Below are 52,869 nucleotides of genomic sequence, written 5' to 3' on the forward strand. Positions count from 1 at the left end.
TTGGTGTAAGAATTTTCATAAACTTTCCCAACAGCGTTTGAAGGGATTACACAAAACAAATAATGAATAATTAAAATTCCGTCTCGATGCTTATGTGTTAATTCGAATTGTCACATTGATGATTGATGTGAATGACTATACGGATACTGACCGACTGGCTATCCTCGCAGCCTCACGATGATCGACACCGCACGTATATGTGTGAACATTATACATGTGACGTCCAGATCCTCACACCTTACAAGCTGAAAATTCCAAAATTCAATCATTTTGTAAGTGCTGATTATAAAATCTTTCCTTGCATTGTTAACATCTCAGGTTATGTTATTTTATCATTCACGCTTATCAATGGCGCCGAAAACATTGCTGGAAGTTTTTGCAACCGGGTTAATTTTCCATTCTCAACTCTTCGTTCAGACGGTGGTGCCGATTCGTGCCTAAGCAAAACCATCGCATCGCATCCTTAGCGGCAATCGGTAAGCGAGGTATCGCGGTGACGTGTAATGAGTTAAAGTTGCGCAGCTGAGAAGACAGAGACTCGCGCCTGCGTCACGCGCACGTCGTGCCTCGTAATGATAATAAATTGTAATCTGCGTAGTTCCAGTATGCAAATCTAGTCGCGGGGCCGTAGCTCGTCCGGGGGATAGTAAAAACCGTTCGGGTAGGACGTTCTAGAACGTTCGAGGACCGTGTAAAACGGGTGCAAAGCCGAACGCGGTGAAAAACTGCGAGGAAACAAAGAGACAAGGAGACAATGCACCGCCGTGGGTAGGTGCCTCCCTCTCGTTAAACAAGAAAATATATTTCACGAAACGTAATAGCAATGGCGTTGCCATAGACCGTGCCATGCGTTAATTACCATAAAATAGCCTATAATTATTATAAAATACCGTTCGCTGACATTAGTTGCTACAAGGTGCGCTGGCCAAGCTGACCGCCCTATTGTCCTGGCGCGGCGAATAGGAAATAATAATGATCCAGATTTTAGATCAAGGCCTCCTTTCCCTCTCGGTGAAACGTGGTGATTTTCGCTTTGGGTTTTCAAAATCAGGCATTCGTTAATTCAGTCGTAATTTCGAAGAGGGCAACCTCCTCAATGATTTTAGCAATTAGCTGCATGGCTAGTTTTCAGAAAATAAAAGATTTTCTTCTTTATTTAAGCAAACTGAACCGTAAAGTTTGCCTCACGTTCATTGCAATGCATAAAAAAATTGCTACTTATTTTAATTCGGTGGGAATCTACGTGATGATATTCTTGATATCTGATTACTTCTCGCTGCGCAAATGCATTGAATATTGCGGTAAATTTGCTGACGCCGTGTCCGTCCAAGTTGAAACAATTGATCAGTCATGGTTCAGATTTGATTACCACTTCACTGAATTATTTAAGCAAGTCATCATGAAATATCCAATGTTATACATGTCAGGCTTTGTTCCAAGTTCTTTTCACAAAACTGGACAAATTTGCCAGATCATTTTTCTCATCCAGACTGTTCAATGCTACATACTTTTTTTTCAACTACGATCGTTCGGAAAAACTTTTTCCATCCAAGTATCCATATTAATTCAATTCATGAGCCATGGTAAGTACGAGTCTTGGAACGAGAATGAACTGCACATTCGTGCAGATAACTATTTTATTGCTGCCATTGTCATTTGGAGCTACTTGTGACAGTTAAAGGCCTGTCGACAGTAAAATGATATCAAATCTTCATCGCGAACAGTACAGTCGTTTCACTGGAAAACCGGCATACTAACAGCTCCCCGGATTGAAAAACTAAAAACCGAACCACGACTGCTGCATGGAAGATCAAAACACATTAACTGCTTCTGGGTTGCTGCCTTAGCCATATAAAGCTTTCAGTCCAAAGCCTCTCGTCGAACAACTAACTGGTGGTAAGCAACGTGTTTATTAGAAGAAGAAGGCAGGGGGAGCAGCATCTTGGCACAACGGAGCCACTGATTGTTTTACTAATCAGAGATTTAATTACGCGCTTAAGCGTCTGCATGAATGTTGGATCGTTCATCGTTGGATAAGAGAGACTTAACAAGAGGCCGCCACACCGCGTTGACTTCATCATGCCATTTATCAAGCGCGATGAACGTAGCTTGCAGGGAGACTGGTCAAGAGGATCAGTTGCTCTTCTCCGTGTTCTCGCTGTCATTACCGTTGCTATCGGTTGATGCCTGTTGACGACAGGCGATGCACGTCTCGGTCGAAGGAAAGATCATGGGTTGCGCCATAGCCAAGCCAACGCGAGCTGGGTCGTTGGCCCGTTGGTCTTGTACTAAACTTGGAGTTGTGAGTCCATTAGTGCACCTGGTATAGAATTCTGTGTCATGAGCAGGAGTGGGCTCGTTTCTTCGAGTACGAATTGCTCGTTGGACTTGAAGTTCCGCAGCCGAAGCAGGAAGCTGTGAACTTAATCCGAAAGATAGTACATGTAGCAATTACGACAGCGTCAAAGATAGAGCAAAGTGCTCCAGTCGGCCAAGAATGGCAATGGTATGAGTCTGGTCAAGGAAAGAAGTCGCGGTGAAATATGTCCTTTTATCGCATTCTTCACAGGGTGGAAAAAAATCCCGGAGACGTGTATTGAGATTGGCAAAACTACTTTCCGAATACAATTTCAATCGCCATTGCTAGCTTCACACGTTTAACCACTTGGGCGACTTTCCGCGATGCTTTAGATGCTCTTTAATCCAGAAATCAAGTATATCAAGTGATCGCAATCTTTCTGCCATTGGAAATTGAACGGAATTTCTGATTTGTTTTTTTTTTCGTGGAATATAAATGTGTTTATGATGTGTAAACCTTTGTCCACTGCAGAATATTAAAAAATTGATCCAAATATGACAAGACAAAAATCTCTTGTCCCATTTTCGAAATTGCAGACCGGATGCAGAAAAACGAAGAAAAACGGACAACTTGCGTGAGTAATTTTTTTTTTCACTTGCATGGACGCAACTTTTTTTGCCATGATAAATTTAATATTTTGCATATTTTCCATACGCAATACACCAGCATAACTGATAAGCTGTAAATGTACATAGAAACCCGGAACGAAGGCTTATTTCCTGTTTTTCGCAAACTGACTCGATACGTCAACCTGTAATTTATAGCTTCATTCTTTCCTACATGGACCTTCAAACATTCGTTCATTGTTTTGATCGTTTCGGCAAAGTGCTCGAAACGAACAGATCGTGTAAATATTATCATGCTAATGTCTCATCCTCTCCAGCTATGAATACGTGGAAAAAAAAACACTACCATGTTTTATTCACGACTCAACTTCATTTTCAGTCGACAATCAACGTTCTGCGATTTCTCTTGTGGAAGAAACACGGAATTTTGTTTTCCGAATAGACTGCACGCACGTAGACCATCGTAATTCGAACATTTCGTGAGTCAATTTTTGGACTGAGATCTCATTAGGCAAAAGTCTGCTCAATATTCGCCTTCAAACGTTGTTTCAACGAACTGTGTAACCCAGCGGAAAGCTCAACGAGTATCACGAAAAGCATGAAGAGAATAAGAAAGATGTGTTTATCATGAACGTACCGTTTGGCTTTCATCTTGCATTTCATTAATATATTCATCAGTTTTTAATCAGTTGATTAACTTTCAATAAATTACTCGATTCAACGACGAACGCATTAAATTTTATAAATCAACAGTTATATCAAGTGTAGAGGACAAGTGTAACTCATTTTGATTGTCGTGAAGAAAATAACAATTGTTATGGGTATTGATTAGCATGCTGATTTAATTTTTGTTCTACATGGAATCCGCAAGTAATCCTAACCTTGTTAATTATTCCGACAAATTTAGTCTGGAATTGCGTCACGTCCACATACTTGAATCCATTGTATCTCCCATTTTGTCTCTCATACATTTGTTCCGAAGATAAAAATATGAGCACAAAGCGATGATCCCTGCACCGTGATATCTACATCACATCCAAATTACCCAACGCTAGTTCTGATGATGAATTCTTCTGTAACGGTGAAAGAAATCAATCAATAAAGAACGCATCTGCAAATATAAGGCATATCAAAACGAGATTAACTTATTAAATGATCTCTCTTTAGAAATGAATGATTCGGCCATTTACGGTACAACCAATATGGGACTAATGACAAAATTAATACCTGTGGAGCGATGAACGGTATCGGTTTTTATAACAGCGACACTGATGTTAATTGCTATGATATATCCTATGCAAAGCTATTCAACTACATTTTGACTACATGTATTCATTATAATTCTATTTGTAACCAATGTACCCCCAATATCCTTTACTTTTCTCCTGTGCGAATCATTTGTCATTTGCACAAACCAAGAGGTTAAAGGCAAATTTTAATAATCTATCTACCTACGCTAAAAATTTTTATTGACTAGAACAGTGAGCTTTCTCAGGCTGAAGACTTTTTTAATGGTTCCTTCTCATCTCTTAACTTTTGATTCAGATTCTGCGACTCCCATTCATCCTCTCGTTCATCAGTAATTGATCCAAACCTGCAAAGTCTTAGCCGGGCAACGTAGCTTGTAGAACTGATGACCTTTGTCCTCTTAACGTACGGGATGCCTCGTCACATCTCGTTGTTAGGGACGCGCAGTTTAAGCCGGAATGATCAGTCTTAATTATTCCCTGCCCACGCCGGTATGCAGGCATGAATGTGCTGCACGTAGAGTACGTCGCTCGGACGAAATCGTGGATCGTGGATCGTGGATCGCGAGAATCGAGGACGCGATCTCGTCTGATTTTATCAGCGGACAACTCTCTCCTCGGCAATAAGGCAGAGAGCGAAGTGAGAAGAATGTCGGCACGAGTTGATGTCAGTGGGGATGGACTGGCGGACCGAGGAACGCTGCAAGGTTGCATCATCCCAGCACTAAATTCATCCCGGGTAACGAGACGCCGAGACGAATTGAGCGAAAGTGATCGAATGGTCACGGGGTGACAAGCGGGAGAAGCATAACACGATCGGAGGGATCGCAGGGCAATCAACATCTTTAATTCGAATCTCGGTACGCATCCACCTAGATCTTCTGTACCGGATCCGATGTACCTTCTCGACGTGGAACATTCGGAGAAGAAATTATACCGTAGCGTAAGTTTCCCCTGATAACGAGATGTCTTTTATCCTCCATGAAAAAACTGAGATTTTATAGTTTCGATAAATTTATTGAAAGTTTTAAGATTTACTTTTTCAACTTTTCATTTCCACTTGGTTGAAGTCTTCCACAAGTGTTGCGTTGTTAGAGGTGGTCATAGTCAATATTTACTGATCGCTTTAAATGCAGTGCTGCTTTGATAATGGTGAAAATAAGGGACATTCTGCTTACAAAATTCGTTGGAAAGTGAAGTGGTTAAAGACTGATTAAAATATCCTCTTCCGAATATTCTACTTACAGCCAACTTAAATGGTACATTAATTACGAGGAATTTTATCGGTGAAAAATTGATCAAATGAAAAAACAATCATCTACGAGAGTTGTCCGTTTTTCTTCATTTTTTTTTCACATAATATGTCGCTTTACAGGTTTTTACATATAGTGAATTTCCGCCTCTGATTTTAGTCACGGATGATATCGATTGAGACAAGAAAAAGTGTCATTCTTTTTCAAACACCTGATTTTTCCATCTAGCGAAGCATCGCTTTTGTGAATTATCACGAAACCATGTTAAATTTAATACTAATTGTACACCAATATAGGTTTTAAAACTGATAATATGTCACATTTTATATTCTGTTGAAACAACGGTAATCATGAAAATATTTCTTGATAAAGGATGGTAAAAAAATTCCATTGGTTTTTTCGGCGAATTATACATTTAACTCAAATGGTAATCGCCAACCAAGGTTTCGCGTAACGAGATGTATACAGAGATATGGAGAAGATCTTGCAAAATTTCATCTCACAATAATTCAAAACGATTTAAAAGAATTTCGTATTTCTCGAGCTCGCTCGAAAATTCCATACATGGGCTCTTATAATAATTCGTAAGCAACCCGTCGCAGCTCCGTTACGTCAGCAACGAAACATACTTCAACTGAGCTGTCAACGACGTAGGCTAATTTGGAAACGAAGCTCGGTTCGTTTCATCTGTACAACAATCAGCGTATCATTGTCCACGCCCACCGTTAATTAATTATTTATTTCGCATAAATACCTTGGCATGCGCGCAGAGTGATCTATATAATACAACCCGCTAATGAGTCTAAAAAAATTTGAGATTTTATGCAAAGAGCGAAAAGCCCACTACTTACTTGTATCATTTATCAGATTTTTTACCCTATACGAAACGCCCAGCGAGACTGTGCGCCTTATTTCCGTCAACTCAGGTAAGAAAAAAAAGATTCATGAACAATTCTCGACAGATAATGATCATACCATTTGAATATAAATCTTTTCTATTTTATAATTTGGCTACACGCCCTCTCTCGCTCTCTCTCTCTCTCTCTCTCTCTCTCTCTATCGATCTATGTATCTCTTCCTTCTACATCTCTCTGGTTGCCGGACGGCTGAAGTTTTGCGATGAAATAATTTTATTGATTACAAACGCTAGTGACCGGTGCTAAGTGAGTACTAAATTTGTTTTAGAAAAGATCTTCACGCATCACATATGCACAGACGGCTCTTGACTTATTTTACCAATTGGCAATGTAAATACCTATTTAAGAACTCTTACATGGCGGCGCTTCCTAGTATAACGTTGTAAGCGACAGTCTTATCTGGGCAGTGAAATATATCCTCTATGAAACTGTCTTAACGATGCAACGCTTGACCTGAAAAGAATTCGCGTATGTACTTAAATAAACACTCTTACATATGGGACATTCCAAAAAATTTCCACCAGCCCCCGTAATTTTCGTTTTCGGAAGTTGTGATTTTTCCAAAATCGATGACTAATTGAGCAGTAGATTATTTTTTGGACGATTTGAGTTTGGAACTAAGACGTTGTGTCTAGTACGAAATGCGTTGAGTTGTGAACGAATTTTGGCAAAATAGTTATTTGCTATTTTTGCTAAAACTAGAAGTATCAATTTTTCAAAACTTCACGAAGATATCAGAGATCCAATCTTGGAGTTGAAATTATTTCAGGCTCTCAAAAAATCTGGAAATAAAAACTCATTCAAAGTGACAATGAAAAAAGGGCACTACCTACAATATGCTTCATATTCATGGAATGAGAAAAGGGTTTTGTTTCCCACTTCCTTGTGATCGGCGTTTTTTTCAAAATCGAATGCATCTCAAATTCTGTCTCAGTGAAATATGTAGTGTATTGTACTAACTACTTCGTTCACTTCGCAATTAATACAATCTCGCAAATGCGTCTTGAGTTCAACTTAACAATCAACAAAAAATCTTAATTCACCTCAAAAAGTACCAGAATGAACATGTAAACAGTTATCCCATTTAGCTAGAAGAAGAATTTAAACCTAAACCTATTGTCAAATCCATACTTGCAATTGTTATTTTGCGATGCCGTATCTGATGGAATAGAATCAAACTTATATTTATGCAACCATGCTCATGATTTATCTAAGCATACATTAGATATATATAATCTACATATTTATAATAAATGATTAGAGTAGCAAGTATGTTGAACAAAAACAGGGAAAATGTACGTGTTTAAAAATTTCATACTTCCACGCAAGGTTAGGAGTTTGTGCATTCTATTAAAAATCATAAGATGATTAATTCTTGCGAAAGTCAAATAGATTTGTGAAAAATTCACAATTGTAAAATTAATAGAAACAGGACTCTATTACGAAGAAAATTGAATAATCCGTACAGAGCTGAAAACAATGGTTGAAGAAAAATCTAAACATACCGATTTCCTCAAACTACCCAAAAAATGATGAATTTAATCGCTTAATAATTCGAATTTTTGGTGTCGATCTAAATGGTTGAAATTTTTCAGAATGCCCCATACACATATGAGCATCGTAGAATCGTTGCTCAGTTTCAGTCGTTGCATGCCCAAATGTCATTTACGTTTTTTGCGGAATTAATCACTGACGAACGAGTCTGCATTCCCACGCGGCGTTTATATACCGGATAGAAAAAGGATGAAAATAAATGAAAAATGGGAAGACAAAAAAGTCTTGGTAAAAGTAATACAGTATAAAAAGGATGATACAGAGTTTTTCTCCGGGCTTGTGAGCCCCGAATTTATGCCCGGCTGCAGGGATCTTAGTAAATCATGAGATACGCGATCTGACGTGAGACGTTCTGTTTCGCAATCTACATATCTTCCCACGCGTAACATGCGCTATTGTAACGCCAAACGTGCAGCCTATAATAGGCGAACACTCGTTCGGTACTTCTACCTGCGCAAACATATTTCACCCATTCCTAGATGTCACCGTGGATGAAGCGTGTCGTTGTTATCGGCACTACTGTTACTCGTTAGTGTCAACAGGCACGCCAAATCCTCGTTATGGACATGACGATGTGTGAGTACACCCGAGTGAAGTCGATTCTGACCCCCCACGTTTGAACCAGTCAGAAATAAGTTCGGCTCCGGCAGCCTTTAACCAATCGCAGTGGTTCATCAAACAGGTATGTACACTTGGGGACAATGAATCTGAGACAGCTAATTTTTCACACTAGACAGTTATGTTGTCAACACAGTGAAACCTACAGCGCCACAGTCGGCCGAGCGCGAAACAAACTCAGTCTCAATAAACGTAACGTAACCCATGACCGTCGAATCTAACCTTAGAATACCGCGATGATAATGAATTGTTGGATTGACACGTATTATAAGGTTATATTCGCAGTCACGGGTTATGTTATGCTTATTGAGATTGAGTTTGTTTCGCGCTCCGCCGACTATGGCGCTGTAGGTTTCTCCATGTTGCCAACATAACTGTCTAGGGTAAAAAATTAGCCATCTCACATTCATTGTCCCCAAATGCACGAATGTGTTATCCAATAGGCGTAAACTAAACGCCAGTGCTGCCAACCTTATTTCGTACTCGCAGAAATTATAGGGGTCACAATCGACTTTACTCGGTGCACTTAGGTATCTACGGAGCCTACCACACACACATATCACTACTTCATGCACTAAGAGAAATTTTTAGTTGTGGTTTCATAGTAGAGAGTTGGCAATGATATTATGGAGGAGAGTCAGTTTAGCAATATTTAGTCATATTGGTTATAAACGGAGGGGAAACAGTGAAACTTGGCACTCATCTCGTCTTTGCATAGCAGATTAATCATCCAACTACGCGTGCGCGAGTTTTTTATCGGATTTTTATTTAGGTTGGTCATGTCAAGCTTCAGCTATCAACCCGACTTATGAAGGTTACACAAGCGATGCAAATTTTTTGGTTTAAGCAGTTCTCAAGATGTGATGTAGTAATTCGGGAAGGCTTGGTAAACTTTTCTATGAATCATCAGGACAACATATTTTCAATTGGCCACTTGCCACGGTGGAGTTTAATGGGTGCCTTATTGTTAGTAGATTTCGACGTTGACGTATACATCTCCAAATACCGAAGTCCTCGTATCTCAAACACGGAAAAAGGCTCGACAACCTCATTCTATACGCAATTATGAACAAAAACATTCCAATCCATTTTCATTTGTCGCAGAAATAAAGAAATGGCACGAATTCTCCGTATTTACTATTGCGATTTCGTAGAACCCGTGCCATTTCTCTATTTCCGCATCAAATCATAATGAATCGCAATGTTTTTGTTCAGAATTGCATATATAATGTGTCTATTAAGCCCTTTTTCACATTCGAGATACATTTGATATTCCGTTTCGAGTGAGTTGTGCCCATGCCTTGCAGCAAAGATTTTGCAAAGGTACAATCTCACCGACCAATGAAAAATCATCTTGCCACATCAATTATTTAAGAAAAAAATCTCATTGCCCACACAACCTCCATTAAGCCGCCTTTGACAGCTTAACACTGAAATTTATAGGCCTCTGGTGACCTAGTAAACACCACACGGCTTTTACTGTGTCACAGGTCTAATTAGTGTGTGTTTCAGGTAGAGTAGGTTCAATGCAGTTGAAGCTTCATGTGGCCAGGCTAGATAAAACGATGACTATCTCGCGCATGCGCAACCGCACGCCCAATCTGCTAAGTTTCACCATTTTCTCTCGGTATCTGTAGTTAATTTTGTAACTCGGGCACTGATTGTTGCTATTCCTTGATAGTGATCTTTCAAATCTGATAGGGGCCCTTAACAGATCTATCACTTATTACCGATTATTTTCGATTTATAGGATAAAAAATTTACATAAATGTCAATTGGTAATTGCGTTGAATGATTAAAAAAAATAACAGACGTACCCATCGCGGGACGCCTGGTAGAAGGAACTTCTTAAACCGTTTTATGTTTTTATATTGAATTCACTTCAAGTGGAATACCTTCATGGAGTCTAATGGTTAAATGAAATCATAAAGAGGGGGGGGGGGGGGGGTGGGGGAAGGCGGGGGTTGTGTTACGTTTTTGGGTTTCGGTTTTGCCTTAAAATTTTGTATAACGGGTCATTGATTCACTCTTCATACGGAAGCACGCCATAAGAAGTTCTTTCATAAGTAAACAATAAATCTACGAATAAAATGTTCATTTACATCCTTTTAAACTAAATTATACGTGGTACAGCTGATATTATCGTATGATATACGCTGTTATCAACAGTTGTAACTTCTCCTAGGTACATGTGTATTAACGCATCTCATTGGCGTATTCTTTGAAGGATTAGAATGTTTGGTTACTCACTTACTGGAGCAATTAGTTATTACAAGCCTGGCTTTTCGAAGGTTTTCATAATGACGATGTTTTAACGTAGAGATAATGCAGTTAATTAAGATCGTCCTCGCAATCGACGGCGCCTTGGATACCTTCACAATAGTTGGGCCGATAATCGATTTCTAGAATTCACCTGTAGGTACACTGTAACCAAAGTGACCCAAGAGCCCGAAAACTGTGATCTACAGTAGAAACTCGATTATCCAAACCACGACTTAGTTTATTCAAAGATTCTGTTATCCGAACTGATCCGAACAACGGCCAAATTTTTTTGGAATGAATATACACGATGTTAGGTAAAAGAGATATCGGACAATGTACGGTCAGAGTGTTACGTTAAAATTAACGATATTGTCATTATCTTCATACGTAAAGTTAGTTAGAATGATTGACGTGTGTTAAAGCAACACATCGTGCGTGTAAAAATGACATAAAAATATGCGTGTTAGGTTTCTAATGTTGTTAATCATGCAATATCGTTTTATCTAACAGTACCGTTCCACTATTCGACTGAGCGGTAATCGGAAATAAAAATTTCTCTCAGTGCAGTAATGGTATCGAATATATTGCAATGATGGGACACGTGGTGTGTGTCTTCACCAATTTCTCGGTCAACGACTCTCTTGAAGGAAGGAGGTGCGGAGATTTCCGTCTCCCATAATCGAACATCATTTAAAACTCAAACAATAAGAACTCCAAAAGCCATATCAAAATTAGAGAGAGAGAGGATTTGAAAGGAAGAAGCAAAATAAACCAAGTGAAATCCAAGAGTAAAGTGCATCGATGAAAAGACAATTATTTACAATTTTAAAAATATACACCATTTTGAAAAATTTACACATGGAATGAACGAATGGCGGAATGGACGAACGGATGAATTTTAAACTTAATAACGACTGGTGTTTTATATATAAATAAGGAAATTGTGCTATGTTGGTCGTACCTTATGAAAAATGCGTAATGATTAGCCGTTAAGTAAATAAAATTTCAAATTTCAATAAATTCTCACAATATACGATGTATTCATTACATCGATTCAAAAAATCGGCTACTTTTTTTTCAAAGTTGAACGTTTAATAGTTGTAGGAAGAGTAAATAAGACACTCAGCATACTCGTCAGGAATCACCCACTTTCCGTATTTGTAATACAATATAATATTTTGCACCATCTCCATCTAAAAGTGTGGTTCTTTGAGCACTAGTGCTTAAAAGTGGAATGACAAGCAGTAATCGTACCAAATCTGAAATTCCATGAAAACCTAGTAATTTTGCTCAACTTCACGATATTGTTGGAGACTCAATGCTTATCATTTTTGAAGAACGAGTTTTGCTTGTAATTCTGATGATATAGATGATACGGTACAACAACATAACCTATAACGAATTGCGAAAGAAAGACGAAAGTTTGATTTTGTTCGGTTATTCATGAATTTTGACTAGTTTGCCGCGTACGCGGGTTTTGGCTCTTGTTTGTGAGTATGCAGGACTCTGACGTGAATCAGTTTAGACGAGATTAAGAGAATGCTGTAATCAGTCCTTACTGACCGCGTTAGATGTCAATTATTCTCACTATTATCAAAGCCTGCGCATTACTGACGTGAAAATCCCACCTGACAGTCGACAAAATTCTACATGCAGTGCCAAACAAAATTATCAAAAAACTTTCTTGATGCATGCGAGAATAATTCCGTCAGGAAATTTCTTCTTGCAATAAATGGCCATTCAATTACAGGAATACATTTCCTGACTTTATTGTTGCATAAAACAAGACTTTTTTTAAAAATTTGTATTCAGCAGTGCACCTCGAACTGCACTGACTGGGGTATTTTCACGTCAGTGATTCGTACGCCCCGGTGATTGTGTAAATAATTGACGTTTGACGCGGTCGGTAAAGACTGATTATCATCCTCTTAATTCTCGTTTCACTGAATCTCTGGGATAAATTTGTTAGAATATCATGCTCGTTTATCGTGCTTGTCTCGACTATTGGCCGTATTTGAGTATGCTATAACGTGCTGCAAACAGCGCTTTATCTTGTCACCTGTTTTTTGGCGATTTAAAAAATAAAACACGCATCTTCTGATTATTCGACGTAGAGCCTCCCATCTTAAATCAGTGCAAATTTCTGACCTATGCAATTAATTTTCACCAAAGTTATCCGATATTTTTATTTCACGTAGAAACTGTCTTACTAATCTCGCCCGACTAATGATAAAGACGTGGGCTGGTGGTTGTAGGGTATCGACCCAACGATTAACAAGTTTATAAATAAATAAGTCAAAGTTTTGGGTGAAATAAAAAGAGTTTTAATTTCAAAATTGCAGCATCTGCCAATTTATTAACACACATAGACTGGCTTATACTCCATCAGTCCAGCAATTATTTCAACACTTCGTATGCGAGTTTGCACGAGCCATTGATATCCGATCAATACTGTAGCGTCTTACAATTAACGACCCTTCAATAACTCGGGATGGCAGCTTAAGAGTCCAAACTCTTAAGCCAAGCAAATTTGAATAAAGTCCCACGGGCCTACGACTGGCCGTGATGAGGCGAAAATTGCCGAATAGTTTCAAAATATTATAAACAGGCTTTGAACTATGTGCGAGATATCGGGCTAGATTTGGTCACGTGAGGCTGGCCAGGATTGCCAGTACACGAAAATTCAAATCCGCATGTACGGAGCTGCTGAGACCAAGCGAGCCAAAAGACGATTAGTCGGTCACCAACCACCTATCCGAAAGGACCGCACCATTTCTTATATCTTACACACAAACTGATTATCCCGTTGCCGAGTAGTCTGGAGGACAGGAGATATTCGTGAGCAAGAAGAAGGAAACTGGCCTACAAAGAAGACCCCGGGGTTCCCAGTAGCTCTGTGTTGTTTTGTTTTGTCCCTTTTATTATTTATACATATTTATTTCGTTCTTTTTTTTTGGTTCCGCTCTTTTTAATTCTCTTTTGTGACGCCTATTGGCTCATTTTATCTTTTATAACCTTAAGCCCGGCCATTTTTTTTTGTCGTTAGATTTTAGTTATACATGGATCGGCCATGGTAAATTTATTTATTAATTTATTCTGTCCTTCTATTTTCTGTCCCTGCTATATCTTTTGTTACGACTTTAGCGTTCTTTTCGATTTTACAATCGGACACGCCCACTTTAGAAAGATAAGTTTACCTTTTTCTGTTTTTGTAGTGTATGTTTTTCAATAATAAATAAAACGAGGTGGCTATTTTAACTTTAGGTACGACCCGCTTACAAAATTATAATTACTGATAGAAGATCATAAAGAATCATTACAACTAGTCTGAAGAACAAGTTTCCTCAGCGCTCAGCTACGAGTCATGAAACAGAGAAAGCGGCCTGAATCGAGACCTTCGAAGAAAGGTCTGGATAAACTCCTCGCATGCACTCAGGACATGTGACAAATTCACTGCACTGAGGGTGGAGGGGTGGTTAACAACTTTCAACCCTTTTGAAAACACTCGACTCGAAAATAGATAGAAAAGAATCGGTCGTGCCTTCGGTAACCGGTCAAACTTTCTTAATCATATCTTTGATCTTAATTCAACTAAATCACAGGTTATCGTTCAAGTTTGGTTTTAAAAATATATTCTATTTATTAGCGTGGTGTTGGTGAATATTTTTTAAATCTACCGTTTCTAATAGTATAATCTCTTTCTTGAAACACATGTTTATTCCTCAATTTTACATTTGAATATTTATTTCTATTCAACACACAGACGTGATGATTATACGTTTTCGAATCGAGATAGGTTCTGCTCGATTACCAAATGGTGCAGTCTTTATTCGAGTAAACGTTTCCAAATCAAGCTTCAAGATCAATCTGCAGGTGAGTAAATGACGTATTTTGATTTGAAAAATTCATTTGCTGCAAGCTAATAAACATTGTCAAGAATTCGAAAATCATTGTTTGAATTAAAAATATAACGATGTGTATAATTAGATTTTTCCTTCGATGTTTAAATTTATTTGAATAAAAAATAATGAACTTCAATCGAATAGATAAAAATAAATTTTAATCACGAAAATATGTTTCGAATAAACAGATTTCATTGAATAAAGGAAATTTTTTCTTTCAGCGTACAGTTATCAATTGGCAAAACATTTCAGCAAGTTTGAACTGGTTTAAAAAGCGTCAAGGTTTTGGCTAGGTCGATTACACGCGGAAATCCCTAAATATACTTTCCTAATAGCTCTGATATAATAGGTATAGCGAATCTTCTCATTCCTAATCGTACTAATTCCGGAAAAAACTGTGTAACTATACTACACTCACATCAACTCTGCTCCTGAGAGCACTCCGCCTTGGACGTATCAGCACATCTTTGTAATCCAATTTCATATCATTGATTATGTTTGGAATCTTTTTTGCACAATCCTGGCGTATCAGTATTCGGAGAGCAGCCGATTCTATTACATCACCCCACAAACTGGCTGCCGTTGCACGATAGATAAACTTCCTATTCGTATAGCTTTCTAAATGCGATCTCGCCACGATCTTGTGGGACTACTTAAATACTTCCCAAAAGTATATTTTAATTGTCTTTGCACCCTACGGACGACGTGTCTAACAGTTGCCCCACCTATATCGAGTCAACGTTTCCAAACGCTATTCGTAAAATACTGCTGATTTATCGACGAGACAGATCTATTGGCTATGATGAAATCTTCCCAATTTGCGCTTCGCCTTTAACAGGTAGGGGTCACCGTATCAACACCTTGCTGGTTAAGATATCCAACCAAATATCTTTATTTTTGTTATTCACAAGGTTCCGTATCTTACCAAATACGTGGATACGAAGAGTAGATTGATTTTAAAGAATATTACTGCAGGAAGGGCTTCACGAGTAGCGATTGAATGAATAAATTGAGAAGATATTGAAATAACGATTATGATTTTGTCACACAAGACATTGATCTTGAAGATTTGATATCGAAATCAAATGGAAATTGAAAGATGACTTCGACGACACTTGAGCATGTCCGTGCTTGGCTGTGAGTTATGGAAGGCCGATTTTGAAAAAGTGACGCATAAGAAGCGTCAGCTGAAAAACTTGATACTGATTGGAGGAAGGAAATGAGGAGCGTCCATGCGGATTGGTTGACAAAAACGAGAAGTAAAAGGGTGTGTCACGGAAAAGATATGCGAGGAAATGTGAAGCATAAAACAGACGAGTCCTAGCCTCGGGTTGCATGGGAAATTGCAGTCCAAAGATCGTTAATGTTGTAGAATGTTCAATTTGCCACACGTACACGTCCCTATCGCTTGACTGTTGTAAATGAATAGGCTAAAGGACAGGGAAAGGAACGAAAGCGAATGAACAATGTAGCTAGAAAAAATCCGGCTCATCTAAAAAATGCTTGCTTCTAGTCTAAAAAGAAGCCTCAAAAACACTGAACATTGTGGCTTCAGTTTTAGAGTGTGCTAAAACGTTTTTTCTAATAAAGTGAACAATAGATATTAGTACCCAATTAACACGTATCATCTCTTTTATATTTTACAAAAAAACTGCGTTACGACATTGTGGAATCTAAAACATGCCGATAAACTCTGGCACGCACGTCTTCATGTTTCACAGATTTAATCTTCAGGGAACACGAATTCATTTCGTAAAAGAAGATCGGATCACGGAATCGCAACGGTCGAAAATATTTATGGTTTTATTGCTTTCATGCTCATTGTCAAGCATGTCCCAAATATCACATTTGCCAACATCTCTGCACAGGCAAAAAGTTCTGCATAAAATTGGCAGTCTCTCAACAAAAACAGCGCATCAGGAGCTGGGTTTGGCAACCACAGAAATTAAGCCTGGAATCAATGCTTTCTCACCCATGGTATGTACGATACGGCCGAAAACGTCCTGTAATGTAGGTATAAAATTGAAGACACAAAAGTGACTGGAAACAAAAAGACGAATGCATAAACTTATTGAAATACAGCACAAAAAGGCAATATAGGAAGATAGACGACGCATGTAGGACACGGTCACAGCCTTATCTTCATGACGATATAAAGTCAACTCACATTTTAGTATTTACTATTTCACATTGTTTCCTATCGTATCACATATGCTTGATAACGTTGGTGCATGTTCACGTAAGTCGACCACTATTTCCGAATATAAGCTCCCAGTATAAATTTTTGGGACAAAACATAACCGGTCCGATAATCTGGAGCACTTGACACGTGGTGGCGTAATACCGAATGATATACAAAGCGTCCAGTATCTCGGTCTAAAGGTGTAACCATGACGTAAACCAGGACGCAAGGCATCCAATTGATCCAATCTACCTTAAGACGTAAAGAAATTTAATCACTTCTGCAACAGTCGAGATGCGGGTCGCATCTTACCCTATTGGAAATGCCTATGTGATAAATGTTACGAAAAACCACTTAGTAATTTATATGGTTAATAGTACGAAGTTATGATCGAATTCTTTTTTTACTGTTTAACACATCATTCGTTGTGTGATTTAGTACCTGAATTTTTACATGTTTTATCAGCTAATTTCAATATCAAACAGAATTTGCTCAACGAAATTTATGATTGGTAATTCAAATGATAAAATAATGCGATGTTCTCTTAAATCTGAGTAACCGAGTAATCAAACACAATTTCAGCAATAACCTCATACTTGATTGACGTGTGAGAAAATTGAACACAAATGTAACACTTTCATTCAACATATTTTTACATTAACTCAAAATACATAGTGGCCGATGCGTTCTATAACAAATGCTAAAACAAGTATAAAATGCGATGCTTCAGTATACTTATAATATTTCCACATAATAACAATAACAATTACATTACTAATAACATGTACAATATCACTAATAATAATAATAATGTCAATAATAATGATGATGATGATGATACTGATGTTTAAAAAGTTATATAAAACATATTTAAGAAATATCTATAATTATGTAATTATGCCTTATTGTTTGTAGCAACGATGGTGGTCTTGGTGATTTTTTTCTGTTCTCTTTCCTTTTTCTTTTTTCTTTCGTGTGGCAATGCTAATCACGATAGGAATAGTGATAGTACAGACAGTAATACTAATAACATTACACATTTAAGATTTTCAACTTTTTAGTTCAATTTTCATTTGTTTTTCTTTGTTTTAATTTTGTTTGAAAAGTTAGAAAACTAATATATCTGACACGCCGATAGCTATATGCGGCACTACATCAATTACAGGATATTATTATCGTAAATCAATATATTGTATGAATAATTAAATTGAACGAATAAATATTGTTCACTTTGTAATGGTTCAAATATAACCGCGCAATGAACACGACACGAGCGGATGAGGTTAGACCCAGGGAGTAGGGCACCGAGTCACAAATTTAAAATTGAAGGAGTTGCTTGGTCTACGTCTCTCTAGGAAGAAGGTGGTGCGGAGGTTCCCCTCTCCGAAATCAAGACTTAACAGATCGAAAATCGACGAACTAATAATAATAAAGTAAATTTAAACCTCGAGGACGAACGTTTCAAATTAATTATTATACACTCCAAAAGTCAAGCCAACTTTAAAGAGAGACAATGTAAAACGAAGAAACAACAAAAGTGAAATCCAAGAATATAGTGCCTCGACGAAAGACAGTTATTTACAATTATTTATAATTTTAACAATATACACCAATTTTAACAATACACACATGGAATGAATGAATGAACGAATTTTAAACCTAAAGACGGCTCGTGTTTTAATATATTTATTAATAAATTAAAATTTCACTCTGCTATTAGTACCTTATGAAATGTACTTAATATTGATTACGCATAGTTTTCAATTTTCAAAATAGTCTTATAACTTGGAAGACTAAAGCCTGCATACTGTGTAAAATATAAACAGCAGTTGACTGAATTATCTGCCGATGAAATAGAATTAATTCATGTGGACCAAGGGTAATTTGACTCTGTTATAGTTAGTTACTAGATGAAGGATATTCTTTGGTTATGACAAAAAGTGAAAATGGTTCAAAACTTCGTAGCTACGACAGCCAGAAATTTGTTTCGGTGTAACGGATCGACTGCAGTGCACCATCCGGTGCGAGTATTCGGTGCATGCCTAAATTAAAATATATCATTCGAACGATGCAGAACAAACTGCCAACACGTAGAAATGACGCAGTGCGTAACATACATCACATTATATAATGTATGTATGGTTTATAATACACTATTGAGACCTTCGATTAGTCTTATTTGCGAACTGATTGGCTGCATTAAGTGTGTCAGGCATGATGCACTTATACGCGAATGAGATGAATTGTAAATTAGAGCCGAAGCTAGAAAGGCAGCATCCGCAGCAAGCTTCGGGTAAACAAGACGGCAAAGTAATACGAAACCGCAGATTTGAGTAGGTGGGAGATGACGTCACTCGACGCTTACCAATGGCCTCGCCGTGTTTGGCAAAACTGAAACGTGTACGTCGGTACAATGGGACAATTGGGCTCATTAGTCCCGTATCATTTGCATAAGGTATTATCATGTATATAATATACGTGGAATTAGCAGCAATAATTTATAATCCACGTCAACGCATTTATTTTCCGAAAACAGCAAGTTTCCTGCAGCTGCTGCAAATTCTACTCGATTTTTCGCCATAGTATAAATTGCAGTGTACTATTTCTACACGGAATTGAGGAGTCATTCATTTTTTAATAGCTATAAATTCTCGGTTGATCTGACGTTGCGATAACAAACGTCATTGAAGTGTATCCGCAAATCTGCATGTATGTACCTATGTAGACCAGAATGAAAATTACTGCAACTTCTGAATGGTTTGTATGATTATGACCATAGGCAGGAACAGTAAGGAATATGTTACAACCACTGTAGGCGTCTCTTTATTTGCTGGTGGCCTTATACTTATATGTATGTGTGTCAAGAAAGCCATTTTGCGGTATTTGAGAAGAAAGCACAAGATTTAGGGCATATTTTGGAAAGGCTGTATACTTGATACGCGTCTACTGCTTACAATTAGACGTAAGCGCTGCGAAACACGCTGTTTACGCGTTTATAATACACCTCTGAACAATACATCACACAGCACATCAATTATGTCATTCGATATTCATAACTATCGAGTTTTGTTATAAAAGATGAGTGAGAAAAAGCTGACTGACAAACTGTTGCTCCATGCTTTTGTCAGCCTTATGAATAATCAAGAATCCAATTGTCAATTACTAACGATTACACAACCATTTTCGTAAGGTCATCGACTTTATAAATTTGTACAATTACAAACTTCCCGAGTACAAAGAGAACTGCTTCTCATAATCACGAACATCGACTACATGCGGCAAATAAGTTGTATTGCGCAAAAATGATATCAATTTAAATCAAAAATGAGATGAGCACAAGTTTTGAACTCGTAACTTCAAATGCGAAATAAAATATAAACAAAATTCTCCAGTTCTGGCTTCGATGATTGATTGAAAAGCTCGAAAAAACAGTTGGCTAAGATTACTTATTTGCCTTAACAAATTATTGCAGAAAACTCCATACGTTTTTATATTATAATCTCCTGTTACAAATATTCACTCTCAGTATTGACCGCGTACATTCATCCTTTAGAGAAGTAGATTTGATTAGATGGTGACTTTTAAAAATGAAAACAATAAAAGTAATTGTCGATTTAGTCGAGTGCATGAGTGTTGCGAAATAAACTACGATTGTTTGCTCAATAAAAACAAGTTCTTACTTTATTATTCAGTACTGCGAAGGAGAACCGACTAACTCTATACGTCAAACGGAAGCGACTAGGACGAACTTGCTAGAAGTAGAACCTGCCACCTGCAGGAATTTGATGGAACCAAGTTTATACTAGTAAAGTTAAATTGTCAAATCACAACAGTTATTCATTTCCCTGAGATCGCCCGTTCGCACCATTACTTGGAAACAGCGGTTCCGATTACTCTTTCAATAAAGTCGAGCATCAAAGACATCCTGACATAGGCATCAGGAACTCCGGAAGCACATGGCGACCGACCCCAGGAAACGACGCCGACTAGCGTACCGTTATACACTAGAGGACCACCGCTGTCACCCTGCAAGGTAAAAGTCTCTCTGTTATAAGCAGCTTAGGACTACTTTTGCATCATATGGTCACGAACCACTCGACGTCATACTCACGCTGCAAACCGCAGATCCAACACCTCTCAAAGCACACAGATGCACGTCGTCCACTTCTTCTCTGAGCGTCTCCCTGCATTCCGTGTTATTGATTGCCACCACCCATAAATACTGAAGCTTTGTGGGCACAGCATTGCTCTCAGAAAATAACCTGCCCCATCCACTGACCAGTAGCTCAGCACCATCGGGTGGATCAACCGTAGCTATAGGAATCGGCGACTGAAGAGACGTCACCGTCAGTTCCGCAGCTAGCTGCAACAAACAACGTGGGAATGAGTTACACCTTCGCTCATACTAAAAGGAATCGGTTAAATTTAGCATATCGATTCCCGAGCTTTGTCGGACTTTCATGCAGGCTGGCTCCCTGAAGCTTCAGCTTTCAAACGCGTCTTCCGAATGGCACGTAGGTAATGTGGATTTTTCTAGGTTAAGCAGACCTCGAACAGTTGCCTCAGTGATTTGGGAAGGCTTGGGACACTTCTGTTGCTCACTGGCTGATATCTGATGACCGCTATGAGTCAACATGACAGCATAATTTCAATTCGCAACTTGATACGGGAGACACAATGGAGTTGAATTATTTTGCGCATGCGCAATCGGCCATTTAGCCTGCTTTAAGCTTGATTAATCAGATTTTTGATTGATGAGGTATTAAATCGAACATCTACGTCACAGTGCCCTGAGCCTTTAATTCAAAGTCTGATCGATCAAATGATTAGCTTTCGTTAGATACACCAGCTTGAAGATACATGAGTGTCGGAATGCCAAGGCATCTAGCCGACGTGTGTTCGTTCTATCCCATTAGATGATAGTTTTCTTACCGTCAAAATTGCGATATCGTATTTCCAATAGTCTGACGAACCGACATAACTCTCGTGAGATGTTACTTCAACGACACCATGGGTCTCGCCACCACTTTCCAAACTGTTGGTGCCCGTAATGACTGTCAGTTGACTGATATTTATACCCGGGACACAATGCGCCGCAGTGACAATATGGAAGACAGTGATTATGGACCCTCCACAAAAGGGCCAGCCATTCAATCTCAATGACACTTGGTAGGGAATTGCACCTTCTTCAGCCTGTGCCCCTCCAACGATGCGCGATTCCAGCCCGACATCAAAATTAATCGACGCACCTGTTCATTTTGAATAATGAATTTTACTTAAAAACTTAGGCAAATGTTGCAGTGAACGTAAAATCAAGACGTGGAAATGGTCGTCGACAGCTGTAAATGACCATACAGAATTAATATTGACAGAACAATTCAGCCAGGGCCGATATTCTGTATTAATTTCAAATTTTCACTAACACCTCCGTTCATTCAGAATTATTTCAGAATCATTTTATCGACTGACGATGTTACTAACCGTTAGTAAATATCACACTAAGTCCAAACACGAGACAGAAGACTATTTGATGATGAAATAGACTCATGGTTAGCCGAAGGACAGTGTAACTCTGACTTGGCGTCAAAAATCAAAAGTTCAACTGTCTGTTAACGAAAGACCCATTTTTGTAGATTTTTAAGAATAGTAGATTACACTTATCACTCGACATGTAGCACTTGATCACAATGATAAATCGTTTTGAAGATACAGTCATGTGCTGACGCTGCTCCGACAATAAATCCTTTATAACATTAATATCAGTCATAAACCATTATTATAATCAACGGACATTATTACATTATTCGGATATTTCCTGATTCTAGCGAAAATTTTTAAAAGAGTCTGTTTTAGTATACTAAATGCACGTGAGATCAGGCATAAGTAAAGATTTTAATTGTTGTCATTCTAAAGTAATTATCTCTAATTGAGAATCACTCGTAAGGATAAACATTCTGCGTCCTTCGAACTGCAAGATATTTCTTTTTTAAGAAGGTTCTACAACGATTATCCAAAAAACTATCCGAAAATCCGCTAGGTGATATCTAAAATGTTTTGATGCTGGATCATATGTGAACGCGTACTTTATCTGATTTACTTATTTGTTGCAAGCACATATCATCTTCGATTAAGAAAGACAACATTAGACTTACAAGCGAATTGGTATATATTAGGGTGGTCCTTTTTCAGGGTGTTGACGAATTTTTTCCAGCTCATTCCCCAAAACAACTTGAAATAATTCATAAACAATTGCCTAATTTTTTCAGAATTTTACCTCAACTCTAACTCGTTCCGCTAACAGGATGGATTTCCCCATTGAAAATACACGTATTTCAAACACATTCTCAGTATATATTTTATTGTAGGTGTACTGATGTTCAAAAATATCCATTACTACGAGGTTTTAGTGGGCATTAGTGTTACTATTTGATAAAAAATTTACATCATCATACCAGGCAATCTATACGAATTGCTGCTGAAATTCCTCGAGATTGCAGTGTATGATGGTGTGAATTTTTTGTCAGATAGCAACACTGATGCCCACTAAAACCTCATAGCCATGGGTTTTTTTGTAAACATTATTACTCTTACTAAAATAATATATACTGACAATGTGTCCGAAATAAGTGTATTTTAATTGAGAAAATCCATCCTGTTGGCAAGATGGCTTAGTGTTGAGGTAAAAATCAGAAAAAATTAGGCAATTGCTTTTGAATTACTTGAAGTCGATTTAGGGGGTGAGCCGAAAAAAATTCGTCAACACCCTAAATCAGGCCCACCCGCGTATATATGAAATATGTATTATATTCTGGTAAAGTAAAGGCGTCGATCTGACGCTTAAAGGAGACCTGCCTCCAGCGTCCGAATGTGTTTCCATAGCGACCGCCATATCTGCGAAATATTCGTAATATGTAATTTCAGCGCGAGCCCCGCATTACATTGATTTATATTCTACACACTGTCACTAAATTATTCAAGACTGGGATATAAATTTATAAAGTAAAGTATAGTCACCAACGCTCTGTAGGAACAGTAAAACACTACGTACTCTAAAAATATGATACCGTAATTACTGTAACAGGTTGCTATGACCCATCATTTGAAATTTGTGAGATTTCGGATCAGAGGGAATTAAAATGAATATGATTGATTGAATTTTATTCGCAAATGGGTTCACACTAATGCTAATATGAGCATTTAAAATTGCGTAACACATTTTAGGTCAGTAAGCTACGGCGACTACATTTGGTTATTTTGCCAAAACGCCCGATGGACAGGCAATCAGAGTGCAGATGTACTCTCAATTGCCGAAATGCAGGCGGATTTAACCGAAATGTACTCCGAATTGCATACGTGCAGGCGGATAATTGCATTATTATACCGTGATTTTTTCTAAACACGAAACGATCCTGATTGTGTGCCTGATTCAAGTACCAAAAGTTACAGCTTATGTTTAAATTGAGCACTATATCCCGCCACGGCAATCTCCAACATCATAGATATAATATTTAACGTTTAGCATAGCCATGGCGATATAGAGTGCTATACCTAAATATGAGCTGTAATTCCGATTGCTTGAATCAAGAGCACGGACTGTTCCGCGTTTAGGATAAGTTAAGGTGTAATTTACCCTGTGTACAATTGCCATAAGACATTTCTATAGAATAACTCGATATAAACGTTGTAGCTTAGACAGAATAATAAATAAAAGCAACGCGCCAACGCATAGCTACCAACCCCGAGAGACCGTTGAATACGACCTTGACGAATTCTTATTTCCTACCGTTAGGCGTGACCTCGGTTTCGTATGCTGCGCACAGGAGCCTGAGCACTTCGTGACGTCACAAATCACAGGCTTCAACGGTACGGGAGGGGGTTGGCGAACGCTATGCAGGTTAGTAGAGCAGAGGCGTTGCGACGCTCTACGCCACCCCGAGTGACGTTCATTTCGACACCCTTCTCGCGACAGGCGCGCAAGTCAAATACATATTAATGACGAATTGTTAGTTATGTCACTAGTTAAGTGCTGCTTCGAAGCCGATGCGCCTGGTGTATTCGAACCCGTCATACAGAAGTGCATTGATCCTGGATGTGAGTAACACTGAAAAGCATAACAACAGGCGCAACGGATACGCGTTAATAAATTATCTTATTTTTGGCCCTGCTACTTACTGGATTGGATCTTTAAACGCTTAGAAAATAATTTACAAATTGAGTTCAAGTAAAATTTGTAATTTTGAAATACCAACTCGTTAAACATAAACCACGTAGCAACATCTATTATAAGTGTCGAACGGAAATATATTTAGGCTCTCATTCGGTAATTATTTATGTAATACTTATCTATGTTTGCCATTGGTAAGGTATAAATGAGAAATTTTTTGATTTCGGAAAAACGGTGAATAAACTGCAACGTGGAAATGAGTTTTGTGCAAATCAAAAACATGTCAGTGAGGTATTACATCTTATAATTAAGCCGTAATTTTGACGGTCCATAAAAATATGGACGCATTTTTTTTACGCATGTTGAAAAAATCTATCACTTAGACATCGCTGCAAAGTGATCAATAAAAACTCAATCATATATTTGATTATTTGTGATATTTATTATTATCAATCGTTTACGTTCTAAAAATTGGTAACTTTATTACATATTCTTGGTGTATTGCATTGCTTGTTTTAGCTACGTTAGTTAAGTATTCTTCTGAGAACACCCACCACTCTTTCCTATCCTCATAATGTTGTTTCAATACACTAATTGTCTGTAATATCGATTATAGAAGACTCTGCATTCTACACCGCTACGTTCGTCTGCCACAGGCTTTGCATGCCTAAACGCATTACTTTTCTTAACTCCAGCATTTAACAGGATTACAATCATTTGAAAGGGCAATTCACAATTAATAACTGCCCAGTAGAAGGGAAGTACGAAGATTTTGGGAAAAACATTCTTCCACCACCGCAATCGTATTGAAAATACTTTGTACTTGAGTTGCACGTGTCTGTGCAAATGTAATTTAAATTTGCTAAACCGTTCAATCTATTCTTTGATATTGTGCGCTGTCGCTTCAAGTGTGATAAAAAGCAAAGCGGCTATTATTGTGTAGAGTGTGGAAAGTTCCATTACTCGGAAATTTGGTACGTGGAAATTGCACACTTCAGGATAGCACTCTCAAAAATCAATATCCCTTATTACGTAAGAGTGAAATTAAATCAAGTCTTCTCAAAAGCTTGTGAACAATTTTTTAGTCAAAATTCGTCATATCGACAAACCGACTCGATCAGGGATGACTTCCCTTATACCGACAATTGTTACCATTCATGGTTCATTGGTAGGGAATCAGCTCTAAGTCTTAGAAATTTAGTTTCACTTGCGAAGTGTACCAGGTAATACTGTCTACATGTGCCAGTACATATATGTATTAGGGTGGTCCTTATTTGGGGTGTTTTCGAATTTTCCTGCGGACAAGGCGGAAAAAGTTTGCAAATACCTAAGTACTCCTGCCAAGAGCATGAATTTTCCCATGTCATTTCAATGGGAATTCGGACTTACTGCACTATTATTTTCGCCCCCGCCTAAATGGTATTTTGCAAAATATGAAACTTGGCATATGTCTTTCCTATATTCATACATATTCTACAAAAAATTGGGCGATTTACAACGATGAAATTAACAAAGTACCAGCGCATCAAAGTTGTGTCTTAAAGTAAAAAATCACCATTTAACGAAATAAATGGATTAATAAATAATATTAAACAATTACATTCTAATTTAACGAAATAAATGGATTAATAAATAATATTAAACCATTAGATTCTAATTGCTTAATATTATTTATTAACTCATTTATTTCGTTGAATGGTGATTTTTTACTTTAAGACACAACTTTGATGCGCTGGTATTTTGTTAATTTCATCGTTGTAAATCGCCCAATTTTTTCTAGAATATCTATGAATATAGGAAAGACATGCCAAATTTCAGATTTTTCAAAATACTATTTAGACGGGGGCGAAAATAATAGTGCAGTAAGTCCGAATTCCCATTGAAATTACATGGGAAAATTCATGGCCTTGGCGGGAGTACTTAGGGTTGGCTTACAGGCTCCCGGTTTCGCGTACTTTTTTATTGATTTATTTTCAAACTTTTTCCGCCTTGTCCGCAGGAAAATTCGAAAACACCCCAAATAAGAACCACCCTAATATATATATGTACTGGCACATGTAGACAGTATTACCTAGTACACTAATTCATCAAATAGTCCTAGTTTTTCCTTTCGTAAACAGCATTTTCCTCATTCGCATCAGGGGCTTCATTACAAAAATTACCAATGCAAGCATACTTTCCGTGTTCACTGAAAATGTGACTAGGAATGTGTGAAGAATAACAATTGCACTCTTGTGAATGAGTGTGCAAGAAAGGATGTGTGAGTGCAAGAGTCAAATTAGCATGAGTGGCAAATGAAAGATTGACCAACGAGTCTCATTTCAGGTACCAATAAATGTCAGGTACAATATGTCATTTCCAGTATTTTGTTTACTTTAGTTGACGATTAATTCTCTTCCAGCCTATACCGAATAGCTTTTTTGTAGTGACATCGAATGTTGGTACGCTATCTGATGTCCTGTAATGTAATCGATTGGACCATGGATATTCTCCCCTTTCTCGCAGATTCCTTCGTCTTGCTTTTAACGTTTCTCATATCGCATTGTGTCCACATTCCACTTTCTTTACGTACACATCTTAATTACCACGATACAGATTGTAATCATTTCTCATTTCGTACACGCAGTCGTCACCATCGGCTATTAACACTGAGTATATCAGCACCTGTTAATCTACAGGGTACTTCTGTTAATTCTGGATAGACTTCATAGGTGTTGACGAGCTGCCTAGACAAGTATTTTGAGATAAGACACCGATGGTCGGAAATTCGAATTTGGTACCGCGCGCTTGTTCGTAGTTTTTAATGAATCCGATGTGATCACTTTCAACACGATATTTATTCAGTCATAGATAACAGTACGAAATTCCTGTATGTAGTCGACAAAACAATAAACATGTCAATAAGAAAATAAAAAAAAATAATTTCCGGTGCTTATAAACAGAATTTGAAAGAGTTACGGAAAACAAAACGCCCAAGTATGCATGTGCATATGCACAAATTTCATAATATCAAATGGTTGTTAGTCTCTGGCTTCTTGTGAATTTGAAAGTGGCGCCTGAAGGAGCTGAGTTAGAGAGGGGGAGTTCAACACTCGGCTGAGTGAGGCGCCGAGTACCGTGTGCTATGAATCGTATAGATGAAGGGCACTCTCTAATGGCCGGCGCCTTCAAAATTTGGTCAAACTGTACATGCGAATAAGGGTACATAAAATATCCGACGTGGCACTGATTGATACTGAGTTGACAGTAGGTCTAGGAACAGTGTGGCCTAAGCGCGTACCCCGTACTGATTGACTTCGCCATTTTTAGGAAAACGATCCCGCGAATTTTAAAATATCAGACAAATTACATACCAGCGTCAGAACGGTTCAGGCTGTGATACTTGAAACTCACTCAGAAACTCGCAGAAGGAAACTTGGTTTTTTTTTAGTATTTCTTTTTAAATTAATTTATTTCTGATAAACATTCATTCAATTTCACTGTGTCGACTGTTTTACAATATTTTTTATTACTGAGATTTACACCAAAACAAGTTTCTATACACATAAATAATCGTATATTTATAGTTTACATTTTTTATCACAATTTTACACAATTTTATTTCTGTACATTTTCCTACAATGTACGCAAATTTTTATTGTTTCATCATATTTTTACATTCATATATTACTATCTTTGGATCTACTTTGTCGTTTATACGTTTATCTAATACAGTTTACTAAACATAGTCTCTTGAAATTTTGCAAGAAAATTTACAGTATGTATACCTGTTATTCAATATTTATCATATATTTAATACAATTTTACCCGTAAGTGCAAAAAAATAAGGCTCTCGATTGATTTAAAAAAAACTTTATTAAGAAACATTCGCATAAAGATGGTTTCATATGTTACGGAATTGATTCCGCCCGAACGTAGCGCCTAGGGCGATAATTGAATGTGTAAGTGGATACACGTTTCGAAATTATTGCTGTACGCTTTTTGTTATTACTTTAATTTGATTGTATAATGTTTATTTTTCATCAGAAGAGCGATGCGCTCTTAGTAATGTAAGGTATGAATTCCGCATCACGGTCTTATATACAGGTCTGGAAACTCGCTCAAAATTTCAATGGTGGGAGTGTCCTCTTATTGAAGCACCGGCCGTTTCGCCTAGTGACCACGAGTGTCGCTGCTATCGAAGAATTCAGGCTGTGTGAGAGAGACGGAAACAGGTTTCAAAACCACGGACAGTCAGCAAACTGTTTCCATCTCTCTCGCACAGTCTGAATCCCGCTATCGCAGCGACACTCGTGGTCACTGGGCGAAACGGCCGGTGCTTCAATAAGAGGACATACCCCTACCACCAGAGTTTCCAGTCTGCATGTAAGACCGTGTCTAGATCCACTGTACCACAAAGTAATATTATTACTTCGTGCACTGTACTATGCAAAAATGGCAAAAATGCATCAGCGCCTTGCGGCAGCGTTTCCTATATGTTAATGTGTGTGTGTATGTACTGAATCGCGACTCCCCACCACTCCTCGATTACCTAAGGACGTCGGCATTTCGAGCTATCGAAATCTGTAGTCGATTGAAAAGTGATGAGCCTCTGTAAGTGCAGAAGAATGAAAGGGCCTTTTAAATTCCGAAAATAGATGTAATCCCGATTAAAATATAACAAAAGATTGTCGCCATTCCGGAGTGGGTGACATGCTGGGTAATAGATGCACAGTTGCTATCCCTGAAGTATTTTTATGAAAAAATATCGCGAGATATACGTACGCGTTGCGTGTGTCATCTATACCGAGCTATCTATTGACTTGCCTCTTATATCTGTTTACCAATTTCCAGGCTGCTGTTGGTGTTGCTCGGCCCTACGCCCAAGGTACAAAAGACTCGTGGATAACATTTTCCCAGTCAATCCTCAGGTGAGAATCTTATTTCACCCTCGGTCAGTCTAAAGGCAATAAGTCTTCTCATAACAGATATGTGCATGTGTAAGTCACTCATACTTAGAATGTCACAATAGTGACTATGAGTAATAATACAGTGTTAAGTAACAACTGCATGAAATAAAATCCGAGTCACTCCTTAATTTATTCATTTTTTCTCTCGTGCTAAATCGAGCTATTTGTTTTCTTTCCATCTATCCACATTTCTTTTAATCACACCCTTATGGCGTATGAGCATATTAATCACATCTATATTGTCATTTGCTTAGCGAAAGTATCTATAATTATTCTTTGCATGAGCTATGGGAAGGCTTAACTTCATAGAGCTTGACTAAACTGTTCAGGAAAACACATGATTGAAGTTAGAAATGTTGACGTCAAAAAACATTCGAATCGAAACAAAAATTACTTATTATTCTGCAATTTTATAATGAAGTCAAGGGAGTTCAGTTTGCTCAAAATGAGTAAAATTTGCTTTCTAATGATTTTTTGTTTCCGGTCAATCATAAAGTTGCAAAATAATCGTTATTTCTACAAATGTATCGTTACATTATGTGAACGTTACAAACTTCAACTTCATAGTAAATCTTGATTATTTTTCAACTTTCTCAAACAAACCCAACTGCCTCTTACAAAAGTTTCCAAACATCTGAATTGTATTATGCAATTTATCCCCTTTTACGTTATTTAATTCCTGTATCTGATATTAAATTTGATAAAACTAGAACCTACAGAATAGTTTTGTTTTATGTGATGGAGGAGAAGTGAATTAAAGCCGATGAAGCGAAGCTTTTTTTGATGATTGAGAATCATCTATGGTTTTTGAAAACGGAAGTCAAATAATCATGGATATTTCTTCCTTGATGTTCTCGCATAACACTTACATCCTTCTAACTTTTGTTCTCAAAAAATTTTCAATGTATTCTATAGCATTGAAAAATGACTGTTTTTTTTGTCATTGGTATGGTTCACTGTTTGTCAATCAGTGGACAATTTTCTAAAAATACCACACCATACCACAGTCCAATGCCAAAAATATCTGTTCGAGACAGCCTTTTGGGTTTACGTAATTTAAGTTCAAATAGGACAATATAGATGCTGATAATAAAAAATAATTTATTTTGCTAAGGAACAATCTTAACAAAAGTTGATGATGACGACGTTTTTGTTTTTTCCTTGAGCAGGATGGCTTGGTCAAAAACAATATGGAAAAGCTAACATTTTACTCCTTGAGCAGTCCTGAAAAATTGGACCGAATTGGGGAATACTTGTTTCAGCGTGCTTCCAGAGATATTTACCGGTAAGTAAAACTTACTAGGTAAGATTAGACTCCTGTTCTCCAAAACCCTCCAAAGTCCCCATAGTATCCTTCGAGTTACAGAGTACTTGAAGTAATCAGACGATATCATGAAATTCAAAACTTACCATGAAAGTCTCTCAAATTTTTGCACATTCTGTCACGTTGTGAAGTCGTTAAGGAGATTTGTCAATCGTAAATTAATATTTTCTCTGTAATCTTATTACGAGTTAATCATACATTAATCATTTATTAAATTTGTACATTGTTAAGCTACAGTGATTCTCCAGGAAATGCAAGAAATATGCAGAATTATAAACAAGAGCTCAAAATAATGATTCTTCATCTAAAAACACTTTACATCAGCGAAAATGGGGTATATTGATTCAATTTCACATACAACGTACAACGATTCAATTTATTTAAAAATCAATACTCTACAATCTCAGTTCAACCATGTTTTTCATCACACTAGTATCATTACAGAATTTTTCACGATTCCATCGACATTGACTTTGATCATCAAATTAAATAACAATATTCAATTTACTATTGAAACAACAAAGCTTAAAAATAAATTGATTTGATTAATACTTTATGTACGACCACACTGTAACCGATGTAATAAAAACTATTAATTTTTGATTCACCAACCTCCTCAATAAAATCATACGAATATCCTGAATCTTACTTGTGTACTGAAAGTTTTTCTATTTTTCGAAAATCTGAAGTATTTCCATATTTCAAATTTGTTTGCTTATTAGGTACTATAAACCAGTAACATAATTTACTGTTGCAAGAGATTTCTATAATCATCCAGGTTGCACCAAAGTAGGTTGTAAAAATTAGCGCCACTTGCACATGCAACTAGTTTATTCCAAATCTTTTTCCTATCTGGGTAGAGTCGACTGAGTGTGAGATTTCCCTCATATACTACCAGATAACGTTAAATTTAGATCACCTTGAGAAATCCAATCCGACTTTGAATCTGAATCTCTTTTTCTTTACATGTATAGATGTACCACATTTTGTTCTGCCTCATTTAGAAGAAATTTTAACTATTTGAAATCAGGTTTACAGTAATGAAATTCGACCAATATTCTTGATCTCATCTAACAATAAAACGACATAATTTATCAACACCAATGAACAGTGCATGATTTTTACTTATTATACAGACGGCGCAATGGATTTGTCATCATTGCTATGGAGGCGATGGACCAGCTTCTGGTTGCTTGTCATGCTCAGACTTTAAACCTGTTTGTGGAAAGTTTTTTGAAGATGGTCCAGAAGCTGCTAGAATCGTCAGAACCTCAACTACAAATATTGGCTACACAATCCGTAAGTGGTTAGATCTGTTCTAGATGTGTCAATGTATTGTGTTGCACTCGTAACAAAGATGTGGCCTCGAACATTGCAATGTCACAATCAAAATATTTCCGTTTTTCAAAGAAACTATATTTGAGCTAATACTCAACTGAATAACATACACAATAAATCAACAAAACAAATCAACCAAGATTTGAGTTGTTTGTTACTTTTTCTACAATTGAAAATTTCTCCGATCAATTTCATTTCAATGATTGAAACTTCTAGTACTCTTACATTGTGGTTTCGGAAAGTATATCTATGCAATTATTTATATCAAGACCACATTCTTGTTAATTTTGTATTGAAAAATATATTGTACGCAAAAGTAGACACAACAGTGATAATTGTTTGGGATTTTTGATGCTGCATCCTGTGTGCATCTGATTGTTTGCACGCAAATCTTGGGGTTGGCTTCTCTAACTTTTGCTAAATTGTGCGTAGATGTATTAGCGGAACATATACTATGTGATTTAATGCAGTTGAGCAAAATGCTTCGTTCTCCTAGTTTGTCAGGTTTGCCAACATCGAAGAGGATACGCCGTCTTATCACACACGTTACGATTTCTTTGTATCAAAGTTCTCTGCAATGTGCCACTCCAATCACAACGACTTGGCAATTCGCAAACAAATACGCCTTGCCGGGATACAGGGGCTGCAGGTAAGAATGTAAAAAAAATTGTTTTAATTCATCGGACAGTCAGTTTCGTATTTCTTCTTTTTCCAAAAAATCGACATCCAGGATATCACAATGAATTTTTTTTCACAGGGCGTAGTAAGAAAAACACTATCTGATGATTTAGTAGAAAATATTTGGGAACCTGTACATATGGATAAAATTGTTCCTTCACTGCTGTACAATATGCAAAATTCTAGGTAAGTAGCAGTGTGATGTATAAAAATTGACTAAAATCGTAAATGCTGATTACCTCCAATTTTAATGAACTACATGTCAAATAGATATTTTGAGAAAGAGAATGCCACCCCAGAAAGTCCAGCTGAAGAGAGATCAGATCCGCCACAGTTTGCAGAAAGTTGCATGCGTGAATTAGTTGGACGTGCTTCCTTTGGACATATACGCTGCGTAATTAGACCAGTGTTAAGGTAATTCTTACTATATATGTAATTCTTCACTGCAAACATAAATTTGTCGATTATAATTAAAGTGTTGAATCCAATCATTTCTTGTACAGGCATTTGGATTTGCATCAACTCTGGGTTCCCAACTATTTCGCAATCCACACCTTCCGTATCATCATGTTTTCCATTCAGGTAAGTCTCTTCCATTAGACCAGAAATTTTTTATTCCAAATCACATTGCTATTATCTGATATCATTTTTCAGTCGCAATATTCCTACACAGTCGTTGAAGCTTTAATGACTCATCTTGACGAGAATTCTAAGTCTACTCCAAAAATACGAACGAGTATCGCTGATACTTTATCGAAGATTATTTCGATCGCTGCCGGGGAGAGTGTTGGTAAGAAAATTAATGGAATTCAAGCACACAGTATGAGCGTGTTTGTGAAGATAAAAGACACTTAACAATCAGTGTAAATTACTTGAAAAATCTTAGGTCCATCTGTATTGGAAATTATAAATTCCCTGTTATCGCACCTTCGTGTAAGTGTAACAAGAAACCTGCCATCAAGTAATGACGAACAACTCTACCAAGAAGCACTGATCAATGCATTAGGAGAATTTGCAAATCATCTTCCTGATTACCAGAAAATTGAAATAATGATGTTTATCATGAGCAAAGTTCCCTACAGCGAACCTGACAGTACAGCTTCAGTGGGAAAGGGAGACGTTTTACTTCAGAGCATTCTTTTGAAATCACTACTGAAGGTAAGATGATAGTTTATCCATTAGGGGGATACATACAAGTAGGGAACTGAAAAAAATAGGTATAAAAAGTGAGTAAATTTTATGAATTTATATCTACAACCAAATATCCAATTCAATTGGGATTAGTTTTATTTAAAAGTATGTAGATTAAGCTTCATTCACATGTTTTCGTTATTAGAATCAATTAATAGGAAGCATTTTTATTAGCAATAACATGAATCATTTCACTCGGTGACACATTTTGTGGCTCTCACGGTATCTCATGAATGGCTCAACTAATTCACTTTAAATTTGGAGACAGCACTGTTGGATATTTTATATTTTTTGCTGTGATCTGAAAGTTTTTCGTTCTTCTTTCACAAAAATAGTGACCGTTTGAAATTGTAATTCGATTTTTGCCAAAAATTCATAACTTTTTAAATTTAATCAACTACAAAAATACGCTTATTAAAACTAATGAGTGAGATTGTCTAAGAATCTATCTCCAAATTTGAATTACAGAGCCATTTTCGATATTTTGTGGGAACCACAAAACATATCGGGAGCAAAATCTTTAACGTTATTATCAATAGTAACGCTTCACATTAATTGATTCAAGTCTAAAAAAAATGTTAGCAAAGCTCGTCAACATATTCTTGAATCAAACAAGCCCCGATCAAATAGCATTATTAGTTGACAAAATATCAATTCACAAGATAGACCCACTTCTTCAGCCATCTTCTCATAGATACTACATTTAAGGAATGAAAGTCTGCGCTGTGCAGCGTCTTGAACTACAGTTTTTTAAACCCACTTTACTTTCAGGTCGGCACAAAGTACCAAACAATTCATTTGAATACAACATTTCCAATAAGTTTCTTGGAACCCCTGCTACGCATGTCATTGGCACCGGATCCTGAAATGAGATTGTTGGTGCAAAAAATTCTGCACACTCTGATCGACAGGCATCGCAACATTGACAAGTTAGCGACACCCACGTAAGTTGTACATACTTGTTCATTTTCATACATGAAGCTCCATCTAAAATACTATTCTACGTGGATTTATCAATAAATTGTAAGCAATAGTTGAATTTATATATACACCGCCACTTCACTAAAATTAAATTCTTTCAGCGTCAACATAGGAAATCTGGAACTTGTCATTGAAAAATCTTCACGACCTGATGTAATCTTCGTTCGGAAGCACGGCCCAGAAATTTATCAGGCTTTATATGAATCATTAGAACTACCAAGCAATACAGTTGAAAATATCGAAGCTGTGTACACAACACTCGCTTTACTTGCTGTCGAACTCGCAACTGAAGAAACCGTTTTGGAATTACTACGACTTGTACTGAGCCTGCAAGACTTGGCTCTCACTAGTGGACAAATTAGTAATTCCCTTAAATTCAATCTACATGCAGTTGTGATGTCCCTCTTGGTTCTCATTTCGTACGTGTGCAATATAACGTCCCTCATGGATTATGCGAGTAAGGTAAAGTTTAATTTTCATCCTGTTCAAGATATTTCCAATACCATATTCATTCTCACAGAAATCTGATTCAGAAGAAGAATATTAATGATTCCAGCACTTCCGTAAGTCTTCGTTTTTTCTTTGTAAGTTCACAGAAATCTATTTTTAAGAGTCGTCTTTCTTCAATTTCACTATTTTTGCATCAATCTCATTTTTCAATAATCTTGCCCAGTTTTTTAAACTGCCAGTTTGTAGTAGTAGTTGAGAAGAGTTTTTTTTTTATTTTTTCAGATCTTCAAATTTGAACTTTTGAAAATGCTGTGTCCTTTTCAAGTAACTCTACCTTGAAAATCATAACTTACAGGAAAAAATGTTGGGTTGAAAATTTGTAGTTCTTAATTGACTTTTACACTGATTTCTTCTCATGTTTTTAACTGCCTTGAAAAGGGGATTTTTCTTCGAAAAACATTAACATTATTTTTTTCTGCAAAAGTGAGAAACGAATCAAAATTGTTTAATCATATGGAATATGAAACAATTCAAAGTGTACCTCTTGCTAACTTCTTCCAGGAAAATTTGTGTGGTGTAAGTGGCAATAGAAAATGATTGATAGTTGGCTAACATAAAAATGTTTTTGGCAAGACAGTAGTTGGCTCCAATATACAGAGTGAATCTTCGTCACAATAATAGTGAGCGATTATTGATAGAGTACTCTAATCTCTAAATCCGTTCACGTCCACGTGTAATAGCACACATCGAAAAATTCGGTCTGTAATCACATACTATTATTGTGATGCGACGAAGTATGAATACAAGAATGCGAAGCTTCAGCCAACTGCAGTTCCTTCCTCACCCAACCCCGAAGTACATTCACCCTGTATAATTTTGCAGGATCTTCATTTTTTTTACTCTGGAACTAAACTTTGTAACACTGTGGAGACTTTTTTCTTTTAAATATACACATATATCCAAAACATTTGTGTATTCTACAGCAGAGCATTAAGTGTTAGAAGAGGAAAGTTTCGTTTTAGTATTTCAACGAAAAATCATTTTTCAAGTTTGATAGCATATTTTTTTTCCCCATAGGAAAGTTGATTGAAAACTACAACTTTTTTGTCACTGATATTTTTTCATTGCAACCGTCATTTTTCCAGTGTGCATTTACTTAAAGAAATGGACCTTCTTCTAACTAATTGTATTAAATTATTTAAATGGAGTTTTTTCAACTAGTGCTATGAACTGGCAAGACTTCAAAAAGTTTCATGTGCTCGGTGAAAAAAGTGGTCGAGACTGCAAATAATGCTTGAAATTTGAAACGATCTTTTGCAGTTGGTTGAAGCACGTGAGAAAGAAGCTGTGCATCTTTTGCCTGAGCTCAAATCCCGTTACGATGGTGAATCTCAACTTTCAACGCGACTGCCACCCTCAGTTATCATCGATCAAGCTGTTGTAAGCGAATGTCTGAAGGGAGCAGGCTTAGACACTGGAAAGTTACAGCAAGGACCGGGATACAGCAGTAGCTCTCTTCAGCATAGGTAACCTATGTTATGTTACCCAAAATTTCTAATTATTGTTTTCGAATGACTTCTGATCCATATCTTGTCGAAGTCTGAACCCCATGTTTTTGAATTAATAACTATTTTTCGTAGACATTCATGGGTAGACAGCACTGGCCGAAGCTCAATGGCTGATATAAATGCTGGTGGAGCGGAACTCGATAGCGCTGGTTCATCTCCTGGTGTGCAAAAGGTACAGCTATCATTTCGACCCCATATACTATTGAAAGTCGTGACATATCGTTATTAATCCCGAATCAATAGATTCTAAAACTCTGGGCTATAGAAAACCAATCCAGCTGGGAGAGTTCCAAAATTCTAAATCATGAAAATCATAACGATGTATCTACCTACACCCTGCTCAGTTCCACCAGCGACCATCCCTTCGCTGAAATAGATCCTGTTAGTTTAATTTCCCATAGAGTCGTTTCTTTTGTACAATATACTTTCAATTTACTATTACTGCTGAGTTGCGCCAATGCATTAGTAACTCAAAGTTGCCTCATCGTGATTTCTAGAAATTGCCTGGCGAAGAATTAACGTTTGAAAGCATGAAGAGAATTCTAACAGAGAGCGGAGAAACTCGTAGAGAAGCTGAAGAAGAAAGGCGTCTGCAACTTTCGCAGCTTTTCAGAACTGCTCCTTTCCAGGATCTAGTTGTCAAGACACAACCAAAGGTGAGTAATCAATGGCGCTTGAAAGAGACTTCCACTTCTTATTACCTATCATGATAATTGATCATTAATGTCAACGATCTTACACGTTTCTCATGTTTCAGCATGACATGCTGCAAAACAAGTTATCAGAAATATTTAATACGCTCACAGTTGAGCCAAGAAACCCAATTCAACCAGGAATCCCGCCAGCTGATGCAAAGCCAAGTCAAACACCGGCATATGAAGTTCATTTTCCAGAATTATTTGTTTACTGATTTGATTATCATTCAGAGATTTAAAATACTGGGGTTTGTTTTATTTGTTTTTAATTAATTCAACTTTCTCCATTTCTAATAATATTACAATTCCTGTACGCTTTAAAATCGTACAAAGTCATTTGTTGCACCGTATCGATTTAATTATTTCATCAACTTTTCGTTACCTTTAGTTCTAATTCTTGACTGCAATCAATTTTTTTTAATGACCATACATCCAACTGATACAATCCCTAATTAGTTGAAGTACGGTCGTTTTCATGTGGCGGCTTTATAATTTATACACATATACCTATTTAATCCATACAATAATTTGCTCACAAGCGAATAAAGATTACTGCACTCCATTATCTATGTTATTGGAATATGGAAATAAAATATTTCATTGACAACAATAACATTAGATAGCTATGTAAGCCGAGAAATGAAATACATTAATTTACCATTTAGTTACGATATTATAATTACTTAAGAGAACAATTAGTTTGAATTTTGGTTTTGTAAAAAATTTCGACTTTTTTAAAAGTATTTTTACATAATGTTTCTAATATTTCTAAGGAATTTTTCCAATCAATCGATGAATTTGAAAAGGGGAAAAGGGGCAATAATTTAAATGATTAAAATAATGTTTAGAGTTTACTGGTATGTGGCTAGTTGTGTAATTTTTAGTACAACTTAAAGTTATTAATTCAAATGATTTCGAAAACAATTTTTCCAGACAAATTTCCTGAATGTCAAGATATTTTCCTATGGTGATCAAACTCGATTATTTCTAAAAACGAGATATTGAATATACTAATTACACTTAATACGAATCGTTAGATAATAGATCGAATACTAATTATCGTTAAGAATTACAGTTCATTTGGACGCGTTCACAACTGTAGAACACAAAATACTTGACGATACTCTAAAGTTGCGTGTGTATGTACATACCTATTCAATGACTAATAACAGCCAATACTGCATTGAATAGAACACATTAAATTAAATACATTTTCAGTAGTCGCTTACATACACAAACTTTAACACTCAAATGTAGTTTGAAATAACCAAAACTTGAGCAATATAGGAGCTGTAGCATACTATAACGTAAAAGAGATGCATATTGGAACTTATGCCACATCATCAACATAAAAAGCAGTTATAAAACATTAGTTCTAAAAAATATCACCGCTTGTTACTTGCAAAATTAAAATAATGTATATTTGACGTTTTTTAGTTACGGTACATGGATAATATCAAATCAAAAGGCATGTAACTCGTTTCTGTTAACTCTCTTTGGCAAGGCGGAAAGTGTGTCAATTACTTAAATGCTATTACTTCACCGGAACTTTTTATGACAGATTACCGATTTTGATAAATCCCTGACTATGTGAGTAAATTGCATTAAAAGACCATTTCCTTGACAACTCCTTCTAATTCTGCATCGCAGTATCACTAAAAAATTCTGTGAGAACCCAAAGATTTTCTCGCCAAGTTGTAGGTAAATAGATATTGCTATGCGTAAAATGTATATTCATCGAATTGTTATTTAATTTAATTGATATTAACCAATAAAAATGAACGTGTAAGAATTCCTGATTGTTTAGCGTTTATTGTAACGGAGTGTAATACATAATAAAAATTAAGATTCATTTTCTAGTGAAGGTGCAGATGAAATTCAGTTTCCTTTTCAGTTGAACATAGCAGATTGTTTATTGAATTTGATCACATAAATTATGTCTATTGCATATTACATATGGTAAATATCATCCATATTTAAATAATTTGTACAAAAAATTCAGACAGTAGATATCCTGAAATAATCAAATGAAACGAGCACAGTTTGTGTTTTATTATATCGTGAAAAATAGTATGAGTTGAACACAGTGAATTGACACAAATTATTTCTCACCACGATCACAAATACGAATAAGAAATTTTGGATTTAAATGCCACCTGGTTTGAAAGTGGAACAACTTTGACTGCGAAACTCAAATATATACGTAATAATGTATACATGTGTACGATCAAGGTAGATTTCAGGCGCGTAATAATTTCATTAGATACCATTTGACAAAATTTATACTTATACATAGATATATGCATATGCAGTCGTAGCTAACAAGTCATTGACTTAAGTTTGATAAAACGATTATAGGAGTGAAGTGGATGGATATTATCTAACTAATTGTCATAATTCAAAATGCTATTTTAAGACAAAGTTTCGAACATTCTTCAACGTTGTTTCTGTGCGCCAGGATGAAATCTGATGTGTTTGGTTGTAAATTCATTCTTCATGGCTCTACCTTCAGCAGCTCCACGTCGAATATGAGTGTCGCATTTGGCGGAATAGTGTGCTTTTGTCAAGGTTCGTAATCATGATCAATATTTAAAATTTAATCAACAGGGGAGTAAAAAAAAAATATACCGTACATTAGTATTTGAAATGGAAGTGAAAGAAACTTTACATGTACATACGATTATCTCCCTGAAAAAACATTATTCTATCTTTCAGCCCTGAACATTGGTTCCTGTTTCATTAGATATCGAATGGTCTAAAGTAAGTGTACCAAGAAATTTTCAAATACATCAAAAAATCAACTCGCCATTTGCAATTTCAACGAAACCTTGTATGATGTGCCGTTTTTGTTGCCTGCATCACATGGCAGGAATGAAACGTCATAGATTTACAGAAGGAAACCACAGCTCTGATACTTCAGAGAAAAAATCATGACTAGCAATAGTTATTCCAGCAAAGAACTAGTATGTTGATTAAAACATCTGTATAAACTTTTTTTGAATTATGAGCAAAGAAAAGCTTATTCGAGAGGTGAGAGATCAGAATAAAATCAATCGAATTTTATAAAAGACTTGAATTGTGACAATATATCATATTAAAGGATATACGCCAGGGTGCCCTCGGGAACCGTAAGCAAAATCAGGTGAACAAGTAAGTCTAGCGCGTTCTCCGATACACATCTGGGCTACTCCTTGGTCCCATCCTTTGATCACTTCACCCTTACCAATCTTGAACTTGAAGGGAATTCCACGGTCTCTGCTCGAATCAAACTTCTTCCCAGAGGTAAGAGTACCTGATACAAAGGTAAACGTATGTTGTGAAAAAAAATCCTCACAAATTCCGCGGTTTTCTAGTTTGCCATAAAAATGTAGAGTTGGATAATATTTTTGGATCAATTCTGCTAGTTTATTGTGGGAATTTATACATATACATACATATATATATATATATATTTGTTTCTCTAATACCATATTATAAGGTTGAACTTCATAATTCTGATCTAACGGTGCATTTTTCCAAAAACTCGTTATTCTGCAACCTTAGTATTCTCTAAAATTCAGTAGACTATAATGAAGGAAAACATTCATATTTTTAAAACTCGCGTTTTTTTTTTTTTTTTTTTGGCAAATTTATTCCATCTGTACGAAATTGAATATTAAGTAACTAAAACTTTTATGCAACACTATTTTGCAAAACTAAGGTCAAGCTTAACAGGGTTGTTTGTTAATTTTTATGCTACCAGGGGTTTAAACGCTTTCAAATTGATAAAAAAATTTCCTGAATATTTGAGTTCTCCATATCAACTCTAAAAAAGTCCTCTTTGTAATCGAACTGTCTTATAAAAATCACGTGGGAAAAACTTTTTGCGCTTTGAAATTTTATAAGTCATTGACGAATATACTGACAATAATGGAAAATATGTATTTTGGTAAAGTATTGAACGCTCTATAAAAAAGCTGTGATGCATAAGATTCGTAAATAAAAGCGTTCATATATTAATTAACGTTCAAAGTTTAATTTATGTAATATTATCATTTTGTCAAGTGTAGCTACTATGTAAACAACTATATCATAAAATATATTACAATATTCGTCAATGACTTGTAAAATTTCACAAAGTAAAAAAAGCTTTTCCCATGTTATTTCCATAAGATAATTCGATCACAACAGAGATTATCTTTGAGTTTATACAGAGGGCTCAAATTTTCAGAAAATTTCTTTTTATAAATTTGAAAGCATTTTAGCCCCTGGGAACATAAGAATTCAAAAACAACCTTATTAAGGATCACCCTTATAGTATACGCATCTTTCTTTACCCATGTTAACAAAGAAGGGCATTGGAGTGTGTAACAGGTCACTTTTACATTCTAGTAAATACAAGTACTCTTTTTTACACTATGCTTAAAATTTTATTTGCCTTGCATATTTGAAATATATATCTTCAGCTTGCGCATGAGCTCATCTACGTCTCATATTGCAAACATTTACACTCAGCATAAAAAAATCTACTTTTTTTTCCTTAGTGCACAATTTACTGTTACTATCTGAATACCTCTTAATCTTTGTGAAAAATTTTCAGACAGTATTGAGAAAATGTAAAAAAATCACAATATCGGAACCGTAATATAAAATTTGAAACAAAATACGTATAATTTGCTTCTCTTCCACAATTACTCCATGTGGTAAATTCAGAAAAGTGATAGCACCAAAATACACTGTTTCAGCTACTCAACTATATTTCACTTTGTTCAATGCAGGTTTAGTTACGAAACTCATTTAGAAGTATTAATAAGCACAAATATTTCATTCCATTAATGAAACTAACAAATGGATCACGCTTCAAATAATTTCAATTTTAATAACATCGCAGACATAAAGAAATCTTGCATAGGATTTAAATAAATTGCAAATATATTAACGAAGACAAAAACGTGGAATTATGCACAAAATGGTGAAGTTTTTAAAAACAATATATAGTTTGCCAGAAAACTTTTTGGGAAGTCCTTTCAATAATCAGGTTGAAGTTTGTAACCTTGATGCAACAAAATGTGCACACAAAATTCGGTTACTTGAACTATTCGAGATTTAGACAACAAACAAAAATATAAAGAATAAAACTAAATGATTATTTAAATAACGCCTTATATGTTCAAATTTTTTTGTAAACTTGTACGCCTTGTAACAATAATTTCACTGTACTGACTGTACTTCTTTTCATGCACTGTATTTATTACATTAAGGTTACGAAGTTCAACCACATTTGATGCTTCCATAATTATTCACTGCGGTATCAATTCGTGGACTTTTGCAAAACTATTTTGCTGTATACTTCAATAAAATTTAAAGAAAAAAATAATTTTACCCAAACAGTACATACGCGTATTGTGAATAGTGTATATGAATATAAAAAAATACATAAAATATAAGTATACGTGTAATAATACTGACCTGTATAGTGGACCACAACAGTTTGTCCGGTTTTAGGGTAGGTCGAGCCTAAATAGAAGAAAAAAGTACATGGGCATTACAGAATATTGAAATCAACAGTCTCGTGAATTGTACATGACAGTGTAGAGCTGATACTTTACTTTGAAAGTATAATTGAAATTGTGACGTATGAGAGAAAATGAATAATGTACATTGTTGGCCAGAAGTAAAAGTAAACCTCGCTTTGCACATCTTAAGGGAAGAATAAATTCCACCAAAAAAATGATTTGAGTTCAATCGGCAGATTTATATGAACGAAATACATTTTATCATGTGTAAAAAATTGATCCACCGGCAAATTCGATAATCGAAAAAAAATTATAATACAATGTAGGATAGAATGAACACCAAACGGAACTCAGAAGCATGACAAGGATAGATTTTCATTCCTGTATTCAACCACCACACCAATTATGGAGATGGTCGTATTTTTACGGGATTTTTTAAATACAGCAACAAAATTGTGCCTGAAAAAATACTGTGGTGTCAAAGCATGTGCGTGCAAGGCATCATGAAGGGAAAAAGGGAAACAAATTAATTATGGGAAAATCGAGGTATTCTAGAAACAGAAATATTAATTTCCCTTTTATTTCTTATACGTATAGCCTCTGAATTCAGTGATATATCGGAGGATATCGTCATCACACACATGCGCGGTTAGTTTTCAACTTCTATTATCCACGTCAAATTTGCAACGATACGCGAACTGGTTATAATGCTTGGTCTGTTCGGATGCTCGAAAGTATTTGCGCAATAGACGAGTGGAGAAGAACGCAGAAAAATGAATGAGTAAACAAAGAAATGAGAAACACTTGCTGAATTTAGAATAACCGTTGGAAAATAAAATGAACGTGAATATAATTACCGTCTCCAGGTGAAAGAACTTCAACATCCACGCCCATAATTGCTTATTTTCTGTGGGAAATATGTGTATTTATTAACTGCGAAAGTTATAAATCTCAAAAGAAAAACAATATCAGATTCTGATGATTATCGGATTTGTGGGAAATCCTATTAAAGCCAACAAGCTACCTTACCTCGTGCTCTGACGACCGAATGCGAACCGAAATGCCGTTCACCGAACAATCTGGTTTCCTACTATTCCTAGGCTTATACGCTGGTCGGACTCGTTGACTCACGGGCCTATACGCTGAACCGCTGCCTTTGAGAGAGGCCTTAGCCTCTCATTGGCCCTCTTAGAGCGTATACTAGTGGAGGTAACCTCGCCTGACAGAAAGTGACGCGGAAGAGTGAGATAGAGCAGTTGTGCCATGTATGAATGTACAACCTGTCTCTCTCGCTCTGCAACCTGGTTGGCCGATACGTTTCCTCTCAGTCAATCAAATACAGAGTGAGAGAGACGGAGTATGCGGGGTAACCCGGAGATATATATTTCGCTCTCTCATCACTACGGCCATGGTTTTCGCATGGTCGACGGCGAAGGTAGAGCTACCACCAGTAGTACATGTTCAAAGTTGGCTCCTCAGGAGAGGTTCTATCAATGGCCTCACAAATCACCAGGTATGCAGAGATATGGCTATATTCACATATTTTGATATTCTACAATGCAAAATTCGAATTAACAACGATTATTCTATGATAAATATGCAAACCACTGTGTGATTGAGTAAAGTGTAAATTAGATCTTCAGTAATGATCTATTCAAAAACTGTACAGTAATAATTAATAATGCCTTTCACTTCCGGCTACCTTGTTTTCGGTTCGAAACAAAATGCAAGTTCGATTCTGTATGAATTATGTGACAGTGATTCGTGGTGTAGCTAACGTATGGTGGGTGAAGATCAAGGTCTTACATACAGGTCTTGCAACGACGCCAATTTCTACAGAGCGGCGTGGTTCTCTTGTTGTCCGTGTTTTAAGTGTTTGAAATAGCCATGTCGGAGCGCTGCTGTCTAGGGATGTACGTGGGGTAGGGATGAAAATGTGCCAATAATAATATTATTATTAGGTTGGCGCTGCATTGCGCACGCGTTGATTATCCATCCCTCGATCACAATGCTGACCAGGCGGCCACAAAGTGAGATAAACAAGCGCACGTGAAATGAGCCACCCCCACTACCTTCTTTGCAAGACCTGTATGTAAGACCGTGGTGGAGGTAAGGCGGACTCAGTGGGCGGACTGTCTCCATGTATACCTAGTATGTATAAAGCAGCCCCTTGACACACGCTGCTAAAAGTGGTTCGCAAAATGTCCCTCGATTCTGCCGCCTATCTCCACCACTAGTGGCGCTAGTAGTTGTCTGACAAGCTTGCGCGCGGTCAGCGAAGGCAGCGAACGTGTCAGAAGTCTACTACCGCCACGTAGAGGAACTAAAAAACGGGGACGAAACGCGTAGAATTTTTTAGCATACGAGCAGTGGTGAGTGTCAGGGGCAGTGGTCAAGGGGCTGGTATAAAGTGTCCGTAAAGTAGAGGCAAATCAAGATGGCGTTGCTGCAGCAAAAGTTCCACAAAGCGCCAATCCTGATTGAACGCTGGTTGTTAAGCGCCAATCAGATTGGTACCCTTATCAGAGATGAGTAGGGAGATCTCCAACGCTCGGCTTTTCGTGATACCAGCTAAGTTGGAGCGTCGACGTGACACCTAGGCGGCCACGCACCGAAGGTGGCCCATTTCCGACCTGACATCAAGCGGCCATGCACCGAAGGTGGCCCACAATCGTGTATATATAGATACACTCGGCTGCTCGAGCAAGTGGTTGCCAATCGCATCCTTGTCCCCGCTCGCACAGATGTTTCCAGGAATGCAAGAATTGGGATTTTTTTTGTTTCAGTTATGAATGTCAGCGAATAAAAGTATCTCCAGATTTGATAAATCTTGGAATCAATTAGCGGACGCTGAACCAAATTAGTTAACTATTCCCAGTCCGAATACTTTTTTTTTTTTTTTTAATACATATTATTTTTTTATTGATATGAAAATATGTGACGCCTGGTATTCTCGAATATTTGTGCACGCAGTCTATGGAAAAATATACGAAGCCAGCTCGATAACATTTATGCAAAATGTGCAATGGGCAAGTGGTTGGGGGAAATTTTTTTTTTTTCTCGAACTGAATCTTCCAGAGAAGCATCAGCGAATTCCAAGCAAGCTCCATAAACATACCGAGCAAACGCGCGCTCACGGACGTAGCTGTGGTGTGGCTGAGTGGATACCACATGAGGATGAATTTTCAATCACAGGTTTTTGCGCGAAGTTTTCCTGTATTTAAGTTAATTACTGCTGCCTTTGCTATAATACTGTATTCAAGTCTTAAACAAAACACTAAAAAATAAGTTAACCACTTAATGTAAAACAAAATGTTAGATTGAGCTTAAAATTTAAGCCGGAGTTACATAAGCTAAGATAATTACAAGTGCAACATTGTAAATATTGTACATTTATTGTTCATCTAAATAAATATGGTTTCTTTCTCAAAAAAAAAAAAAAAAAAAAAAAAATGAGGATGGAGTGATGCGGGACACGGGTTCGATCGCAGTTCACTCTTTTTTTTTTTTTTTTTTTTAAATTCAATCCCGGCTTTTGTTTTTGTATTTTCGGAGAGAAAAAACAAATGAAAGAAAGAAAATTTCCAGAGCCGGTCGATTTTTTCCTTCTTTCCTTTTGCTTTTTGTTTTACTGAACCCACCCTTTTTGTAGTGGGGGTAATCCAGAAGAGAACAAATAATTGAAACAATAAAATTCCGAGTGTGAATCGATTTATTCCCCGTTTTTGGCGCCTCTTTTTTAATAAGGAAAAGTTTTGACAGTAATGAAAAATAGAGATTACTAAAAACAAATGTATTGTTTTTTAATAACACCGGTCCACAAAAATAAAAAAAAAGAGGTCTGTACTTTTGACCGGACCTACCTATCTTTATGTATTTTGACGCACTGAATCCGAATCTGAAGTCAGTTTTGCCCGTACACCCTCAAAATTTTGAGTAAATTGCAAAAAACCATAAAAATAGCCAAAAATTAGCAGTTTTGGTAAGAAAAAAATTTATGGAAGTATAGACCAAGTATGATTTTTATGCATTTTGGTCCGCTAAACCCAAATCTGAAGTTTATTCAACCATAAGCCTTTTAAAATTTAATTGGGCCGGTGTTATTAAAAAACAATACATTTGTTTTTAGTAATCTCTATTTTCCATTACTGTCAAAACTTTTCCTTATTAAAAAAAAAACGCCCATTTTATATCAGTCTTGACGAGCATTTCTTAAGAATTTTGAGAGATGCGAGATCGGAACGACAAAATTATTTCAGTAGCAACAATGTATGGACCCCTCTCCTTTTCTGATATTGGCAGCCAGTTAAGAGGCTTCACAGTGTTCAGTTTAATGCCAGCAGCTCTCGAGGTATCAAGATGGTAAGTGAATTACATAATTATTTTACATGCATGCAAAAACCGGCAGGTTTGACGCTCGTCTATTTACTTTATAGATTAAAAAGAGAAAAAAAGGGAAGGACCTGTAGTCGTATTTTATACTTTATTTAATTTTCCTTGAATTGTCAAACTTTTTTATTTTTAATTGTATAGGAAGAAAATGTGTGGGGAATTCCATTCTAGTGCCCAAGAATGTAGTACACATTTTCGATCGTTTTAACTTTTTTTTTTTTTGGGAAAACATGTTCCTCAATTTCCAAATTTCCTTAATTTTTTGGTATTCAAATCGATTCTTAACAATTTTGCGCACAGGTGGGATTTCTTTAATTATTTTTTCCCTAAACCTGAGGATATTTCCTATCTGAGATCACTGTCAATAGGCGAGATTCCGGAAATCATTAATTACCTTTTTTTCTAATTAAAAAGAAAATCACATAAGGCCACTAAGAGCTCGAAATGAAAATCTGAAAAAATTAGAGATGGTTTTTTGTATTCGAAGCCATTAACGTAAAAAATCCGTTTAACGACCATCCCAATAGATATACATTGTATGTTGGGCATTCCACGTCAAATTTGCAACCCATGTACCTCACCCTCTTCGCTTTTGATAATTGTTTGGTATGATGTTGCAACCACGGTTTCAATCGACTTAAAACAGTGTCGGAATTTTTTTTGCAGATTTCTTTAGCCACCACTGAAATAGAAAAAAATTGAAAAACCAATTCCGAAAACGCTTCTTTCAAAATTCTGAAAAAATTCACACTGATTTTATAATTAAAAATATGATTCTTAAGCACGACACGATAAAGGGATCTCTACATTTACTATAGTTTTCGCAAGTTTTTAGTTTTCTTGGATCTTTGAATAACTTGAAAAAAAAGAATGAAATGGTATGAACTATATTCAGGCCTTCTGGCATTCCTCTAGATTTCAGAAAAATTGAAATCCATTAATAATAGAGAAATTTATGACCGAATAAATAAATAGAAACTCCAATTCCGGCATGAGAAAAAAAACTTGCTAGAAAAGTAGTAGATGTTGAGATCACGTTATCGTGTCGTACTTACAAATAATATTCTTAATTATAAAATTAGTTTGAATTTCTTCAGAATTTTAAAAGAAGCTTTTTCAGAATTGGTTTTACAATTTTTTTCTATTTCAGTGGTGGCTAAAGAAATCTGCAAAAAAAATTCCGACACTGTTTTAAGTCGATTGAAACCGTGGTTGCAACATCATACCAAACAATTATCAAAAGCGAAGAGGGTGAGGTACATGGGTTGCAAATTTGACGTGGAATGCCCAACATACAATGTATATCTATTGGGATGGTCGTTAAACGGATTTTTTACGTTAATGGCTTCGAATACAAAAAACCATCTCTAATTTTTTCAGATTTTCATTTCGAGCTCTTAGTGGCCTTATGTGATTTTCTTTTTAATTAGAAAAAAAGGTAATTAATGATTTCCGGAATCTCGCCTATTGACAGTGATCTCAGATAGGAAATATCCTCAGGTTTAGGGAAAAAATAATTAAAGAAATCCCACCTGTGCGCAAAATTGTTAAGAATCGATTTGAATACCAAAAAATTAAGGAAATTTGGAAATTGAGGAACATGTTTTCCCAAAAAAAAAAAAAGTTAAAACGATCGAAAATGTGTACTACATTCTTGGGCACTAGAATGGAATTCCCCACACATTTTCTTCCTATACAATTAAAAATAAAAAAGTTTGACAATTCAAGGAAAATTAAATAAAGTATAAAATACGACTACAGGTCCTTCCCTTTTTTTCTCTTTTTAATCTATAAAGTAAATAGACGAGCGTCAAACCTGCCGGTTTTTGCATGCATGTAAAATAATTATGTAATTCACTTACCATCTTGATACCTCGAGAGCTGCTGGCATTAAACTGAACACTGTGAAGCCTCTTAACTGGCTGCCAATATCAGAAAAGGAGAGGGGTCCATACATTGTTGCTACTGAAATAATTTTGTCGTTCCGATCTCGCATCTCTCAAAATTCTTAAGAAATGCTCGTCAAGACTGATATAAAATGGGCGTTTTTTTTTTAATAAGGAAAAGTTTTGACAGTAATGGAAAATAGAGATTACTAAAAACAAATGTATTGTTTTTTAATAACACCGGCCCAATTAAATTTTAAAAGGCTTATGGTTGAATAAACTTCAGATTTGGGTTTAGCGGACCAAAATGCATAAAAATCATACTTGGTCTATACTTCCATAAATTTTTTTCTTACCAAAACTGCTAATTTTTGGCTATTTTTATGGTTTTTTGCAATTTACTCAAAATTTTGAGGGTGTACGGGCAAAACTGACTTCAGATTCGGATTCAGTGCGTCAAAATACATAAAGATAGGTAGGTCCGGTCAAAAGTACAGACCTCTTTTTTTTTATTTTTGTGGACCGGTGTTATTAAAAAACAATACATTTGTTTTTAGTAATCTCTATTTTTCATTACTGTCAAAACTTTTCCTTATTAAAAAAGAGGCGCCAAAAACGGGGAATAAATCGATTCACACTCGGAATTTTATTGTTTCAATTATTTGTTCTCTTCTGGATTACCCCCACTACAAAAAGGGTGGGTTCAGTAAAACAAAAAGCAAAAGGAAAGAAGGAAAAAATCGACCGGCTCTGGAAATTTTCTTTCTTTCATTTGTTTTTTCTCTCCGAAAATACAAAAACAAAAGCCGGGATTGAATTTAAAAAAAAAAAAAAAAAAAAGAGTGAACTGCGATCGAACCCGTGTCCCGCATCACTCCATCCTCATTTTTTTTTTTTTTTTTTTTTTTTTGAGAAAGAAACCATATTTATTTAGATGAACAATAAATGTACAATATTTACAATGTTGCACTTGTAATTATCTTAGCTTATGTAACTCCGGCTTAAATTTTAAGCTCAATCTAACATTTTGTTTTACATTAAGTGGTTAACTTATTTTTTAGTGTTTTGTTTAAGACTTGAATACAGTATTATAGCAAAGGCAGCAGTAATTAACTTAAATACAGGAAAACTTCGCGCAAAAACCTGTGATTGAAAATTCATCCTCATGTGGTATCCACTCAGCCACACCACAGCTACGTCCGTGAGCGCGCGTTTGCTCGGTATGTTTATGGAGCTTGCTTGGAATTCGCTGATGCTTCTCTGGAAGATTCAGTTCGAGAAAAAAAAAAAATTTCCCCCAACCACTTGCCCATTGCACATTTTGCATAAATGTTATCGAGCTGGCTTCGTATATTTTTCCATAGACTGCGTGCACAAATATTCGAGAATACCAGGCGTCACATATTTTCATATCAATAAAAAAATAATATGTATTAAAAAAAAAAAAAAAAGTATTCGGACTGGGAATAGTTAACTAATTTGGTTCAGCGTCCGCTAATTGATTCCAAGATTTATCAAATCTGGAGATACTTTTATTCGCTGACATTCATAACTGAAACAAAAAAAATCCCAATTCTTGCATTCCTGGAAACATCTGTGCGAGCGGGGACAAGGATGCGATTGGCAACCACTTGCTCGAGCAGCCGAGTGTATCTATATATACACGATTGTGGGCCACCTTCGGTGCATGGCCGCTTGATGTCAGGTCGGAAATGGGCCACCTTCGGTGCGTGGCCGCCTAGGTGTCACGTCGACGCTCCAACTTAGCTGGTATCACGAAAAGCCGAGCGTTGGAGATCTCCCTACTCATCTCTGCCCTTATTGCATATGAGCGCCATCGTGGTCACTTTTTGAACCCCTATATGCTGCTTTTGGCGGACACGTTTTCAGTTGATAACCCATATGAGATACTTCTCCTTACCACTACCATCGACTATATGTCGATGACCACTAACCTCCATAGCCTAGATAATTCGTCCCTCTCACTCTGGATTTTATTGGTTGAGAGGAAATGTATCGGACAACTTTGTACAGTGAGAGAGACAGGTTGTACTTGGCATAACTTCTCTATCGCACTCTTCCACCACACTTTTCTGTACACGCGAGGCTACCTCCAGTGGTATCTAGTGTTAGCTTTAAGTGTAGGTCCGGTCGTCGGAATGCGGAGTTGACGGAACGGAACGTGAATGAAATATAGTGGATTTCCAAATCCGTTCTGAGTCTTGAACCGTTAACTGAAGAACATAAAGACTGATCCCCCTGGATAAATTTTTGTGACAATTTTTCGCCGGGCAGGTGGGCCTAGGTGGACCTAGGAGCGTAGGAGGGTTCTGCTCTATCGACTCTACCTAACGAGCTCGCACTTACAATCGTAGCAGCCAAAGTAGTGACGGTATGAAAGCTTGAGATTGAGTCCGTACAAAATGAGTACGTAAGACTACTTGTCAAGTGCGACTTAGAAATTTCGATCAGCTCGATCATCCCCGTGAGATGGTGCATACTATAAATTTTATAATTTTCCAGGAGACAAACTAGATTATCTACTATGATCAGCTAAAATATGAAAATAGAAGAATTATTCATTTCGAAATGGGATTCTATTCGACACGCGCTCGATGTATTCCGTAACATTATTATTCATAATTATTCCAACAACTTTTCATTTGCTCTCTCGATTTCGAATTTTCGTGGGCGTAGAATCGAAACGCTGTTTTAGCTAGTCGCAAGGGGAGTGTCTACGTTGGGTAGAGAAGCAGAATTGTTTTTCGAATAGTGTTCGGATGGGTAAAAATTCAGAGTAACTGTAATACATCACGGATGCGCTAATTTTGATCGAGATGAAATGGATGCTCCGTATGTGAGACAGTATTTAACGCAGTGTAGTGATTTGAAGACCTG

General features: G+C 36.6%; 3 protein-coding genes and 3 long non-coding RNA genes across 8 annotated transcripts in view; 2 read left to right on the forward strand and 4 right to left on the reverse strand.

Annotated features, from left to right (window-relative positions):
* Positions 1-2,003, reverse strand: part of LOC124293573 — a 6,541-nt gene extending 4,538 nt beyond the window's left edge. The window contains exons 1-2 of the long non-coding RNA XR_006903438.1: positions 1,509-2,003; positions 152-245 (exon numbers count right to left, since the gene is read on the reverse strand). This is a non-coding gene — a long non-coding RNA (uncharacterized LOC124293573). The remainder of the gene's footprint in view (positions 1-151; positions 246-1,508) is intronic.
* A 98-nt stretch (positions 2,004-2,101) lies between these two features.
* Positions 2,102-4,788, reverse strand: LOC124293575. Its single transcript, XR_006903440.1, has 3 exons — positions 4,520-4,788; positions 3,807-3,998; positions 2,102-2,422 (listed from the first exon to the last, which is right to left on the reverse strand). It is a non-coding gene; the product is annotated as an uncharacterized LOC124293575 (long non-coding RNA).
* Positions 4,789-19,656: 14,868 nt separating this feature from the next.
* On the reverse strand, positions 19,657-22,534 carry LOC107227450 (trypsin delta). Its single transcript, XM_015668595.2, has 4 exons — positions 22,342-22,534; positions 21,793-22,109; positions 20,972-21,223; positions 19,657-20,886 (listed from the first exon to the last, which is right to left on the reverse strand). Exons 1-4 carry the CDS (start codon positions 22,406-22,408, stop codon positions 20,728-20,730), a joined length of 795 nt encoding a protein of 264 aa, XP_015524081.1. The 5' UTR covers positions 22,409-22,534; the 3' UTR covers positions 19,657-20,727.
* On the forward strand, positions 21,210-22,082 carry LOC124293574. The gene is made up of 2 exons (XR_006903439.1): positions 21,210-21,378; positions 21,824-22,082. It is a non-coding gene; the product is annotated as an uncharacterized LOC124293574 (long non-coding RNA).
* Positions 22,535-24,766: 2,232 nt separating the features above from the next.
* LOC107227452 (protein EFR3 homolog cmp44E) lies at positions 24,767-40,589 on the forward strand. Of its 3 annotated transcripts, none has more exons than XM_015668597.2 (16): positions 24,767-24,951; positions 29,858-29,934; positions 31,143-31,258; positions 32,434-32,596; positions 33,132-33,284; positions 33,393-33,499; positions 33,584-33,727; positions 33,817-33,895; positions 33,968-34,103; positions 34,200-34,471; positions 35,276-35,448; positions 35,587-35,947; positions 37,256-37,461; positions 37,576-37,675; positions 38,001-38,159; positions 38,261-40,589. In XM_015668597.2, exons 1-16 carry the CDS (start codon positions 24,870-24,872, stop codon positions 38,411-38,413), a joined length of 2,481 nt encoding a protein of 826 aa, XP_015524083.1. In that variant the 5' UTR covers positions 24,767-24,869; the 3' UTR covers positions 38,414-40,589. The 3 variants fall into 3 exon arrangements, with proteins under 3 accessions (XP_015524083.1, XP_015524084.1, XP_015524085.1); XM_015668598.2 differs by lacking the exon at positions 24,767-24,951 and adding an exon at positions 29,434-29,617; XM_015668599.2 differs by lacking the exon at positions 24,767-24,951 and adding an exon at positions 29,435-29,723.
* On the reverse strand, positions 39,036-44,869 carry LOC107227453 (peptidyl-prolyl cis-trans isomerase Fkbp12). Its single transcript, XM_015668600.2, has 5 exons — positions 44,723-44,869; positions 44,551-44,600; positions 43,647-43,694; positions 41,304-41,490; positions 39,036-40,750 (listed from the first exon to the last, which is right to left on the reverse strand). The coding sequence occupies exons 2-5, from the start codon at positions 44,585-44,587 to the stop codon at positions 40,693-40,695; spliced, it is 330 nt and encodes a 109-aa protein (XP_015524086.1). The 5' UTR covers positions 44,588-44,600; positions 44,723-44,869; the 3' UTR covers positions 39,036-40,692.
* Positions 44,870-52,869: the final 8,000 nt, after the last annotated feature.

The sequence above is a fragment of the Neodiprion lecontei genome, chromosome 3, assembly GCF_021901455.1.
Source record: "Neodiprion lecontei isolate iyNeoLeco1 chromosome 3, iyNeoLeco1.1, whole genome shotgun sequence".
In the NCBI taxonomy this organism is placed as follows: domain Eukaryota; kingdom Metazoa; phylum Arthropoda; class Insecta; order Hymenoptera; family Diprionidae; genus Neodiprion; species Neodiprion lecontei.

What these genes read in the sequence shown, in the direction of transcription:
- LOC107227450 (XM_015668595.2), bottom strand. Translation starts at nt 22,408, where the DNA reads ATGAGTCTATTTCATCATCAAATAGTCTTCTGTCTCGTGTTTGGACTT. An exon ending in TAGTGTGATATTTACTAACG is followed by an intron (nt 22,110 to 22,341) that starts GTTAGTAACATC and finishes CAAAATGAACAG; the next exon opens with GTGCGTCGATTAATTTTGAT. An exon ending in ACGATATCGCAATTTTGACG is followed by an intron (nt 21,224 to 21,792) that starts GTAAGAAAACTA and finishes TGTTTGTTGCAG; the next exon opens with CTAGCTGCGGAACTGACGGT.
- LOC107227452 (XM_015668597.2), top strand. Translation starts at nt 24,870, where the DNA reads ATGTCACTAGTTAAGTGCTGCTTCGAAGCCGATGCGCCTGGTGTATTC. An exon ending in GAAGTGCATTGATCCTGGAT is followed by an intron (nt 24,952 to 29,857) that starts GTGAGTAACACT and finishes ACCAATTTCCAG; the next exon opens with GCTGCTGTTGGTGTTGCTCG. An exon ending in TTTTGAAATCACTACTGAAG is followed by an intron (nt 34,472 to 35,275) that starts GTAAGATGATAG and finishes CTTTACTTTCAG; the next exon opens with GTCGGCACAAAGTACCAAAC.
- LOC107227453 (XM_015668600.2), bottom strand. Translation starts at nt 44,587, where the DNA reads ATGGGCGTGGATGTTGAAGTTCTTTCACCTGGAGACG. An exon ending in TGTTGTGGTCCACTATACAG is followed by an intron (nt 41,491 to 43,646) that starts GTCAGTATTATT and finishes CCTTTGTATCAG; the next exon opens with GTACTCTTACCTCTGGGAAG. An exon ending in TCCCGAGGGCACCCTGGCGT is followed by an intron (nt 40,751 to 41,303) that starts ATATCCTTTAAT and finishes ACAAAAGCACAC; the next exon opens with TATTCCGCCAAATGCGACAC.